We start from the raw sequence: 71,444 nt of genomic DNA, 5'->3' as shown, positions 1-71,444 counted from the left end.
TCTAATATGAAACATGTATTCTAAAGCTATTTGGGTGGGTGGGACCAAGGGGGCTTGCAGGCACAAGAGCCTGATGTCTCTGCACAGGAATGAGGCAAACTAGCCAGGGACCCTGAGCCAAGGCACAGACCCCAGGAGGCAGGGCCCGGAGTGCCAGCAGTGGCAGTGGCAGGCTTGTCCCTGGTCCCTGCCTGCCTGGGCCCACAGCTACCCTGGGAGCTCAGTGCTGGTAACACAGCCACCTCTGGTGGCAGGACAAGGGAGTCCCAGCTCCGTGGCCCTGCAGCCCCGAGGCCACAGCAGGGTGGGCAGGTGAGGCTGGCTGACAGGGCCTTTCCCAGCCAAGGCCCCGCAGTGCCTGACCAGCATTTTTCAAGTGCCAACCTGTGGCCCTCACTTACTGCCAGCAATAAACAGGGATCACCAGTCAGCACTGGAAAACCTTCATTCTCAGCAGGGCTTACTGTGACCTCATTAGGCTCCTTAGTGCAACTATGACCATGGCAGGGGGCAGGAAAGGGTGGGGGTGGCAGAGCTGCTGGAACCCCATGGAAAGTGCAGGCAGGAGCCCCAGGCTGCAGAAGAGGTGACTCCTCCCCTGACAGAGCCTCTGACTCCAGCAGTTGGGGCTCCCACCCCTCTTCCTCCAGCAGCAAAACTGCGGCCCCTCACCCATACCGTGATCTTCGGGGGTTTTTTCTTGGCCCCAGAGAGGGCAGCCCCTCCACCCTCCCTCCAGGGACCGGCCCATACCATGTCAGAGCTGGAATTGGTCCCCCTCCAACGGCCAGCCCAGTCATGCTTACCAAAGGGCCCAGGTTTGTGAGATGAAGCTCCCAGGCACTCACCCCCTGGGCAGCGCCCAGGTCTCCACAGAGAGCAGCTTCCATTGCCCCACCTTATTTCTCTGGCTTCTCTTTGAGGGAGGAAAAACGTAAGAAATGCACTAAAAGAACGTTGGCTCATGTTCAGCTGGCAGCTGTTTGAATGTTGGTGCTCCTCAGCTAAGGAAAAGCAAAAACTACACTGCAAATTCCCAAACCCGCAAGACATCCATGAGCCCAGACCTGAAATTCTCGCTGGAGCTTTTATAGTTCAGGTCACACAAAGCCCTCCCGTGTTTCCCCGAAAATAAGACCTAGCCAGACAATCAGCTCTAATGCGTCTTTTGGAGCAAAAATTAATATAAGACCCGGTCTTATATTATATAAGACCCGGTCTTATATTATAGTAAAATAAGACTGGGTCTTAATTAATTTTTGCTCCAAAAGACGCATTAGTGCTGATTGTCTGGCTAGGTCTTATTTTCAAGGAAACACAGTACACCTCCCACCCACCCTACCCACACCCCACCTCTCCCAGAAGCATGTGATGGCAATGCCATTTCCCAAATTAAATATCAGGCACATGGTTTGACCAGGAATCTTTTGGATGCATGAATTTATATGAGAGCTCTTATTTAGAGACATATTTAGTCGCACTTACAAATCTGTTTAAAGAATTGCCTATGTTAAAAAGAAAAAAGTATTTGAAACTGGGACTGATTCTTAATCTAGAAGAGGGGACAGGATAGAACCATGTCACGTCTACCTGCTGAATAAGGAAAAAGCTCAAGAGCCAGACATCACTTGTGTCTGGAGTTTTACCTGAGGTACACCAGGAAAACTGCGCGAGTCTCCATTTGAGTTCATACTCAAAGTTGATGGCTCAGTGTTGATATCCAGAGCTTCAAAGTTGTGCCATGGCAGTGGAACAGAAGAGCTGGGTTTGGAAGGGAAGCTAGGTCACACACAGCCTGGCCGTGGAAAGGTGAGAGGAGGGCAAAGGCCAGCCAGGGAGGGGACCCCAGAGACACAGCTGATCCAAAGCCATCTAGGGGGACGGATACATCGGGAAACTAGGCCCAAGCACCTTCCCCTGTAACCCAGAGGTCATGCTGGTCCATACAGAAAGGGGTTTCATGCTAGGCAAAGATGCCACCTGCAGTCAGTGGGAGTCCCAACCCCAAAGGGGCCCCATTCCTGTGCAGGGATGGGGGATGGATGGGCAGCCTCCTTACCGCCCAGCAGCAACCCCAGCTTCCCCCTCAGCTTCTGGGAGGCACTGGGGCTCAAGGCAAGAGCCCAAAAGGGTGCTCTAAACACCCACTTGGCTCGGTGCAGCATCCCACGTCAAGGCCCCGAGCTACCTTTTCTTTCTCTCACCACACTGACATAAACCCGTTAGGATCACAATGATTTTCCAAGCAATTAACCTGTTTGCTATTATCACTGCAGCTTGACATACCCCTACATGTGCTTTTAGTGGGGAAAAGTGTATCAGTTTAGAACTATTAAAGGAACCAATGTATGCCACAGCTAATCCTAATAAACCAGATGTTTTCTGAATGGTGCTGTCTGTCTGTCTGATCTGAGACTATGACAGTCCCTAAAGAGAGAGCAGCATTGAGAGCCTGGGCTGAGCCAGTCACCTGATACCAACCCATGTATGTGGAGTTGATTTTCTGTCCTCTGCACTCAGGGACTTCTGCCCCAGGAGCAAATTGCATGTATTGTGTTACGTTGCAGACTTGGCCACCCTGCACACTGGAGGAGCTGGAACACCCCCAGCTCTGGACCACGTGACTAACTGCTTCTTCCACACGGATGCCTCATGTATCCAGAAACAAGCTCTGATTTTCACCACCACTCCAGCTCACCCTGGACCTTGTCCATCTCAGCACAGGGCACCCCAGCTCTCCTGCTGCTCTGGTCAAAGCTCTGGACAGCATTTTACACTCTTCTCAGGACCCCAAACCTGGCCCAATAGTGAATCCTATCATCTCTGTCTCCATTTCTCCATGCCTCACAGCTATCACCATCTCTTACTGCCCTAGGGATGTCCCATTTCCCCCCTTGCACCTCTTCAGTCTTTTCCCACACAATGGCCAGAGGGAGTGTTAAATGATTCAGATGTGACCTCTCCATCAAAATCCTCCTGTGGCCCCCATCGCACTCAGACACAGACCACAGTCCTCACTGAGCCTACAGATCCTTGGGCGTGGCCACCCTGCCTTTGCCCTTCCTCCGGTGTCCACCGAACCCCCCCACCCCCGCCCCCGTCAGCCTCCTTGCTGGCCACCTTCTCCATAAAGTCTTTCCTGACCACCCTGTCCATAGTCACCATTCCACCCTGGACCCTGCCCTGCCTTCTCTTCTTCCAACACACTGATTGCCATCTGATACAATGTATGTTCTGCTTGTCTACTCAGTAGCTTTCTGTCTCAGCCACTGGAATGAACTGCAAGAAGCTTGGGTCCCTATATTAGACCTCTGTCTGATTTCCATGGGTTCCCTGATAAACAACTGTCCGGTAAGGGAGGGAAGGGCAGGGCAGGAGAGAGGGAATGAGTGAATAAAAGAGGGAGGGAGGGAGGAGGAGGGGGAGGGAGAGAGGGAGGGGAAGGAAGGAGAGGACAAATGTCCTCTCTGGGCCAGGCACTGAGTTTCGCACTGGGGTATGGATGCCGGGTCAACTTCATGTGTGTGTAACCCGTGCAGTCACCCAGGGGCCCATACTTAGAAGGGCCCCATGTTTTGCTTAGTGCTCTGATGTTGCTGTCTTGAAATTCTTAATCATTTCTGAACGAGGGCCCTGTATACTTGTTCTCCACTGGGCCCCCCACACATGAGTGGACCCTGTGGGCATGGCTGGGGCGGGCCCTTCCCCGGCAGGCCCTCGGTGTAGACATTTCTCCAACGGCTGTAGACTTGAAGCATAATCTGCTTCCCTCAGGCCCTCCCTTTCTGCTTGCACCGGACCAAATTCTACCCTGAGCCCGAGTCAAACCTGGCCTTTTTCTGCCTCCTGTGAGCATCCGGGACTATTAGAAGCACCCGTAATGTGCCTACCAGGTATGGCGCCTGGCCCTGGGGCTGCCCCACAGAATGAAGACAGAGTAACACAAACTTGCCACTAATAGCAGAGGGGCAAGAAGAGAGAGCACACAGTGGGGCCAACCTAGCAGGCTAGCACACTCTCCAGAGCCAGCCCTTTGGGAGAGCAGGGAGATAAGTGGGAATGGGGCACACAGGGCCTGTGGTCGAGGAGACTCAAGGCAAGACTTGGGGATGGAGGTTGGTCTCAGAACTGCGATCTCAGGATGGCTGGAGGAAATCTAGGGTACTCTCACCACCACCCGCCCAAGGATAATGTGGTGAAGGGAGCCTGTGGGATAGGTGCAGAGCCACACCAGCCACAGCGGGGAGCCAACAGCCCTGGCTTGAGGGGCTTTCATTGGAACACAGAGAGAAGTGCCCCTGTGGGAGGGGGGCACCTGTTAGGCTTGGCCTTCAGATAGAGGACACAGCCATGACCAAGATAAAGGCTAGCAGGGAGGAGGCAGCCCTCCTCTTTCTCCTGCCATCTTCCACTCCCCTGGACCTGCAGTCTTGAGCATGAGGCTTCCAAGCCCATAGTCCAAAATGGCTGCTCTAGCTCCGGCCACTGCATCTTTGTTCCAGCCAACCAGTGGGGAAGAAAGGAAAGGGGTAGGCGTGTACCTTTCAAGGAATAAAGCAAAAATCACATCTAGGACTTCGGCTCACATTTAGAACCTGGTCAAGGAAGGCTGGGAAATGAACCAGGTGCCCATGACAAAGGGCTCAGGTATCAGGGACAGCCAGCAGGAATGAAGTGTGCACACTGAGGCTTTCAAGAAGGGAGACCCAGGCTCAGTATCTGCCTGGAAGACACCAATAGGGCCATGAGAACGGGCTGCCGGTGAGGCAGGGCACTGACTAGGCAGCTGCTGAAGAGGTAAAATCAACAAGGTTTGGTGACCAACTAAGTTTGAGGGCCAAGGAATCAGAGGAGAACATAAGGAGCACGGGTCCATCTCTAAAAAGCTCTATAGATAAGTGTCCACATAAACAAAGTCCAAACCTGTAGAGAATGTTTGAGTTTACTTGAGCCAAACTGACAACATATGCCAGGGAGCAAGACCTCAAAGGCTCCTGAGAATAACAGTTTTACAGGTTTTTTTATGCGTTTGAAATGAAGGAAGGAATGTAAAGATTATATGGAGGTGGGAGAAAACAAAGCCAGGATTGGTTTACAGGATAGTTAACAAGATTATGTGCTTTCCTGAAGTGGTTATACCTCCCAGGGGTATTATTTCTAGCATCTCAAACATGTGTTCGCCTAGATGCACAGAACAATGGACAGATCTGGCTTAAAATCTTTCTCTAAAGAAGTTACAGGTCTAGGGCGTGACTACCTACCATGAACTGGAATTCCATAAATTCCAGTTAGCAATTTATGATCAGATCCCCCTGGGAGATTACTTTCCATAGAACTCCTTGTTTTTCTACACAAAAGGAAAGGTTACAAAATCTGCCCAAATTGCTTGTGTTGTATCTTCCAGGAGAGAATGAAAATTCACATTGAAATTCACATTGTTTGAGCTCCCACTACACCTGGGAGCTTCCTCATTGCCTGCATTTAATTTTCACACCAGCTTTGAGTGTTGTTGCTCCCATTTAGACTAAGGAAACTGAGGCTCCAAGGGATTCAGTGATTTGCTCAAAGCCAGATGCTGAGTCCCTGCCCAAGTCTCCTGACTCGGGTGCCAGACACACTGCTGCCTCCCAGATAATGAAGGTGGGCAACAAAAACCCCAGGTGTAGAGTTGCAGTGCAACTCTCCTATCTTACGTCCCCCACCCCTGCCCACCCCCAGGGACTGGTATTGTCTGAGGACAGCTTCCTGGCTCAGAGGCAGAAATTCCCTGAGGCCTGAGGGCCCCAGGGCCTCTTGCTTCAGAAGTGCCTGCCTCTGAGGCCTCTGGTACAGACTTTTCCCAAAGTGAGATTTTTATGCTTTCAAAATGTCTGCTCCAGGTCCTAAGGCTGCCCCAAACTGGCAAAAGCACTCCTAATTTTGTAATGCCAGTGGGGAGATGGCAGCCTTACCCTGCCTTGGGTTCCTCAGTCTACTACAGTGAGAGGGGGCATTGAAGGCTATCTAGTTTTCCAGTTAGAGGAAAGAACATATGATGCTGGGGCACTCGTCCTCTGTTCCTTTCTGGGACCATGCCTTCCATTCGGGAGCTTAGGACTGTGGAGGCCCCCGGAGGCGGCCCGAATGAGCACACGATTGCCTGTGCACACAGAAGCTGCACTGACGTCTTTATGGTCATGTCACTCTTGTTTTTTTCAGGTAGGGAGAATATTACAGGATGGGTGAAAAAATGTTTTATTTTTTCATTATAGACTTACCTCACATAACAACTGTTTGGGTCAAGATCATAACTAGAGTGTGGCAAGTGAGGCATTCACCTCAACACAATATGTAAGGAGGCACCAAGAATCTTAATCATCAAGATAAGTAATATTGTAATGCAATTTTTAAAATCAAAATTAATGCAAAAGATCATAATGAACTAAATAACATTTTAAATAGAGGTAGGATCTGGCTTTTCCTTTTGCTCCCAGTTTCAGTATGACCCAGCACAGAGCACTGCCACTGATCTCATCTGTGCCCCGCCCTACCATTACTTCTTTTCTCTTCTTGGGGACACAACAAGCTGTCCCTTAACATTATATGTATAAGATGTGTTTCTTTTCCATTGTTGCTTATTTTGTCAGTGTTCAGTTGATCTATTTTTCCATCTGTGAAAAATATGTGGATATCTTGAGTTGGCATAAAGTGCACATATTTCTAAATAGCATTCAGCAGTTTTGCACTTAGAGGCAGGAATGAATTAAAGTTAAGTGAGGGATATATGTGCTTTTTCATTCTAAAAGTAGTACAGCCACACTATGAAAACTACATACAAGTCAGATGAACCCCCAACTCTCTCAGCACTCGTCCTCTGTTCCTTTCTGGGACCATGCCTTCTGTTTAGGAGCTCGGGACTGTGGAGGCCACCGGAGGCAGCCTGAATGAGCACACGATTCCCTGTGCACACAGAAGCTGCACTGACGTCTTTATGGTCGTGTCTATTCTGCAATTTCCTTCTACACTTACAACTCAGGCTGTTTGCGTTGTTTCCTGTTAATTTGCAACACTGCATGGGGCATTGTACATAAAGCCTTTCCCCATCTTAGACCAAAAATCGCCAAGAAAATGAGGAAGGTGTGGCACACTGGTGTGATGGCAGTCTTGGGGACTGTGACTCTCCCGGCCCCAATGCTTCCAGGCTGGAGCCCCTCACTGCAACAGCAGAACCAGCTCAAAGTTCTACTATCCTGTTTAATGAGATATTAAGTTGCTCTTTGGAGACAAAAGACAAAAACCACAAGTCATGCAGCTGAAGGACACACACAGGAGAGAACTTTGACCTCCAGCTGCACCCAGAACCAAAGTCTCCCTCCACCCGCTGTAGTGTGGCTGTACTACTTTTGGAATGAAACAGCACATATATCCCTCACTTAACTTTAATTCACTCCTGCCTCTAAGTGCAAAACTGCTGAATGTTGGTCCCTCAAGGAACCAAAGGATCAGGACATAACTGGAACTTGAACACTGATGGAACCCTTTCAGAAAGCCAAGAGTTCGTCGTCCAGGAAGATCCAATGTTGATGCCCCTTTACTACAAATGTCAAGGTCCAAGGTCTTCCAAGTAAAATTTGCCCCACGGGCACTTCCGCATACCCGTTCCTCCTAACTCCTTAAAAACCCTTAACCTAGCCCAGCGAGCCAGGTGGATTAGAGGCCTCTCCCAGCTTCGCGATTGGCGGCTTCTCGCTCAACAAACCTCTCCTTACTCCAGACTCGGACATTCTGAGTTTTGGCCTTTTGAAGCACTGGGTACCCAGACTTTGGTTTGGTAACATCACTGTTCTTCTGTCAATAAACAGCTGAGGTATCAGTTCCAGAGTGTTTTCCCTTAAACCCCTCCATGTATGGTTTTGTTAAAAAACAAATTCAACCGAGTAAATGTGAAGCTCTAACTGGCTTTATTAAGCACTTTGTGAATGGGGCAGTCTCCTACGAGGTCTGACAATTAAGTCGCACGCTCATCCTAGAAAAAGTGCCACATACCTCCTTTTTGAATAGCACTATGGTCACCTTCGAAGTCCTCCCCTTGGGAAACTATGCACCGACGCCAGCGCCTAGTCCACCCTTCAAAGCAATTTTGGAACTCTTTCTCGAATGGCCATCAGAGCTGTCGTTGTATTACCCTTGATGTCCTGAATGTCATCAGAATGTCTTCCTTTCAATATTTCCTTTACCTTCGGGTAAAGAAAGAAGTCATTAGGGGCCAGATCAGGTGAGTAGGGAGGGTGTTCCAATACAGTAATTTGTTTACTGGCTAAAAACTCCCTCACAGACAGTGCCATGTGAGATGGTGCATTGTCGTGATGCAGGAGCAAAAATTGTTGGCAAAAAGTTCAGGTCGTTTTCATCTAACTTTTTCACACAGCCTTTCAGCAATTCCAAATAGTAAACTTGGTTAACTGTTTGTCCAGTTGGTACAAATTCATAATGAATAATCCCTCTGTATCAAAAAAAGTTTAGCAATAGCATTTTGACTCTTGATTTGAACTGACGAAAATTTTTTAGTTGCGGAGAATTGGCTGACTTCCATTGTGCACTTTGACATTTTGTCTCAGGGTCGTATTAGTACATCCATGTTTCACCACCAGTGATAACACAGCCCAAAACATCCTCTTGCCTCTCCAAAAGGTTTTGGCAAACTTCGACTCTCCTTTGCTTTTGTTCATCAGTAAGCTCTTTCAGGACCATTTTTACACACACATTTCTCATGCCAAGATTTTCAGTTAAGATTTTCCTAACTGTTTCTCTACCAATGTTTACTGTGAGTCCCTCAAAATAAGACCTAGCTGGACCATCAGCTCTAATGCGTCTTTTGAAGCAAAAATTAATATAAGACCTGGTATGGTATTCTATTCTATTCTATTCTACTCTACTCTACTCTACTCTACCTGGTCTTATATTACAGTAAAATAAGACCAGGTCCAAAAGATGGATTATAGCTGATTGTCCGGCTAGGTCTTTCTTTTGGGAAAACACGGTACTTCGTCTGCTATGCTTTTCACAGTCAGCCAACGATTTTGATGCACAATTCGATGAATTTTTGCCATGTTTTCTTCAGTTCTACTCCTTACTGGCCGCCCTGACCTCTCTTCATCAGTGACTCATTCTCTCGCTTCAGAAAAATGTTTAATCCATTTGTACACTGCTGTTTTCTTCATGGCATTATCCCCATAAACTTGGACTAACATGTCCCTGATTTCACTTCCACTCTTGCCAAGTTTAACAAGAAATGTAATGTCTGTTCATTGCTCTAATTCAACTTCATACATTCTCACGATGGTACATAAAAACACGCAACAACAATAATGCACGCCACTCAGCAAGACACCGCCACATGTTGACACGAACACATCTGTGAGACACTGATACACCAAGGTTCTGAAACCTTACTGAGCTGTTTGTACAGTGCTGCCAACGTAAGCACTCAGCGGCAAGTCACAAACTTCATTGTCAGACCTCATATCTAGCAACTACAAGGGCACTTTGAGGCATTGTACAAAGTGAAAGGATTTTATAGGATGAAAAGTGGGGCAAGGGAGCTATTGGCTAGAGAAAAGTTTGGTTTTTGAGCCACACGTCTTTTCTTTGGGGGAGAACAGGAAGGGGTTTTATAATACAGACTGCCTCTTCTCTCTACAGAGGGTAGGGATAGAGATGGCCCATGTGACAGCTTACCTTACTGGTGCTTGATCAAAAAATTCCATACTGGTTGATTATGACTATGGTCCTGGGAGAGGTTGAAACTGCAATTAGATCAGGTGTTAAATCTAGGTTTGGTATCATGGGCTTTAGCATGAGTAATGGAGGCCATTTTGAGCTTGTGGTTTTTCTTTAACATACCTTAATTCTAAAACAAACTTTATATGATTTCAAATAATATCTGTAAGAAAAGCCGTGTTGAATGTACTGGTTCACTTCCCCCCTCTTATTTATTAAAAAAGTTGCACAGTAATTAAAACAATGTTTTTAATGTTTAAACCTCTTACTGCGTACCTTGGCACAGGCAAGGCTAGTGTGTGGTCTGTGGTGGGACCTATGCCTCTTAGGCCACTAGACTGGCTCACCTTTCCTGTCTGTGTGCCCCAAGCCAACCAGAGTGAACTTTCAGACGCAAGTCAGCCTTATCAGTCCCTGCTCACACCTCCCTAGGTGGGGACCAGCATGTGTAAATACACCAGGTTCACTACAACAGGTGTACTAAGGCCTTCACAAGTAGTAACTCAATTAACACTCCAAGCAAGGAGGGAGTCACTATCAAAATCCTCTTCAATTTACAGACAGGGCAAACTGAGGCAGAGAACAGTGACCAGGCAGTAAGAGGCAGGAACTCCTGGCCTCTGGCTCTGGACCTGGGCTCTGGCTATGCTGACCCCTCCAGTCTCACCTGGGGCCTTTTCAAGATCCATGGTCCTGGCACAAACCCCCCCACCCAGCAGGACCACCTAACACAGCTTGGCTGGCTCCCCCTACATCCCCGTAATCGTGCCTGCCAACTTGTTCAACTGATCACTCATCTTGGTCATTCAGACCTTATAAGTTTCCACATGTGACCAACACACTAGACCAACACAAATGAAATGCACTGAGGAGAGAAAGGAAAAGATTCCAAAAGTTCTGGAAAATGATAAACAAGAGTAAAAAGATGAGAAGGAGTGTGAAACAACTGTAGGGAGGGCCAAGATACCCAGCATTCAGCCTGTGAAAGATCAGTGAGCTTCTGACTCTTCCTCAGGGCTGTGCACACCACTGATTTCAGCCTGCTATTTCCAGAGCAAAACGGAGCCAAGAAGCCTTGGGGTGGGGCTGCCTGGGCCTCAGGGCCCAAATTGGGGGAGGGGGCTGTAGGCCTGAAGGGCATCCTGAGAAAGCCACCCCTGACCTCCCCTAATGATGTCACTGCCCCGCAGGAGAGACCGGGAAGGCTTCCTCAAGGAGGCTGGCCTGTGACTGAGGAAAAATGGATGTTCAGTCCTCAGCCCCGTCCTGGCCCAACACAGCCAGTGGTTATGGGGTGGGGAGTGGAGGCAACCACGCTGGGCCCAGGCTGGGGTCAGTGGGCCTCCTGCTGCCTTCCACTTCACTGTCCCACTCTTCCCTGCCCTTCATCCTGGGACTGCAGGGCAAGCTGCTGCCAGGTTGGCCAGGGCCTCTGTCCCCTGGTGCTGTCTGCGGCACAGCCTCAGGCCCTGTGCCTGTGAAACGCAGGGCAGTGAAGTTTAGACAGTGCATGTGGCACATAGTGAGTGCTGGAAACGTTTATGGCTCAGAAGCCAGTCCTTACCTGGCCTGAGGGCGAAACAGCCTCTGTGGCCTTAGTCAGCCCCACCCCCACTAAACCTCCCCCAGGGCCCCCAAGGGAGGGTAGGTGGATCAGTGGGACTTCCTCAAGAGGAGCCAGGGGGGAAGCTGTGCTCTGAAGGGAGTCCAGCCATGAGGGCAGGGTGATGAGTCCAGTTGGCAGATTTCAGCGCCCTACAGACAGAGACGGCCTACTCAAGGCCTATGGAACCAAGGCACGCTCCGCCCCCTGCAACCCGAGGAGCACCTACTGGGCACCTAACCGCCCTCATGAGGGGCCCTAACTCCAGAACTGTCCTCTTTCCCCACAGGCTCAGGCTTCCACAGTGAATTCCAGCTTTATTGACACAAACTCTCCTGCTCCCTCTTGGGTGTCTCAGTGATATAGAATTCTGATGTCTTGTGCCCGAGGTTCATGGCCTTACACACTCGAAGAATGAAAACATGGACCCAGAGAGGTAAATTGAAGCAGTATAGTTTTACTGCAAAAGCAAAAAAGTGCAAGAGCACAGCTCTCGGAAGAGAGGGAGGATCCGAACGGAATACCTCGCAGGCTAAGCTGAGTTGGAGACTGTGTGTCCTTGAAGCATAATCTTTATTGTTTACCAGGAGCCAGCTGGGCTCCCCCCGCAAGAACCTTCCCCTTCTTGCACCTGGGCTGGTATCTTGGCTGACTCTGCAGTCTGATGCAGTAGCCCCTCCCGCCTAGTTCCCTTTTCTACATTTTTTTTTTCCTGTTAGTTACTGTTCTCTCTGGCCTTGAGGCCCTTTGCTGGCGTCCCTGATTACCCACAATCTTCCCATCTCACTTTGAGACTGTTTGTCTGGGCCTTGATGTCCTCCACCTCGGTCCTGTCTCTAACTGCCTATGACTTTCCTATCTCATCAGTGCCTGGGAGAAGCAGGCTTGGTTTTAGGAAGCAAGCAGCCAGAATTGGGAGAGCCAGGGTGGGTTAGGGAGGGGTGCTAAGACACCCCACCTCAGGTTTCCCTGAGTGGTGCTCAGCCCTAGAGCCTTGGGGGTTGGTTTAGGAATTGGGGGAGGGAGTGGGCTCATCCCTAGGTGACTCTCCCTGGGGCCCCCCAGTCGCACTGGGGGAGGGAGCCCCTCTTGCATCTTCTACCCACAATGCCCTGGAGGGTGCGAGGAGCAGGCCCAGTGGTGGTCAGCAGTCCAGACCGATGAACACCAGCAGGTCTTCCAGTGCATGTAGCTGCTGCTGTGTCTCCTCAGTGTCGTCGCGGGTCTGTGCCCTGCTGGTCACGTGGAAGTGGCTGCCGTCCACCGTCGGGGATGGAGTCCTGCTCTTGCCGGCAGCCACAGCCTTGGCCTCCTCCCACACTGCCTCTTCAAAGCCACTCCGCTCCGCCAGCTGTGGACAGGCCGGCTCGGCACCCGCGCTGCCACCACCCACTGCAGCCTGTCCCCACCGACGCTCCCACCAGCACACCTTCTCAAAGACCTTGGCCATACACTCAGTGCACTGGTCCTCGAGACGTGCCACGCGAACAGCTTGGTCACGCCACATGCCTACCACGTTGTCCTCGATCAGTAGCTGGGCCAGTCTGCGGCCGCACAGTCACTTCAGGCCTGGCAACAGGAACATGTCGGCCATACTCAGCACATCATCGGCTGCCTCGGGGGGCAGCTGCAGTGAAAGAAGGGGTGAGGGAGAGTGCATCCCGAGGTCACCAAGGCCCATCAGGGTCTTCGCAACAAGGCTGGGACCTGATGGGGGAGCGGGTGGGGGCTTCAGGCAGAGCAGGAGCTCCCTACCCGTGCCAGGTGCACAGCCCAGATCTCTGCAGGCATCCGTGGGACCAGAAGGGGCACAAGAGCCTGGGGTTCCCATACCTCAGGCAGCGCAGGTCTGAATCACACAGACCTGGGCTCAAAATTCTACCTGTGGGGCCTTGGGCAAGTTCTTCACCTCTGTGCCTCAGATCCTCGGTGAGGTGCAGACAATCATGCCTGCCTTGAAAAGCTGTCAGTAAAGTGACAAAAGTTCCTTGTCAAAACAGGCAGGGACCCTACTGAGGGTGGGGGAGTAACTATTTACCTGCTCCCTCCCACCCACAGAGGCTGTGGGACTTAGGGCATGGCCATCGTTGTACCCTGTGTTGGGAGAGACCATGTGCTCATCTCTGGTCCAGACTTTAGATGGCCACATGGAGCAGGCTGGAGACAGCCTGCAGAGAGCTGCAGGAGAAATGAAGGAGGTGGGGAGGAGTCAGTACATCTGTTCTCTAAAGGGCTAGATGGTAAATACTGCATGCCAAAGGGTCTCTGCTCAGCTTTACCACCGTGCAAAAGCAGCCATGGACAACACAGAAATGAATGGGTCTAGAAAAACTTTATTCACAAAACAGGCTGGATATGGTCCGCAGCCCAAGATGGAGTGGACAACCTGGGTCCCAGTAAGCCACCTGCTTGGGGGTGGGGAGGGGGACACTCACCTCGACATGAAGGAGAAACAAACCTCTATTCTGTAAGTCACCATATTTGGGGGTCTCTTTATTAGTCGCCTTTACACACACACACACACACACACACACACACACACACACGACTCCACCGCACCCCCCAGCAGAGCACACTTTTGGCACCATCTGCTGCCGCCCAGGTCACCCTGTGTTAGGGGGGACCTTCAGGCAGGTGAAGATACAAGGAGGCAGTGAGAGAGCAGGGGATCGGAGAATAGGGAACCCCAGGAATGTGTAGCAACCCAGAAGCAGGAGGCTCAGGGTTCCCTGCTGTTGTGGGAATCCTGGGTTAGTGACCCCACCCATCCTGGAGAACTTAGGGACCCCACGTGGCTGACATTATGTCCCCAAGTGTCATGTGCTCGTGACGTGGGTCTTTTCACTCATTCCTGTTCTGGAACCTACAGAGGTCCCCTCTGCCTGAAAGAAATCTCCAAATGGGCCCCACACTCCCTGTCGTCTCATGGAAAACCTGCCCCTTGGAGCCAATCAGGACTTGGGCACGCCCTTGAAGCCCCACAGTGACACGGGCTGTGTACCTGTCCTGACCCCCTCAAACCCCCACCCAGTGCACACAGCCTGCCTCAGCCTGCACCTCTGTGTCATCAGTGTACATGTAGTACAGCACATGGGTGAAGATGTCGGGTGAGAGGCTGTGCAGGGTGACAGCCGGCAGGCCACCGGAGGCCTCCAGCCCTTCATTCTCTTGGAGTGGTCATATAGCAGGGCCCAGAAGTAGTCACTGCAGCCACAGAAGACGACCTAGGGAAGGCTGGGCTTAGGAAAGGCCAGGGCCAGGGCGATGCCCAAAGGAGCTGGCCCAGGGCTTAAGGCAAGGGGCTGGGAGACGGGCATGGGAGACGGCCCCTTATGGCAGAGATAACTCCAACCCTCTACTCAGAAGCAAACATCAGGACAGATGTCGAAGCCACTGGGGCAAGAGAAGGGCAGCTCCCCTAGGCCACCCTGGAGGGTGGGAGAGAAGACACCACTAGAACAGGTGGGAGAAGACAGAGAGACCAGCCTCAGCCAAGAGCCTACTCTAGCTTGATCCTGGAGGGGTGGACTGCCACCCCATTTGCAGATCAAAATACAAGACAAACAACAATGAAAGTAAACAATTAGGCTCAGAAAACGGAAGTGACTGGCTCAAGGCCACACAGAGAATTGAACCCAAATGTAGGGCTTACCTACCATCCCCCCATCCCCAGACACACCTCCTGGCCAGCAGGCCTAGCTCCAGGCCCCCACGCACTTACTCAGAGCTCAGGGAGCAGGGTGCAGTCGGCCTGTAGGGCCAGGTCCTCCCTGAGCTGGGGGCCTTCTGGGGGAGGGGGCCTATGCTCAGCACCTTCACATAAGTGCCTGACTGAGACGCCACTGCAGAGGGGAGTGCAGCTTCAGGGAGCCAGGCTGGCCCTGCCAATTGCCCCGCAACGCCCTGGATCCCAAAGCCTGCAGAAACCAAACTCAGACACTTCCTAACACTTGGCGTCCAGGTCACTTAGGTCCAATAACTGGCATTGTTTGCCCAGACACTCAGTCACTGATGTGTTCCACACCGAAGGCCATGTGGCCTGGGAGCAGAGTGTGAGGTTCAGGGCCTGAGAGGGGCCATCAGCAGTACCCAGATAGAGTTCTGTAAGTGCTCACTCCCACCAAACCATTCGGCTGCAGGGCTGGGACTTCTGGGCCTACGTGCTGCCTTCGTTTCTCCATTCAGAGGCACTGCCTGAATTCTACATGCCCCAGAATGGATGGGAGGGGCACTCAGTTTGTGAGTGAAACAAGCTCTTCCTTAGCAGACACACCAGCTCACTGTCTCCCAACCCAACCCAGGAGGCAGGTGGAACCACCTCCCACTCAGGGGACAAAGTACCAGGCAGTAAGAGGTCACCCAAGGCCACAGCAGGGTCTGCTGCTGGACAGAAATGCAGCCCCCTCCCTGCCGCCAGACTGGGGCTGGGGGTCACCTGTGTACAGGTACTGCAGCAGGGCCCCAAAGGCCACAGGGTTGATCCGCAGGCAGACAGCCAGGAGGGAAGATCAGAAGTGTGGCCTAGCACAAGCCCCCTGCTGTCTCTCTACTCCCTTCCTCCCCTCGCCCAGGGAGGGACACACCAGTGGGTGCCTGAGGACGATGACGCTCTTGCCCTTCCATTTGGTGTCCAGCACGTTGGCGAAGTAGGCGCTGTGTGCACTCAGGATGCAGCAATGGGCCTGGAAGGGCTTCCCGTGTACTGCAAAGACCACACTACTGTGGATGCCCTGACCTAGAAGCCTGGGGAGCAGCAGGTGGAAGGGCTCAGCAGAGCGCCTCACTTCAGTCTCACTACCCTGGATCCCCAGTCCATCCCACAGGAGAGCCCTCAGCCCCCTGCAGGCTACAATTACCACAGAGCCACTGGGCAAAAGCCATCCCGATGCCCTGTGCTCCATCTCACCACTGCAGGAAGTCATTGTAGTAGTCCCACCTCCTACAGGAGGCTGTCACTTGCTTATAATCACGCAGTGCCCAGTGGATGTTATCACTTGCAGCCCCATAAGACAGAGTTCCCCTGGTAAAGCGTTGGCCTCGCAGTGGGCTCTTAAGGGCAGCAGGGCTCATCAATCAGTCGGGCCATGGGGCTGCACACTGCAGCTGGGAGGCCCTGGGGAAATCCTACTCTCCATCTTTTTCCTTCCCTCCTCCCCACGTGGGGCCAGTAATCCTGGAGACCCCTTCCCAAGTGACCCCTGCATCCACTTCCAGGGCCTAGGCACACAAGCACAGCCCTGTACATTCACACACACACATTCACTCATACTACAGACTACACAAAACAGAGTAGGCTCAGAGGCTGGCCCTGTTCTGTGTGCTGGGGACACTGCTACAGACAGGTCACTGAAGTGACACTTTAGTGGGGTAGGACAATAAACAGATTAACAAATGATATTAGGTGCTATGAAGAAAAACAAAGCCAGAAAAAGAGTGACAGTGATGACAGCTGCCACATAGGGAGACCATGGAAGGGCACTGTGGTGGTGACAATGTGTAGAAACTTGATTGACATGAGGGAGTCAGCCACACAAAGCCCTGGGAAAGGGCAGTCAAAGCAGGGAGAATAGCAAGTGCAAAGGCCCTGAGGTAGGAGCAAGCTTGGAGCACTGGCGCACCAGAGAGAAGGTCAGTGTTGCTGGAACAGTAAGCACAAGGGAGAGCCAAAGAGGAGGCCAGAGCAGAAGAAGCAGGTCGTGTAGTAGCTCCCAGGCAAAGCCAGGCATTCTAGTTGCATGCTAAATGCTGTTGGAAGCCATCAGAGGATTTTGATAAGCCCACTAGATTTGTTGAACTCCACTTGGCTCTGATATAGAAAACAGACTGTAGGTGGGGCAGAAGGGGCAGCCGTAAGACCAGTGAAGAGGTTGGCAGTGGCATCCAGGGAGAGATGGTCCAGGGAGAGGTGATGTCACTGGGCTGGGCAGGAGCTGTGGAGATGGGAAGTGGGCAGAGGAGAGAACAGGTTCTAAAAGTAGAGTTAACAGTTTGCTGATTGGGTGTAGGGGTGAGGGAAAGAGAGAACTCAAGGGTGTTTGCAAATGTGTACACGCGCCTTGGAGCCCTTGCACATGTGTACACACAGACCCCCACTGTCCCTATCCGCAACTCTCACCATTGGTTAGAAGGTGGAGTACCAGGTCCTCATGCCCACATAGGCAGGTGTAGTACCTGAGGGGTATGAATACCAGGAGGCAGTTATCAGGACTGAAGAGGCTGCCCACCTATCCTGACCCCCCATCCACCTGACACTCACAAGGGGGTGCTGTCCCACTTGTCCCATATATTCACCTCCAGTCTCGCTGTTCTAGCAGCTACTTGGGCAGCGATGGGGGAGGTCAGAGCCTGGGGTTAGGAGGCTCGTGGTCTGGGAGAGGAGACCCATGGACCGGGGAGGAGGTAAGACATCCTTTTTGGCTAAAGAAAGCCTCCTCCAAAGGAGGGAAGGTGACAGGTAAACCAGAAAAGGAAAAACATTCCACACAATGGGACGAGCACAGACAGGGTGTGGAGGTGGGAACACAAAAGGCAGGCCCTCTGTTCTGAAGGCATTTGGGAGAGAGGAGGAAGTAGTGGGGCCTTTGCATCTGCCCGGGGCCTCTGGCGGCTTGAGGCAGGGGGACCAGACGAGGCTGCTGCAGGCATCCTGGTGGTGTGGAAGCGTGTAAAGAAGTAGATTCTAGAAGGAGCAAGCCAGGACACAGGGAGCTGATGAAATGTCAAGGTAAGGGGATCACCATCGATGGTGGTGGAACCGTTACTGAGCAGCAGAGCCTGGGCGGATGTCCAGGTTGGATACTGAAGGGCCGAGTAGTATTCAGCTTTGGCAGTTATCAACTAACTGCTAAGTGGCACCTGCTGCCGGGAGGGACCCAGAGAAGCCGTGGGAGTAAGAAATGGGGATTGAAGGGCCAAGGAAGAGAGGCGTCCCACATCCCAATGGGGCAGCCTCTCCCTTCCCGCCAGGCCCAAGGGGTGGCGATTTCATGCCAGACTTGCTTTAGCTGTATTTAGGAGTTTCCGAACCCCCAGGGACCAGAGGCTCATTCTGGGTCCTAGGTGTTCCCAGCGCCAGGGCCAGAGGAACCAGAGCGAGGAGCCAGTCAGGACCCCAGGCCGGACCCCGGCATGGCCTCTGGCCCCAAGTGCTCAGCGGGCGAACCCCCGCTTCTCTCCGCCCACTTCAACTCTGGGCCTCCGCGTGGCAAGTCCTGCCCTCCAGGGCCTCCCGAGCCAATCACCAGAAGCACCCCGCCCCACGCACGCCCGTTTGTAAGGCTGCCGCGCTCCCCGGCGGCCTCCGGGGTCCGGCTCCGGCGTCCGGATGCCCGAGGACCTGTGGTCTGCGATGGGTCGGCCGCTGTCGCCAAGGCGCCAGTCCGTCCTGTGGTCGCCCCCCGCACGCCTCCGAGGGCGCCACGCACCCCACCCGCACCCGCAGCGGGGTCCGCACCGCTCTCGGCCCACGACCCCCTTCCGGCAGCCGGCGAAGAGGTCGCCGGTATCCGTGGGCGGACACAAGCCGAACGACCTCAGGGAGCAGAGAGCAGCGGCTTCGGCGCGCCCCGGCCGGATGTAAGCAGGCGCCCGCCCCCGCTCGCCCCGCCCCCGCTCGCCCCGCCCCCGCTCGCCCCGCCTCCGCTCGCCCCGTCCCCGCTCGCCCCGCCCCCGCTCGCCCCGCCCCCCGCTCGCCCCGCCTCCGCTCGCCCCGCCTCCGCTCGCCCCGCCCCCCGCTCGCCCCGCCCCCGCTCGCCCCGCCCCGCCCCCGCCCCAGAGCAAGAACGAGAGCGGCAGGTGCACGGGCCGGGCCGGCGTGGGCTCCGGGCGGCTTTAATGGGGGTCCCAGGACTGGCGTCTCGAGGCGTCGGGTAGGGGGTGGGGAGGGCTGTGCCAAGATTGTTCCGAGGGTCGGTGGGAAGCAGGAGGCGACACGGGGGGCCCGGCTGCGGGGAGCGGCGGGCAGGGAGAGGGGGCGCGCGACTGTATGCGCCCCGGCCAGCCCTGCGGGACCCGGCGCGCCCTCACAGGTGCGTGTCCTCCTCAAATACGTCCGAGTCCTCGGGGTCCCGCTTGCCTCCCATGAGCGCGCTCCAGCCCCCTGGGCCGTTGACGGCCCCGCCGCCATTCAGGCTGGGCTGCTTCTCCTGCATCTCCGACTGGCTGTCGCTGGCCACGTCCAGCGTGGGGTTGTCGTGGCAGCCGTTCTCTACGAAGCGCAGCTCCTCGCCGTGCGACTGCGGGCCGGGATAGGGCCGCTGGGCGAGCGCGGAAGGCCCTGGCCCCCCCTGCCCCACCAGCTGCACGTTTCCCATTGACCTGGCCTGTGACCTTGAACAAGTCACTTAATTGTTCCTTCCCTTTGTGTCAAGCTCTACACAGGGAACCCCCACAGATGCCACTTTCCCCACAGCTCAACTCCTTTCTTAAAATAATTCTATTGATCCTTTGACTAAACAAGCTTGTGGTACCACCTGACCCCTTCAACGGCCTCTTTATAGACTCCAGAGAACAGAGGAGTCTCCTTTGTGGGGAACCTTTTCATGACCCCATGGGCACTACTGACCCAGGGCTTCTCTGATGAGACACGCAGATGAGCTCAGGCCTACAGGGTCACCCTGCCCCCAGGAGGGGCTTGTGCCATGGAGGACCCCTGTGGGTGGGGCTGGTGCCCTGCACAGAGAGGCACCTGGCATGCAGGCACTGGACAAATGGCCTCACCTGCAGTACCCCATACCAGGATAACTACTGCCAGCCCACCTGAGATGAGGACACTGAGTCTCCAGATGATGGATCTTGCTCCCATTCCACCTGCACCACCCCCAGTCCAGGACCCCTGCCCCACCTGCCCCCCACACTCACCACGTGTTTGAGTTTGGGCAGCCGGCGCTGCCAGCAGTTGTAGAGCAGGCCCAGCACGATGATGACGACACAGATGGCACCTATGACCACCAGCACCACAAAGAGTGTTCCATAGTCGCTACGCACCTGGCTGGCCCGGGCCTGGCAGCTGCTTGTCATAGAGTAGTTCTGGATGCCAATCTGGGGGCAGGAGAAGCCAGGCTCCTCAGCTGAGGTCCTGGGGTACTAAGGCTCCTCACAGACCCGTGGGGTTGGGGTGCAGGGACAGGAACAGGCTTTGAGGAGCTGGTACACTCCTGGCTCCTGAAGCTGTGTTCATGAGGGACTCTCTCTGCCCTATGCCTACCCCATTCACCTGAGGGCCACTCCAAGCCTCTCTGTCCCACAGCTCCATTCCTGGCCTCCCCTCATGTCACCACCATGGCTCTGCATGCCCCTGACCCTGCTGGGACAGAAATCGGGCTCTAAACCCACCTGGTTGTGGCCCTGAGCCCCCACTGAGGCTGGCTCCTCCCCTGCTGCCAGTCAAGATGCAAACTAGATAGACCCCACACCTGTCCCACCCGTTAAAAAAAATAAAAATAAAAACAGACAAGGGCAGCTCTGATCTTGTCCCACATCCTCTGCCGCACACCACTACTGAATCAGTCCCGAGAACAGCTTCCACCTTGAGGGTGGGGTATTCTGGTACCATTCGGGGGACTATGGGCCAGAGACAGTGCAGGCGATGCTGGAACAGTCCACATCATGGGCCACCCCCAGCCTCCCAGTTTCCTCCCTTTTCCTACTAGAGTGGTCACCAGTAATGTTTAGCTGCCCAGCACCACTCCCACAGTACAGGTTGTCTTGGGTGGGCCTGCTTTCTCTGGCCCAGAGGCTGCTGTGCCTTGACCTGGCCCAGCAGATGTTCTCTCCAGAAATCAGCATCCAGGGAGAGGGGAGCAAAGAAAGTAAGGTGCCCTCCTTAAATGACAGGTGCCTGGGTAAAGGTACTGGCTCCTGGCTCTGGGAGCCCCCTTTCTGCCCTGTGCTCCCCTTTGTTAGGCTAGTTGTTCAGTTCTTCTTTGGTTTTTGTGAACTGTATATTTCCAGTACTTTTCTCTATTGACTTAAGTTATCAAGGGTCCATTTTTCAATATAGCTAAAACTTGCTATATTTTCCCACTAATATACTTCCAAAGGCCTAGCATTTCTTTTGGCCACGTCAGTCAGAACGAAGTGTCCAGTAAAGCCAGAACACCCAGGGGCTGGGAGAAGAGGCAGGAGGGTCTGTAAAAAAGGTCAAGGCTAGCCCGTTCCCACCAGCTCGCAGTGTTCACGAACTCAGACAATCACAACCCAAATAGCTCTCAGAAACCATCTGGGTGGCATAAATACAGCATCGTGGTGAAAGCCCAGGGTCTTGAGTCATTCAGGCCTAGTCCAAAACCTGGCTCTACCATTACTATCTGTGCAATCGCAGGCAAGTCACCACCCTTCTCTCGGCTTCAGCTCTTATCTTAAATGGAGTACCAAAAGTACTCAACAGGGTGCTTTACTTAATGCTCACAAGCCCTGGGGTGGTGGTGAGGGAACCCAGCTCAGTATGGCACTCAATAAGCACTCAACATGCTTATCAGAAAAAACAGAACCCCCACGTAATCCACTCCTCAGCCTTGCATTACTAGACAAGGAGGCAGGCCACAGCCATGCACAGCTCATCTTTGCTGTCAAATAGTGCACAACCCTCCAGGGGGAGAACTGAAGACAGATCATGGTTTCACAGTGAGTGGAAGGGGTTTTGGTGGAGATGGTGACTGTCCTCATGAAGGAAGGTGGAATGAAGGGCAGGAGGACCAATGGGGACCTGCCCCTCCCATCAGCCATGGCTCTACACTCTGCACAGGTGCAGCAAGCAGCTCAGGAAGTGAGGCTGGCTAGCCTGTTTCCTCAGCCCAGCTGTCCAGGAAGGGCCAGATGCTGGGTCAGAGGTGCCTCTCAAGAAGGCAGCGCTGTCTGCTGTGCTGAGCCCCGCCCTTCAACCCCAGATGGCCAAGCACTGCAGACTCCCATGGTTTCCAAAGCCTGCCCAGCCCCTCGTGCCTTCTTCTGTGGTTCTGAAGCTGCAGTGCGTGCTCCTACCCACCAGGCTTCTGAACAGTTCCTTGGCCAGACATGGTGTTTCTCTGGGTGTGTCTACCCAGAAAACGCCCACCTAAACGTTAAGATGCCCCTCAGAGGTCCCCTCCCCTGTGAATCCTCTCCTGACTACCACTCCCTCTGTGGCCCCTTTCTGCCCCTGGCTGTCCCATGTATGGTACAGTTGGTAGTTAAGTGCTCATATACTTTGTCTCTCCCATGATAACTGTTTCTTATGAGAAGGAGACCTGAAAGGAAGAGCTGCAAAGGGAGTCTGTGTTTTGCTCCTTTGCATTGCACAGTACAGGCCGCCTCCTGCCCTCAGGGTAGGCAGCCCTGCTCCCAGAGCTTTAAGGAATAGGAGGAGAGCTCTCTCTGTCCTCTTACCTCCACCAGACTCCTGCGGATGTCACCCAGCATGGAAAGGACATCTTGAGTGGGCACCACCCCTGGGGGAGACACCATCATCAGCACAGCCTTGGCCACTGCAGTACAGACCCTGCAGGCTCCCAGGCCCCTGGGATGAGCTTCCAGAGCCTCATTCCCTGGCTCCTGATCACACACAGTCCTCATATGTCATGAGGCATACATGCCCACTCTCCTCTATTTGCTGCCCAGATTGACTCATTAAAAAGATTCAGGGAGTATCCACAATGTGACAGGTGTGATACCAGGCAGTCACTTCCACAGGCCCAAAAGGCTACATTCTCAGCCCACCCCCCTGTGTGCAGTGCCATTGTCTGGCACCTATGCTGAAACCACCTCTTCCCTCTCCTGTTCCCAGTGTTCTCACCATCCTCCTGTCTCCAAGCTTATGGGTACTCCCAGACTCTAAACCAGGGAGTCCAACTTTCACCCTGTTATCCTAGAGGTCCATGTCCACTAGCCTTGGCTGCACTTTTCCACAGTTCTGTGGGAGAGCTCCTATGGTCTCCGGAAATGTCATACCGACCTGTCTCCCACTGCCTTCCTGGACCCTCTCCCCAGACATGCTAACACACCCGTCCTGTGGGTGCCCCCTCACTCACCCTGCTCGCCCACTAAGGTCATTAGAAGGTGCTGCTCCTTCTCACTGGGCTTGCTCAGGGAGATGTGCCAGTCCCCGTGGTGGTCATTGCCATGGCGGGGCAGCACCTCCTCCACCAGGGTCAAGAGCTGCAGCCCCCGGTGCTGCCGGAACACCTCCTACAGGAGCACAAAGAGAGCCTATGCTCAGTGAGGGAGACGGCTCTACTCACCCCTGCCTTTAGGCTCAGCCCCCACTGCAAACTCTGCCCAGAGGCCAAACACGGGGAAAGGTTATCTAGCTATTCCCGAGGGCAATGCTTTGGACAGCTTGAAAAGGCTGTAAGCTTGGCTTTTGTGAAAGCTGTGGGTTTGTTCCCTACAGGCATCCAGGTGCTTCTCTCGCTCTGGCTTTGCACCAGGAGGAGGGCGTGGGACCTGTCCAGGGATACTCCCAGTTGAACTGTGGGAGACACACCATATATGATGACAAATCCAGAAAGTGGGTGGATAGCACGTGAAGGAGTACAGAAGATTGCTCCTGGTGCCTGCATGTGCAAGTATAGCGTGAGGCTAGGGGTAATGGACCAAAAGATGTGTGCAGCCACCAAAAACCAGTAGGAGAGGTTTTCGGGAAGCAGTCTAACCATGCTTATCTCTCGTCTGTCTTTGCAGACATACAGGCCAAACTTGGGGAGTCAAGAAAGATATCTAAGTACTCCAACAGTGGTTCTGGTAACCAGAAGAACTAAAACAGAGATGGTTAAAATGGTAACCTCCCCAGAAGCAGGACTGGGAGCAGGAGGAGGAATATAAGGAGACTTCTTTCTCATCTGATACTCTCTTGAACTGTTTAGATTTTCTTGACCTTGTATATATGTAATTACATAATTTATTATTATTTTTTTTTTTAGCACTGAGCAGGAGCTCAGTGAGTGGCAGAGCTCAGCCTGGGGCTGGAGGCGAAGACCCTGCCTCTTGTTCCCAGCCTGCCACTGTCCCTACCTAGCCCCATCTGGGAAGAGACCATCCTTTGGCCCTGTGGCTGCTCCCTTCACCCCCCAGCTCTCCAACCCCCAGCTCTTCTCCAGCAGCCTTCTCCCTCCTGTAACTGGGAAGTCAACAATCTCCCTGCTCCTGGCATCTAAAGTTCCCAGCCAGACATCCATCTCCCAGCTGTTCAGCTCTCTCTTACGTGCCCTGCTGTAAAGCTGCAAGCCAAGGCTGCCCATGAGGTCTCACCAGAACACTCCCATTATATCACATTCCTAATCTCCTTTCTGCTAGAGCCCAAGCTAATGAGCTTTCCTTGGTTGTCATGCCAACCTGAAGGCCACCAGGGTGACTGAAGTTCCTTGATACCATGACAAGTGCCAAGTTCAGGCTCAGGACTTGGCACTCACTGGCCTAACAGAAACCCAACTAAGTTCTGAATCTGGGAGAAATTTGGTACCTGGAGATAGCCACATGCAGCTGGGAAAGCCCTAATTCCTGAAATGGTTCTTACTACCTTCACGTGTGTATATGGATAGGGAAGGGGTGCACGCCTGCATCTGCCTGAGCAGAGTGCAGGGTGAATGCACTGTGACCCAGCAGCCCCAGTGCTTGCAGAAAAAAACACCCTCCTGCCATGGGCAGTGCCTTCTCCCTCCCTGTGCATGTCCTGCATTTTCCTGGGTCCAACTGTCTGTATGGCTTAATCCTCACAGTAAGCTCAGGGTGTTAGGACCAATGCCCACATTTTGATATGGGGAAATTGAGGCTCAGAGAAGTGTAGTATTTTGCTAAAGGTCATGGAGCTGATAAATGGCAGAACCAGGATTTGAACCCAGATTACTTAGATTCCAAAGCCAGGGCTTTTCTCCCAGGCCACTGACACTCAGTTCCCACCTACAAAATAAATGATATGAAATACATAGTCATCAGATTCTCCCAGAAATGATATTGTGAGTCTGTGGTCTTCAGTGAGGCAATTCATCAAGGTGTACACTTCAGATCTGTGTGATTTCCTGGATGTATATTGTAAGTTTTTAGAACTTTTCCTAAGTGCAGTACACTTGTGGATGTACTCTAACTTTCCTGCTGACTGCTGGGCAGATGATCCTTCTTGCACATCACACAGTTTCTCCCACGATAGGGGCTGCAGCTCCACTAGGATGGTGCTTATGGCAAACAGGAAGAGACATGTCATTCATTACCCATCAGATTATTTTGATTTTTGGCAATATGGCAGATGGAACTGAAGTCCTACTGTCCCACCTTGATACAAACACATAGAAATACTAGATAAAATACAAAAAAATAATGAAGGTGTTCTAAAAGCTGTTCAAGCTTAAGCTCAAAGGAGGCAGAAACAGAGGGAACTCAAAGTCAGAAGAGTAAGCAGGCACTAAAGCCGTAGTAATTCCTGGGGTTCCAGGACCCAGATATAGGATCCAGGAGCTGGAGACCTGGCTTTCAATGCTCACATGGAAACAGGAAATGTGTTCCTGGTCCAAGCAAGGTGGAGAACACAGCACAGTACCAGGATAGAGCCTCAAAGAGCAGCCCTTTCAGTGAAATGGGGACTTGAAAAACTTCCCACTCACCTAGAAGAGCTGTAAAGGGTATGCCTGTGTCCATGGGAAGGAGAAAAAAAGTTTACTTAAGATCACTTAAAAACCCAGGCTTGCCCTTCACCTGGGTGTGGAACCCAAACTTGTAGTCCTTTGTGGTATATAAATCCAAACCAAGAAATTAAGATTGAAGCTGATCTAGGACTACTGGGACTCCTGATGGTTCCCTGAAACCATTCTGTAGGAATTCTTTTATAACCTGGGGTTGAAAATGAGATCACAATAAATAATGAGCCATAGGAGGGAATAAGGCACAAATGCAACAGACAGGAGAACTGATATAACAAGATGTGTTATCACTAAATATGAAAGCGATTATAAAATATATGTTTAAAACAATTAAAGAAATAGAGGGAAAAAAACCATTAGGAAAGAAGAGAACAAAATGAAAAAAGGGAGAGTCTGGAACCAAACAGAAACTCTAAAAATATAAAACAGTTATCTATATTAAAGACTCAATTGGATGGGTCAAACATAAAATTAGACACAACTGAGGAGAGTTATTCATTTGGAAGTCAGAGCTAGGAAATTACCCAGAATGCATCAGAGAGATTTTAAAGACATAGAAAATATAAAAGTGTTATCAAAAGACATTGTAGATGGAAAAATAAGGCCCAACAAAGTTACAATAAGAATGGAGAGCAATGGGAATTTGGCAATATCTAACAAACTGCATATGCAATCCCAGTTCTAAGAATTTACTCTGAACATACATAAGAACGACACAAAAATACGTGTATACTATATTATTAATTGCAGCACTGTAAGTACTTACAGAATGTTGGAAGCCACCCAAATTCCCATACGAAGGAAATGTGATGAATAAACTGTGGTACACATACATAATGGAGTATTATTCAGTTGTACAAAAAATGATTAAGAATTATCTCCATAAACTGACATACAGTGATTTCCAGAATATATTGTTAAGGGGAAAAAGCAAAATGAAAGAGTATTTTTATGGACTGAGTTGTTGAAGCCCTAACCCCCAGTATCTAAGATATTGGGGATGTCATACTTGGAGATAGGGCCTTTAAGAGGTGATTAAGTTAAAATGAGGTCATTAGGGTGGGCTCTAATCCAATGACTGGTGTTCTTACAAGAGGAGATTAGGACATAGATACAAACAGAGGAAGGACCATGTGAGGACAGAGGGAGAAGACAGTCATCTGCAAGCCAAGAAGAGAGGGCTCAGGAGAAAGCAAACCTGCCAACACCTTGGTCTTGGATCTCCAGCCTCCAGGACTGTGAGGAAATAAACTTCTATTGCTTAAGCCCCCCCGTCTGTGGCGCTGTGTTATGGCAGCCCTAGCAAATGAATACAAACATAAATAGTATGCTACCTTTCTGCAAGAAAGAAAGAAGAAATTATACATCTGCTTATTTCTATAAAAAGAAACCCAGGAAAGATAACCAGAAACTAAGGAGATTGGTTACACAGGAGGAATGGGTGGAGATGGAACGAAAGAAATGATGGGGAGAATGGTAGTTCTTTAAATACACATTTGCGTATCATTTAGATGTTTAGAACCACAGTAATGTTTTACGTATTCAAAAACACAATTAAATCAACGAAGATGAGGAAAAAACTAAAATTGAACACAAACAGAAACAAATAAACCTAACTATATTTCAAATTTATAAGTACACCAAAAGGGGAACTAATAAACTATGATATTTTAGGTAAAACTGGAGAAGCCAGTGAGTCTGTCTAGACCGCGAGGATCAAATTCCTCAAACTAAAGCTCTACCTTGAAAGACCTTCCCTGAGAGACTGCGAGTACTTTTCTCTCTTTTTCTGAAGACATGTTCTCTGTATAGCCCCATAATTTTTTATGCACATTACTCCTATTACTCTTTGATAATGTCAAGGTCATTAAACACAAAGAAAGCTGAGTAATTTTTCTTCCAGATTAAGTAAAGAGACATGACAACCAAATGCAATGCATGATCCTGGATTAGGTCCTGAACCAGGAGAAAAGAAGCTGAAAAGAACATTATTGGACCACTGGTATGACCTAAATAAGGTCTATAGATTACAGGTTTTAATCAGTGCTAATGTCCTGATTTTGGTAATTGTACTATAGTTGTCTACAAAATGAATTCTTATTCTGAGGAAATACACACTAATGTACCTAGGGGTAGGAGAAAAAGGGAATGATGCCTTCACCTTACTCTCAAATGGTTTGAAAAAATGATAATGATTGGCGAATCTGGCTGAAGGATATATGGGTTTCTTTGTACTATTCTTTCTGTAAATTTGAAATTATATCAAAATAAAAAGATAGAAAAAAAGAACACAAGAAATTTAAAGGCATTTTTACATAAATAAAAGGCTGAGGTATCTTTGCAGAAAGCGCCACTAAAGATATATTTCAGGGAAAAGGAAGTTAAACCCAGAAGAAAGGAGTGGGGATGTGAGAAGACAAGTCAGCAAAGAAATGAATACATTGATAAAGGGAAATAAGCATTGACTGTTAGTAATAATGACGTGTTCAACATCATTAATCATCAGAGAAGTACAAATCAAACCCATAATAAGAGTCCACCTCACACCCATTACCAAAAAAACAGAAAATAACAAGTGTTGGTGAGGATGTGGAGAAATTGGCACCCTTGTCCACTGTTGATAAGGATGTAAAATGATGCAGCCACTATAGAAAACAGTATGCCAGTAACTCAAAAAATTAAAAATAGAATTACTATACGATCCAGTAATTCCACTTCTGGGTATATACCCAAAAGAACTGAAAGCAGGGTCTTAAAGAGATATTTTTACACCCATGTTCATAGCAGCATTATTCATATAGCCAAAAGGTGGAAACAACCAAAATATCCATTGATGGATGAATGAACAAACAAAATGTGGTCTGTCAATGCAATGGAATATTATTAAGCCTTAAAAAAGAAAGAAATTCTGACATATGCTACAATATGGATGGACCTTGAGAATATTATGCTAAGTGAACTAAGTCAGTCACAAAAAAACAAATACTGTATGATACCTCTTATATAAAGTCCCTAGAGGAGTCAAAGTCAGAAACAGAAAGTAGAACATTGGTTGCCAGGGGCTGAAGGGGTGGGGAAGGAGGGAGCTGTCTAATAAGTACAGAGTTTCAGTTTTGCAAGATGAAAAAGTTCCAGAGATCTGTTTCACAACAATGTTAATACACTTAACACAACTGTATATTTTTAAATGATTAAAATGGTACATTTTAAGTTAGTTTTTTTAACACCATAAAAAATTCCACCATAAAAATAATGACTAATTATTAGGTAGATAACAAATATTAGATGAGAATAGTAAGACAAAAAAAGGGAAAGCAGAATGAAAGCATTTTAACACCTACATGTCATTTGAAAAGAGAAGAGATATATTATCTGTAGACTTTATTGTTCAAGTATGTATACCAAATATTTAAATGTACCCCTTACCTTTACTGTGGTCTCTAAGTACCATTTTTCAAGAAAAGGAATGAGAGCTTGGAGAAATGTTGATTCTGTTTCTGGGGGAGGGAACATACAAGATGAGCCTGGAACATCTTATTACAATAAACTACCAAATACTAATAGGTTGGTCGAAAGGACTCAGAATCCAACACAAAGAGGCTTTCACTGAGCAAAGACAGGGCATTTGAGCATCAATAAGAATAATAAGTGCAGTGGATGAAAACTCATCAGTATGTTAAAATACATCCATTTATAATGATGCTGGAAAGAAAACACCTCATTGGTCACTTTCGGGTTAAACACATGCATGTACGAGGTGTGACCAAAACATACAGTGAATGTTTAAATTAAAAAAATGTATTACACCAAAAGACACATTGCCATTTTCCCCTCAAAACACTCCCCCTCGCTTCAAACACACTTAGCCCATCCTTCTTGCCACTTTCTGAAGCAGTTCTGGAAGTGCTCTTTCATGAGTGTCTTTAGTTGTGCTGTCATGGCTGCCTCAATGTCCCAAATCATTTTGACTTTGGGAAGAGCCAGAAGTCGCACGGTGCCAGATCCCATGAATAAGGTGGATGAGGACACACCATAATGTTTTTATTTGACAGAAATTGCTATACCAGAAGCGATGTGTGACACGGAGCCTTTCCATTGTGATCGAAATATAAGGTGAATGAGGTGTTCGCAGCTACCGCTGCCTCAACGCTGTGGCTCTCTAACGTCGGTGCCACCTCTAGCTTGCGGAGCTCCAGCCAAAGGAGAAGGGGGGTAAGTCAGAAGGTCTCTACACCATGGCCCATACAAAGCAGACTGCCCACAAATTGACTGGTGGTAAAGCACCCAGGAAGCAACTGGCTACAAAAGCCACTTGCAAGAGTGCACCCTCTATTGGAGGGGTGAAGAAACCTCATCATCACAGGCCTGGTACTATGGCACTCCAGGAAATTAGATGTTATCAGAAGTCCACTGAATTTCTGATTTGCAAACTTCCTTTCCAGAGTCTGGTGCAAGAAATTGCTCAGGACTTAAAAACAGATCTACGCTTCCAGAGTGTAGTTATTGGTGCTTTGCAGGAGGCAACTGAGGCCTATCTGGTTGGCCTTTTTGAAGACACCAACCTGTGTGCTATCCATGCTAAACGTATAACAATTATGCTAAAAGACATCTAGCTAGCACACTGCATACGTGGAGAATGTGCTAAGAATCCACTATAATAGGAAACATTTCATTCTTTAAAAGAAAAAAATTATTTTTCCTGTTATTGGTAGTCATGTTAGTGTTTTTTTCCCCCCTCAATGGGGTCAAAAGGTACCTAAGTATACGATTGCAAGTAGAAAAATAGGAAACAGAAATCAGGTATTGGCAGTTTTTCCTTTTTCATTTGTGTGTGAATTTTTAATATAAACGCGGGGACAAAGCATTAATGCAAGTCAATAGTTTCAGTGAACAAGTTTCAACAGTTTAACTTTATAACAATTATAAATACATCTGTTAAATTTTTTTCTGGATAATACCAGCATTTGGATATTTTTAAAACAAATTTCTTATTGATAGCAACTGAACAATGTTTGTAGTATTTGTTTCCCCCTTCTTCTGCCTCCCCCCACCCCCCACTCCAGTTCAAGCCGTTGTTTCTCAGTCTAGTGTAGGACGCAGCTCCCTGGTCCATGCCAGTGGTATTATGAGCCTTGCTCTCCCTTCGGCTGAGGCAGTCGGTCGCCGGTCATTGGTCAGCTGCTCACAGCAGCGCACGGCAGTTCTCACCGGCTGCCAGCCGCTTACAATGGCTGCTGGCCACTCACACTGGCCACTGGCTGCTCCTGGCAGCACATGGTAGCCGGTGGCAGCACATAGCAGCCCACACCGACCTCCAGCTGCTCATGGCAGACCAGCTCCAGGGAGAGCCATTGTTCACAATCTTAGCTGTGGAGGGCGCAGCTCACTGGCCCATGTGGGAATCGAACCAGCAACCTCGGCCTTAGAAGCACCTCTGCTCTAACCACCTGAGCCACCAGGCTGGCCCATTTGTAGCATTTTTATCAGACAGCAGATTTCATTCATTCACTATACTTTTCTAACTGAGTTGTCCTACATGCAAGTACATGTTGTTAATGTTGTCTGTCTTCTCTGCCGTTCTTGTAAGTCTGCTATTAAAATACATTAAACTGTAAAAACAAACAAATAAAAAAACATGGTTAATGCTGCTGCCAAGTGCCATTCAAAGGAAAGGCAGGGATCTTCAATACGGGAAGCGGTGCATCGAACCTTAGTAACAGTGTGTGACAAGTTTCAACTTGTTCGGTGCAGTCAGTCGGGTGTGAGCTACGGTTGAGAGAAGGTGTGTTTTAGAGCATGCCCTAAATCATCCTCCATCATGACAATGCTCCGTGTCACACATTGCTTCTGGTATACATCAATTTCTGTCAAATAAAAACATTACAGTGTGTCCTCATCCACCTTATTCACCGGATCTGGCACAGTGCGACTTCTGGCTCTTCCCCAAAGTCAAAATGATTCAGGACATCGAGGCAGCCATGACAGCGCAACTGAAGACACTCACGAAAGAGGACTTCGGAACTGCTTCAGAAAGTGGCAAGAACGATGGGGTAAGTATGTTTGAAATGAGGAGGAATATTCTGAGTGAGATAATGGCAATGTGTCTTTTACTATAATAATTTTTTTTTATTTAAACATTCACCATATTGTTTGATCACATGTTGTACTTTCACTTTCTCTCAAACCCGCTGAAACAAGAGCAAAGAATTTTTTAAAATCTAAAACCACAAAGACAAAACCAAAACAAAACAGAAGAAGAGACTAAAGCAACAAAATCTGGAACTAGAAGCAGATGGATGGATTAGAAGTTCCTGATTTAGCAAGCCCCACAGAGCCAAATCCTAAGCCAAACAGGGAAAGCTAAGAAGCAATCACATTTATACTGCTGAACTCTCCAAATGCTCTGGAATAAGCAGCACTGGTTACTGTGGCAAGAGGGGAGGCAACCATACTACAATAGTAAAACTGTTTGAAAATCTATTCAGGCAGCAGCGGGATCCTTAGTTCCTCTCCCCAACACTGCACAGCTGACAAATGTCCCTTCCCCTTGGCAGAAGACTGGAAGTTTATTCTTTAAAGAGAATAAAATAGAGGGTCTCTGACCTAGTGGATACCAGCACAACTGTGGGAGGGGGCTCACACTACAAACAAGGGGAGTAAATGCACATACCGGGGGTGCCAAAAAATGTATACAAGTGGACACTTTGGTCAATGTTGCTCAAGCAGTAGTTCACTGTAATCAGAAGTGTCTAGACGCCGATGGTAACCACTTTGAGCACCTTTTGTACTTGCAGAAGTCAAACGTAACTTGTATTCATCTTTTGTTATCGGTATATATGGAGTATTACAATTTTAATAGTTTTTTCCTTTCTTAAAATGTGTGTACATTTTTTTTGGCACCCTCTGTCTTTATGCACACATTTCCAATAGTGAAATGTCCATCCCTCTTCTAATCCTGGCTCCCAGAACACTGGCAACCAGTCTTTTTTACTCCCAGCTGAACTTCCCACTCAAAGAATCTAATCATCTAGGAGGAACGACCCAAAGATGTTGAGATTAGAAATTTTCAAATGAAATGACCCAGCCAGACCACCCTCCTGAGAGGCCACAGTTAAGAAACTCTACCACCAGTCTCAAAGCTTCCAACCAGCTCTCTGATGGCCCTCTTTCAATAGTGGTGAGCAAATTCTACCAGACATTTGAGGAGAGTATGTATGTGGAAAAACTGACACAAAAACGTAGGAAACAAAAAAGTAGGAAAAGCAACCTCTTTAGGGAGAAAACGTTTTTTAAAATAATGTTAGTATCCTCAGAGAGATAAGACATTGCACACATGAGCAAAACTATTCCTTTAAATTAAAATCAGAGAGGAACAAGAACAAAAGAGCCATTAGAAATTTAAAAACATGAAAGCACTGTCTTATTCAATACTTGTGGGTAATGGTTCATCCCCTATGCTAGGCTGGCCTCTTCTGACTTAAGGGCTTAGCCTTCCAGCCCGTCCACTGCCCACTCGCCAGTACCTGCCCTCTACCCTGACTCTATCAGCCCGCCTCCAACCTCCACCTGCAGTCCTCAGCCCAGCTCAGCACTCACACAGTCTATGTTCTCTGTCATGTTCAAAATGATGTAGTTTTTCCCAGCCAGATTGCTCCAGTCCTTGCAGATCACCTGTACAATGAAACAAAAAGAAGGGTGACAGTTATAAAGGCATAAGGAAAGGCACCCATAGAGAACATGAGTGGAAACTCTTTGAGAAGCTAGGAGGTGAAGGCCAACTGTAGGTTTGTGATAGCTAGCTAGGAGCTGACAGCCTCTGCAAGCTGATATGCCCAGGATTGAACTCAAGGGTCACAAACCCAGATGTCTTCAGGGACCAAGCCAGAGGAGGGGGCCAGGAGTGACACAAAGGAAGGTGGAGCTGCGCCTAAGGGGCCCGATTGCAGGGGGCTTGCCCCAGCTAGAGACAAACTTGTTTCTAATGTTCTGTAGGGCAAACAAAAACATGCCTGAGGGACAGATTCACAGGCTAACAACTTGGGACCCCTTTTCTTTCCTTCTGGTGTTGGAGCGTGAGCACTGACTTGGATGAGTGCATGTACCCGTGTGTACGTGTGTGTGTACACTGAGCAGGGGTGATAAGGGGAGGAGCAGAGGGTGACTGCACATACGGTGGTGGGCATGGAAACAGTGCTGGAGAGAGCACAGGTCAGGCACCAATTCTCTCCACAGTCATAAGCAGTGGGGAAGCCAAGAGGAGCAACAATAACACCTAAACAAATGAAAACCAGGCCAGAGTACCAGGCTCTTCCAAAGCTTCACTTTGTGCAGTGAGGACACCCACTGGTGGGCCATGAGGTGTACACCCCTAAGAGTTCTGCTGAGGCGCTATGAGGTGTTGAGGGCCTGTATTCTTGGCCCAGCAGACCTCCTGCTTCCATGTAGCCCCAGGATGGCCAACGGCATGCATGCATCTCCACGTTACCTGAGTAGAATCCCAAGGGATTCTGGATTGAGCTTCAGCGGACTGCCCTTTCTGGGGCTGCTGGCTGAGGTCTTCTTGTCCCAAGGTAGCAGAAGAAGGTGTCAGCTCCATGTGTTGGGGGTACTGAGGGAGAGCAGTTGAGGCTCCAGGGTAAAGGGGGTCTTCACTCGTGGTCACAGCCCCACTGGGGGCTTCTGCTTGAGGGAATGAGGCCAAGGAGAGCACCTCTAACCCAGATGTTCCTACAGTAGCCTTCTCACTTGCCTCCTGAGGGGCCTCAAATTCTACCTCATGCTCTGCAGCTGGCAGCATTGTGCCCCCTGCCTCTTGGCTGGCAAAGTCCTGACTCCCCAGGGTCACTGTATTTGGGGTGACCGAGGGTGGTGACAGACTTGGCTCCATGTTGCTCCCCACCTCCACACCCGAGGAGGCCTGGTCCCCAGAATCTTCATGCCTGTGTTTGGGGGCCCTTGGTGTCTGGCTACTGCTGATGAGAGAAAAGTCGTAGACCTGAGTTTGGGCTTTTTCCTGGGTTCTGTTCACAGGCAGCAGCTCTTCCTCTTCTTCTTCTTCTTCCTTCTCTACCTCTTCCTTCTCTTCCTCCTCCTCTTCCTCCTCTCCAAGAGCCATAGGCCAGGGTGGCTCCACCAGGTTCATCTTGGGCAAGGAAGAGGGAAGGCTTGGCATCTTTTGACCCTGGCTGGTGTCTTCTATGGGACCTGCCTTCTCAGTTAAGTCTGGGAAACCATAATCTAAGAACAGAGATGAACAATTCATTCACTAGTTTCATCACTCATTGATTTGTTCAGTATTTGCGTGCAGATGATATAAAAGAACCATGAGACCCTCAGGGAAACAGTGGGGAGACTACTGGTTGTGTTCGAAAGGAGTGGGAAATAAGGCTGGGTAAGGGGCAAGGGCAGACTGAAAGGGAAAGAGGTTGGGCTGGTCCTTGTTTCCTTCATGATAATAAAAATGACACAAATCTGCCACGAAAATTCCACGAATATTGGAATGCATAAAGTAAAAAGAAAGTTTATATGACTGCACCCTTCAGATAATACTTGTTAACAGTTTGATGGGTATCTTCTCTATTGTTTTTATAATGTATTTATGTTTCCTCATCTGGGGATTTCACCAAGAACAACGCATTAGAAAGGGTTCCCCTTATGAGGTCTGAGGACCCTTTGATCACAGGAATAGATGAGAACCATAGATTATGATCATTGTTCCCAAACTTTGCTCTTATTCTATAACGCAGGCCCTGATTGGGAAATGAAAAAGATGCAAGGAGAGCTAGAGAGAGGTCAGGGCCTGAACCCACAGGGTTTTAAAGCCTTCCAGAACTTACAGGGACACCATTGGCAGTGGGAGAGAGGATTTTTATTTTCCTTGTTATTCTGGGAATTACATTTTGAAGCAGAGAAATTAGGAGACCTCCTGGAGACCAGAACATTTTATGGCTTTTCAATAGTCCTATCCTTTTCAGGATAATGACATATAAAAATTATAGACCAGTTTTGTCAGAAATTTATTTGAAGTATCAGAAGCTGTATCTAGGTAGCAACTTTATTGACTGCCAATTTGTTTCAAAATCATAAATATCAAAGACAGCTTTAAAATACTCTTTAGAAATGAGAGAGGTGGGAATAGTTTAAGGTGCTGAACTGAACCTACTCATTCTCCTCTTCGTTCTCCTCCTCCTCCTCCAAAATGTTTGTCAAATGACAGAATTTTTTTCTTCACAGTCAAAATGAAAGTTTTAAAAGTTTAGACAAATTTCTGGGAACATGGAAAGCAGATGAGATCATAGGAACAAATAGCCTCTCAGTCAAAATAGACATATGAAAAGATAGCAGTGGAGGAGGAAGGCTCTCTTACCAACAGAGTTAAAAGTTATGGAATTAGCAAAGACATAGAACATACCGTGTTTCCCCAAAAATAGAACTAGCCGGACCAGCAGCTCTAATGTGTCTTTTGGAGCAAAAATTAATATAGGACCCAGTCTTATTTTAATATAAGACAGGGTCTTATACAATGTAATGTAATGTAATATAATACAATATAATACCCGGTCTTTATAATATAATATAATATAATATAATATAATATAATATAATATAATATAATATAATACCAGGTCCTATATTAATTTTTGCTCCAAAAGACGCATTAGAGCTGATGGTCCAGCTAGGTCTTATTTTCGGGGAAACATGGTAGAAAATTTAAGGAGTGGAATGTAATTTAAAAATTCCAATTAGTATCATCAAAAAGACCCAAAGATATTGTATGCCTAAAATCAGAACAAGATAATAAGAAAATCAAGTAATGTTTAAAAAAGTGGGGCAGCCAGTTGGCTTAGTTGGTTAGAGCGCAGTGCTCATAATACCAAGGTCGCCGGTTTGATTCCCACATGGGCCAGTGAACTGCACCCTCCACAACTAGATGTAATAAAACGACTTGACTTAGAGCTGATGGAGCCTGGAAAAACACACTGTTCCTCAATATTCCCCAATAATAATAAATAAATGTATATATATGTATAAATGTATATATACACATATGTATAAATATGTATAAATGTATAATGTAAATATGTATGTATAATGTAAATGTATAATGTAAATATGTATGTATAAATATGTATGTATAATGTAAATGTACAATGTAAATATGTATGTATAAATATATATAAATGTATATATGTATAAATAAATGTATTTACACACACACACACACACACACACATATATATGTGTGTGTATATATACATGAATAAGTTCTTGGAAATTTAAGTTCAATTGTTGAAATGTACAAATTCAATAGAAGAGCTAGAAAAAAATGTCAAGGAAAAGTCTCCAGAGCAAAAAAAAAAAAAAAAAAATTAAAAATGATCTTTTTTTCCAAAAAGACAGAACCAATAAAATGGAGAGAATAAATAGCCAAAAAAAGAAGAAAATTTCTTGGGCCTGACAGCATGAATCTTCATATTGAAAGGGTATATAAACAAGGTGAATGATAGAAGAATCACATCTGGCCTCATTCTTACGACATTTCAGAATTCTAAGGGGCAAGAGAAGATCCTAAAAGCTCTTAGGGAAAAAATAGGTTACCTAAAAGGAACAAGAAACAGATTATCAAATTATCATGAAGCTTCTAATTAATAACACTAAACTGCAGGAAGGAAATTGAAAAGTGCATTCCAAATTCTCAGGGAAGTTTATTTTGAACCTGGAATTTTATACCCAACTAACTATCATTCAAATGTGATTACAAAATAAAGACATTTTCATATATGCAACAACTTAAAGGTTTTACTATCCACAGATTCTGAAAGAATTGTTTAAGGAAGTTGTCCAAGAAATCACCCACAAAAAAGATATGGAAATCAAGAAACATGAGAGGACAGTCATAAAAATAAATTTCAGGATGGAAGCTGTATAGCAGGGCTAGAAAGCAATTATCCAAATTAGAACAAGAATTTAGAGAGCTCTGAGAATTATTACAAAAAGAAAAATTGATTACTTATAAGTATGATTTTCAGAAGCTGAATGATCTTAGTAATCACTGAAAGCCCACCATACTATTTAAATGAATGATTCAAATATTCTACCCCCCCACTTCTGTTAATTATACAACTCTGTTTGAGTAGTAAAGACTTAGTTACTTAAGACCTTCCATTCCTCTACACCCTTGCACACACTCTGTAGGAAAGCTTACCTGTTCCCCATGCAAAACAGCCAGTCATGACATTCAGGGGAGAGGCTTTCTGCTGGAACAGTGACCACAGAATTGCTGAGGAAACCCACACCAGACTCTAATACTGAGCAATCTGTATTACTGAGCAATCTGTAATACTGAGCAATCTGTATCATTTTTATAGATATGAAAAACATTCAAGGTTCACAGGACTTTTGAAAAAAGCTGGGTGCATTAAAAAGCATGAGGGTGAAAAAGCAACTGACCTCTGAGAAGAATCTAGTAAACACAAGAGAACTTAGAAAAAATATTCTATTAACATCTTCAGAGATATTCAAGAGGAAATTACACCCATAAAACAAGTGCATAGAAGAATAAAAATATTTCACTTCCATATAAACAAGAACTATATAATAGGCAGATGTGTTTAAAATTGGAATGCAAAGGATCCAAGATGCTGAAGTAGATAAACGCTGTGCTTGCCTCCTCCAGTGACAACAGTATAATTACAACTAGAGGCCTCCCCATTCTCAGTGGGCACCATATCCAAGTCTCCATCAATCTGGCTAACACTGTTCCTTTCCCCTGATTCCCTAAGACCCTGCCCCACCCAACTTTCCATCCCACCCAAACTGCTTGCAGTGGCTTTTCCATATAAACGGCCTGCCTTGGTTCATGCTGTGGATTTTTCTATAATTTCTCAAAGGTTCACAAAACCCAAACAAGCAGTATCAGGCTTCGGGGTGTCCTGTAACTCTGGCTGAGCAGCCCTAAGCCCAACACTAGCAACAGCCAGCCTCCATTTGCGGCTTGGCCTCTTGAGGCATCTCCAAGCCATCGAGTGGCGGCCACCTACAGACTTGCTTTTTGGCTCATGCCAGGTGGTTCCAGGCAGCACATAGGCTATGGCTGAACTTATATGCAGTGGGGCCCATCACAGGAAGCCCCAAGGCTGGCAAGCCTGGTGGCCAGCTTTGAACCCAGCTGGAACACCACCCAGCAGCTTCCAGGGAAGACAGACCCAAAGAGCACACTGTGCAGGCACCAGAGCCCTGCTGAAACAAATCCTGCTCTGTAGGGTCAGCACCTGCACAACAGCTCTTCCACAGCAGTCCTGGCTCATTTTCACAATCAATGAGCCTGAGGATTGATCCCTCCCATTGATGTACAAACAGCAACCAAGGCTCAACTACAACAGAAGACACACACGCCCCACATAAGGGACATACCTGGAATACCCGGCTCAGGTGACCAGAGAGACTGCACCACTGAAACCCACAGCACACCTACTACACAAGGCCACTCTACTAAGACCGGGAGACACAGCAAACCTACCTAATACATAGAAACAAACACAGGGAGGCAGCCAAAATGGGGAGACAAAGAAACATGTCCCAAATAAAAGAACAGAACAAAGCTCCATTAAAAGAACTAAACAAACTAAACTAAACAAAATGGAGACAAGTAATCCATTACCAGACACAGAGTTGTAAACACTGGTTATAAGAATGTTCAGTGAACTCAGGGAGAACTTCAACAAAAAGACAGGAAACATAAAAATGGAGATAGAAAATATAAAAAAGAACCAGTCAGAAATAAAGACTATAATAACTGAAATGAAGACTATATTAGGTTGGTGCAAAAGTAATTGTGGCTTTTGCAATTATTAACCTTTTAAATCACAATTACTTTTGCACCAACTTAATAATAGAGGGAATCAACAGTAAGATTAGATGAAGCAGAAGATCGAATCAATGATTTAGAAGATAAAGTAGCACAAAACACCCAAACAGAACAGCAAAAAGAAAAAAGAATCCAAAAAAATGAAGACAGTTTAAAGGGCCTCTGGGACAACATCAGGTGTAACAAAATTTGCAAAATTTGTACCAGAAGGAGAAGAGAGAGAGCAAGGAAGTGAAAACTTATTTGAAGAAATAATGACAGAAAATCTCTCTAACCTGGAAATAAATATACAAACCCAGGAAGTGCAGAGGGTCCCCACCAAGATGAAGCCAAACAGGTCCACACTAAGACACATCAAGTTACAGACAAAGAAAGAATCTTAAAAGCAGCAAGAGTAAAGCAATTACCTAAAAGGGAGCTCCCATAAGACTATCAGCTGACTTCTCTACAGAAACTTTGCAGGCCAGAAAAACTGGCAGGAAATATTCAAAGTGTTGAAAACCAAGGATCTATGACCAAGATTATTCTCTCCAGCAAAGCTATTATTTAGAATTGAAGGACAGATAAAGAGCTTCCCAGACAAGAAAAATCTAAAGGAGTTCACCAAAACCAAACCAGAATTATAAGGAATCTTAGAGAGACTTCTTTAAAATGAAGAAAAAAAATAAAAAATATGAATAATAAAATGGCAATAATTATACATCTATCAACAATTACTTTAAATGTAAATGGTTAAATGCTACAATCAAAAGATAGCATGGCTGAATGGATAAGAAAACAAGACCCTTACATATGCTGCCTACAAGAGACTCATTTCAGATCAAAATACACACACAGACTGAAAATAAAGGGATGGGAAAAAGATATTTCATGAAAATGGAAACGGCGGGGTCGGGGTGGGTGGGGAGCTGGGGCAGCAATACTTATACCAGACAAAACAGACTTTAAAGCAACAGCTATAACAAGAGACAAGGAAGGACCCACTAACCCTACTTCTGGTGTTTATCCAAAGAAACCCAAAATACTACTTTGAGGGGACATGTGCATTAATACATTCACTGCAGCATTGTTTACAATGGCCAAGATGTAGAGGCAGCCTGGGTGTGAACGGATACAGAGTAAGTAGTAACATATATCAACAAAATATTGCTCAACCAGGGAAGGGAATGGGTTCTTGCCATCTGCGGTGGCATAGATGGACCTCGAATGTGCTATGCTGAGTGGAATATGACAGCAAAAGACAGACGCAATGTGATTTGGCTTATATGTGGAATCTACAGAACAAAATAAACAAACAAAACAGAAAGAAACTCATAGATACAGAGAATATTTTGATGGTTGCAGATGGGAGGGGGGTTGGGAAGATGGGTGAAAAAGGGGAAGGGATTAAGAAGTACAAATTGATTGTTACAAAGTAGTCATGGGGATGAAGGGAACAGTATAAGAAATATAGTCAATAATATTGTAATAACTATATATGGTGTCAGATGGGTACTAGATTTACCAGGGTGACAGATGTGAGGGTTGGGGGCTGGGTGAAAAGGGTGAAGGCATTAAGAAGTACAAATTGGTAGTTACAAAATAGTCATGGGGATGTAATATAAACCATAAGGAATATAGTCAATAATATCGTAATAACTACATATAGTGCTAGGTGGATACCTAGTCAGGAGAATCACATCTTAAATTACATAAATGTCTAACCACTATGCTGTACAACTGAAATTAATATAATATTTAATGTCAACACTAGTTGAAAAATTTAAGAAAGGGGGAAAAAGGTGCAGGAGACTAAGAGGTTCAAATTTCCAGGCATAAAACAAATAAGTCATGGAGCTGTAACGTAAGTATAGGAAATACGGTCAATAATATTGTGATAGCCTGGTACAGTGTCAGATGGTTGCTAAACTTATCACTGTGATCACTTCCTTAGGTATATCGGTGTTGAAAAACTATAGCATACACTTGAAACTAATGTAATGTGAGGTGTGATCAACAAATATGGTGAATGTTTAAATTTTTAAAAATTCATTACAGTAAAAGACCCATTGCCATTAATCCTCCTCAAACTACACCCCCTGGCTTCATACACACTTATCCCATCATTCTTGACACTGTCTGAAGCAGTTCTGGAAGTCCTCTTTTGTGAATATCTTTAGTTGCACTATAATGGCTGCCTCGATGTCCTGAATTGATTCAAAATATTCCTGGTCATTTGAGACTTTGGGTAAGACCCAGAAGTCACACCCCGTCAGGTCTGGTAAGGTGGATGAGGACACACTGTAATGTTTTTGACAGAAATTACCACACCAGAAGCAATGTGTGACACAGAGCATTGTCATGATGGAGGACAAAACTGTTTGGCCACTTCATGTTAATGTGTTGTTTGTGGTCCATGATTTATGGCACTTTAAAACACATCTTCTCTCAACTGTAGCTCACACCCAAATGACTGCACCGAACAAGTTGAAACTTGTCACACACTGTTACTAAGGTTTGACATGCTGCTTCCCGTATTGAAGATCCCTGCCTTTCTGTTGGATGGCACTCGCCAGCAGCATTCACCATATTTTGTGATCACAACGGAAAGCCTCCGTGTCACACATCACTTCTGGTATAGCAATTTCTGTCAAATAAAAACATCACGGTGTGTCCTCACCCACCTTATTCATCAGATCTGGCACCATGTAACTTCTGGTTCTTCCCCAAAGTCAAAATGACCATGAAAGGTAAATGCTTTAAATCGATTCAGGACATGGAGGCAGCCACGATAGCACAACTAAACACACTCATGAAAAAAGAGTTCCAGAACTGCTTCAGAAAGTGGCAAGAATGATGGGATAAGTGTGTTCAAAGCAAAGGGGGAGTAATTTGAGGGGGATTAATGGCAATGTGTCTTTTACAGTAAAAAAAATTTTTTAAACGTAGACATTCACTGTATTGTTTAATCACACCTTATATTGTATGTTAGCTATATATTTTTTTGCCCCCACCCCCCCGGTTTTTAAGCCATTTTTTCTCAGTCTAGTTGTAGGCTGCAGCTCCCTGGCCCATGCTGATATTATGAGCCTTGCGCTTCCCCCGGCTGAGGCAGTCTCGGTCGTTGGTCGTTGGTAGGTCGCTCACAGCAGCTCACGGCAGCTCTTGTCGGCTGCCGGCCACACGTCAGCTTCTGGCCACTCACAGCTGCCGGTCACTCACAGCTGCCGGTCACTCACAGCCGCCGGCCGCTCACAGTAGCGCATGTAAGCTCACAGCAGTCCATGGCTGCACACAGCAGTTCACACTGACCTCAGGCAGTTCACGGCAGCCCAGCTCCAGGGAGAACCGTTGTTCACAGTCTTAGCTGTAGAGGGAGCAGCTCACTGGCCTATGTGGCAATCGAACCAGTGGCCTTCGTCCTTAGGAGCATGGTACTCCAACCGCCTGAGCCACCCCATGTTAGCTATATTTTAACAAAAAATATTTTTTAAATTACAACTAAATTATAGAGCAATCAAGCTGGAGAACACCTGAAGTCTACCTCAACAGAAGTTTTATAACTAAGAATATAAAGAAGAAGCCAGGTTGAGACTGACAAGAGAGGCAGAGACTCAAACTGGGCTGGTGTCACACCCACGTTGGCTGTTAAGAACTGGGAGGGATATCTTGGCTATGAAGGTCCCCCTACCTGCAGGAATAAGGGACCCAGCTCAACACTGGGATCCCCAGTCCAGAGTACCAGTCCCAGGAAGAGAAGCCCCCCACACAATCTGGCAGTGAAAACCAGTGGGGATTCCAACCACTCAGGTGGGGCAGAGGCTGTAAGAAACCCAAACATCCTCTTAAAGGGCCCATGCACAGACTCACTCATTCACAGGCACTTGCTCTGGGCTCCAGCGGAGGGAGTGACTTGGGAGGCGTCAGAGACATACAGAGAGAGACTGAGTTGTGTGGTTTCAAGGGGAGGACTGTAGGGACAGTTGCCATTTTCCCTGTGTAGAATCCCCCTCCTGTGCAGCTGCTGGCAGGGAGGCACCATTTCTCCTGTGTTGAACCCTCCCCTACACAGCCAAATCTGAATCTGAATTGGCCTAGTGAGCTCCACTCACTCCACCCTGGTGACTCCCTGGGACCCCACCCCACCCAACTCTCACGATGCCAGAGGCAATTTCTCAGGAAGCAGCCAGCCCTGCCCATATTGCACACTTTATTGGGCAACTCTCAGGGGTCTGTGGACCCCAGGCGGGCAGTAGCTGGCCTGTGTGCTCTGAGACTTTTGCTGAGTAGCTCTAGGCTCAGCACTGGCACCAAATCAGATCTAACCCAGTAAGTACCAGTCATCCCACCCTGGTGACTCTGAGACCCCACCTCACACAACTCGCAAACCACATGAGGCTCTATCAGAGGCTGATAGCTGGAGCTGGAAGGCAGCAGCAGGCCTCAGTTACCTCAGGCCTGGTACTGGTGGCAGCCATCCTCAGTTCACAGCATGGCCTCTCCCAGGTGCCTCCAGGTCCAGCACAGGCAGTGATCAACCACGGACCACTTTGTAGATCCTACCAGGTAGTCTCTAGCCAGTCACAGACAGTGGCTGACCTGTGCCTGCACCGGAGCCCCTCCCAAGAGATCCCAGAACCAACATACCTGGAGGTCAGCTTCAGACCGCAGCAAAGCATCACCCAATTAGCTCCAAAGTAGCATACCCAAAGGAAGGTCCCAAAAGGCACCAGAACCCACTGGGGCAAATCCCGCTCCACCGGGTAAGCCTTCTGCACAGCAGCTCGTCAGCTGTGGACACGGCCAAACCCCATAGGCAGTCAGCCTGAGGGTCAATCCCATCCACTGATGTACCAATAGCAATCAAGGCTCAACTATAACAGGAGAGCACATACAACCCACACAAGGGACACTCTTGGAGCACCCAGTGCAGGTGCCACTGGTCCCCACAGGACACCTACTACATAAGGCCACCCAGCCAAGATTGGGAGATGTAACACATCTACCTAATACATAGAAACAAATACAAAGAGGCAGCCAAAATGAGGAAACAAAGAAATACATCCCAAATGGAAGAACAGGAGAAAACTCCAGAAAAAGAACTAAATGAAATGGAGGTAAGCAACCTACCAATACAGAGTTCAAAACAACGGTTGTAATAAGGATGCTCAATAAACTTAGGAGAGGAACAGATGAACTCAGTGAGAACTTCAACAAAAAGATACTAAGCATAAAAAAGGACAGAAAAACCATAAAAAAAGAGCCAGTTAGAAATGAATACAATAACTGACATAAAGAATGCACTAGAAGGAATCATGAGCAGATTAGATGAAGCAGAGGACTGAATCAGAGATTTTGAAGACAAGGTAGCAGAAAACATCCAGTTTGAACAACAAAAAGAAAAAAGAATCAAAGGAAATGAGAATAGTTCAAGAGACCTTTGGGACAACATCAGGCATAACAACATTCACATCATAGGAGTACCAGAAGGAGAAGAGAGAAAGCAAAGAATTGAAAACCTGTTTGAAAAAATAATAACTGAAAACTTTCCTAAAATTGAAATGTAATTCATAAAAATAATTGAAATGGGCTGGATGACCACTTAGCAGAAATGTCACATGGGTGCTTGGGAAATAAAACAAATACAATCATGGGATTTCATTAATAAAAGATTAATCTGACAGCAATGTGCAAGAATTAGATGGAGGGAATGAATGAAAGCAGAGAAAGGAGTTAGGGGGCCTGTAGCAATGGTTCAGGAGAGAGAAATAAAGGTGATGATATTGGAAATGATGAGAGAAGAATGGATTCAGAAGACAGCCCTGAGGTAGAATTGATAAAATGTGAGTTGGTTGGCTAACAGGAAGAAGTTAGCACTCTAGCTGATTTTGGAAGTAGCCATGCCATAACAGAAGTGGTCAAATTTAGAGAAAAAGTGCTTTGGAAACCCTCAGGAAGCACTTGAATGAGCCAATAGATTAGAGGTATCCTCAAATGTGGAAGGATGGCAATGCACTCATCAGCAGAATTCCATTGGGGTTGGGGGGTTCCTAAGAGGACAAGCTGACCAAAACAATCCCTCTAATCAATTTGATGATGACTTTCCAAAACTCGGGTCTCCATACCTCCAAAAAGAGCCTGGCTCCCAGAATTCCCTAAACTGTTTACATCCTCCTCTAAGATAGCTGATAATAGCAGTCATGCTGTTGGTGACATGATCTGGGAGCCAGAAGATTTAGCCACCAACTAAGCAATTCTCTGGGCTTCAGTTTTTCATATGACGAATAAGAATGCTGGTATATGTGGTTTTTCAGGTTCTTTCTAGCACTGATGTTCTAAGTTTTGGAGATAGTTTTGATAAATGTGTCTTACACAGATTGGCATTAAGAACAACTCCTCTACTATCCTAAATAAGAATAAAAGAAGACTCATGAGATTACAGACTCTTACTGATAAGCAAGGTGGTTTTCTTCATTTCTTTCTTCCCAGCACCCAACACCGTGCCAGGTCCAGAGCAGAAAGGACAGTGATGTGCATTTGTAGAGCTCTTGATTCTCATCTTCTGACTCCTACACCTAGGACTGTTCCTTTAGGTGGAGAACAGAGCCTCCAAGCGCAGTGCAGACTTCTTCACTATCTGCATGAGCTCCTCTCCTGTCTCCCTAAATGTGATCACTCGCAAATAGTTAGCTTTGATTCATCATTTCTACATTCTTTCTCACAGAGTTCACTGATTCCAGACTTTATCTATTGTCTCTATGCTAAAGGCTCCCAAATCTACACCCTCCACCATCTACACCCTCCACTACACCCTTTACCCTTTCCAGCCTCTCATCTCCAGTGACTTGAAAAATCACTAAACGAGGCTTGCTGGCCCTTGGAATCAGCAGGATTTTCCTACTTCTTTACCACCTCTCAGCATCCAAAATTATTCCTTTTCCTTTCACTGCATCATCTCAGTTCCACTGCTTAACTGTATGGTCTTGGACACGTTACTCCACCTTGTGTGTTACTTATGTGTCTCGTTTTCCTTATATGTAAAATAATAATAGTACCTAGCACATAGGGCTGTGGTCAGGATTCAATGAGAAAAAACCTGGGCACAGCCCATAGTACCAAGCAAACACTTGATTAATTTTAGTTATTAATATTTGATAATTATTATCAAAAGAATTTTTATACTGAAAAATAATAGGAAAAATAGCACTATTCTGGAAATTTGCTCCAAGGATGAGGAACAGGATAAGCATTTGAGTGATAAGTCAAACAGAATCCAGGAAAAAGGACAGGGCAGGAAAGGACTGACAATCTATTGACAAGTCTAGATATGATCTGAATATCAGAAATCTCTCATACCAGAAACAAGAATTTATAGGGAGACCCAGTAGGGCACAGACTATAAACTGGAGGTGTGAAGGGAAGTCTTCCAGGAGCAGCTGTGGGACAGATGAAAATGGCGTTCTCAGGAGAGCGAGTAGTGGGACAGGATCCAAATATAAAATTAGACTAATGAGTAAAGAAACCAAGCTTTATCCAACAGTAAAATCACGCTATGATTGACTGAGAGAGATACAATAGCACTTCTATGACATTTCTGCCAAAAATGAAGAACCTGAGTTTAGTCATGGGGAAACATCAGACAAACCAAAATTGAGAGATCTTCTATAAAATAACTGGCCTATCCCCTTCAAAAATGTCAAAGTCATGAAAGACGAAGAAAGGCTTGAGAATTTTCCAGAATAAAAGAGACATGACAACTAAATGCAGTATGTGATTCTGGACTGGATAGTGGACTAGAAAAAAAACTTTTTTCATTTGCTATAAAAGACACTATTGGGAAAACTGGCAAAGTTTGAATACAGTTTGTAATTATATAATAGTATCATATCAATGTCAAGTTCCTGATTTTTTTATCATTGTACTGTGGCTTTGTAAGAGAATGTCTTTGCTCTTAAGAAATACACACTGAAGTATTTATGGGTAAAGCAGGGTAAAGTTGCATGTCTGCAACTTACTGTCAAATGGTTTAGAGAAAAAATCTATGGGGGCGGCCGGATGGCTCGGTTGTTTAGAGCACGGGCTCTGCACAACAGGGCTGCCGGTTAGATTCCCACATGGGCCAGTGAGCTGCGCCCCCCACAATTAGATTGAAGACAACAAGCTGCCACTAAGCTGCTGGAGAGGCGAACGGATGGCTGAGTTGGTTAAAGCATGAGCTCTCAACACAAGGTTGCTGGTTCAATTCCTGCATGGGATGGTGGGCTGCGCCCCCTGCAACTAAAGATTGAAAATGGCAACTGCACCCTCCACAACTAGATTTAAGGACAATGACTTGGAGCTGATGGGCCCTGGGGAAACATACTGTTCCCCAATATTCCCCAATAAAATTAAAAAAAATATACTACATCTTGTATGACCCTATTTATTTAAAAAAAATCTATGTCTATACACATACACAGAATAATAAGGCAAATATGGCAAAATGTTAATGAATGAAGGGTATGTAAGAATTAGTCTTGCAAGTTTTCTATAAATTTGAAATATTTTTTAAATAAGAGGAGAGAGACAGAGAGACAGACAGAGAGAGAGAGAGAGAGAGAGAGAGAGAGACAGAGAGACAGAGAGACAGAGAGACAGAGAGAATGAGAATATATCACTTTAATTACTGGCTAGTGAATGTGCTAGAACCACCAAAAGAGAAGAGAAAAAAATGTGGGGACCGGGCAGGCCATCCTGGACTAAGAGCTCAGAACGCTCCAGGAGGAAGGAACACAGTTGCCATGAGACAAAGAACAACCCTGGTGGATAGGGAAGACTGCTTTTCCCACTCACGTGTCCAAGCCAAGGCAGGGAGACCAGGCTTCCAGGGACTTGCAACACTGAGAAGGGGAGAGGAAGTCTTAGCAGTCATTTTGGAGGGGAAAAAGGGGGAAATGGGCAATGGAGGAAGAGAAAAAAAATAAGTGGGATGGATCAGGAAAAGGAGAGAGCTGGAGATAGGGAGAGAAAAGAAAGGGAGAGGAGAAGATGGCATCACCAGAGACGAGGAGGAGGGAGGAGGGAATGGGTCTCCTCTCCAAGTAAGGTCGGTCACCTCCCAGTCCTCCACTCCAGTGTCCTCATGCAGTCATGGGCTATAAATCCAGGGACCCATCCACTCTGACACAGAAAGGAGTCTGTCCTGTTTAGTGCCCCAGGTTCTGCCTTTCTGTTCCATCTACTGCAGGCATCTGGAGGAGGGACTGTACGGCCCCACAAACGCCGAGAGCCTATCTGGAACAAATATACCTGCAGAGCACTTTCTACATACCCCACACTTAGATGAAGGTGTGAACAATCAGAGATGCCCAAGAGACACACTGAAGACAGTGAGAAAGCCAGTCAAAAGCCTGTTCCCAGGAAGGTAGCAACACCCTGAGTACTGAAGAGATGTGAAGGGTCCCCCAAAGCTCAGGCTCTCCAGGGGGAGACTCCAGCTTGGCCTCAAGGTGTGGTCAAGGAGTGGCTAAGTTGCTAGGGGACTCAGAAGAAGCTAGTTCAGTCCCCTCACTGTCCAAGAGATACCAAAGTACAGCCAACACCTTGCCCCTCAGGCTGATGAACTTCCTTCCCTGACACACCTGGTAACAGCGCTGTGAAGCTGCAGCCCCCTGGTGGCCGTCATTGGAAACTACCTCTTCCCTAGAGCCCTGGGGAAAATCAGGTCGCCCATCCCAGCGTCCGGGTATCTTATACTAAATCGGGGCCCTGCGAGATCCAAGGACCCATCACCCTCCTCTTACAGATGATGAAACAAAAGCTCAGAGAGTGGAGGATACTTGCTGTAAGCTGTGAAGCTAAACTTGTCATGCTGTAAAGTTGTAAAACTCAGGCTCTTGTGTGGTCAAAGCCGGTCTTTCAAGACGCCTGGTCAGGCCATCCCTCAGGCAGCGTGGTTGGCTTCAGATGCAGAGGAGCCAACTGATAGCAGTTACATTACTTCTCCCCGTGTATCTACTGCAGCCATCTCTTTAAAGCTGGGCTTGAATCACGAGACTGGTTGACAAGTAAGCCAAGGCCAAGCTTCAGAGTTCTGCTGGGGACTAGAATTCTGGATGACCCGCCTATTGACTCCACACATCCACCCCTCTGGGACATGAGGCTAAGATGAAATGACATAATAAATGCAAAATACTTGACCCATTGAAAGTACTCTTTTCTCCCCAAGGCAATCTCTGAAAGTCACACTACATGTCTTGCCCTCCTCTGAGCTTTCCATGTATGGGGACAGAGCCAGGAGTGCAGTTTCCAGGCTCTCGGCCTCACGTGGAAAGGTGCTGGCTCAGGTAGTAAACGGCCATCAACTGTGATTGGATGGCCATCAGCTGTGGCTAGTTGGCCGTCAGCTGTAACCAGTGAGCCACTGGCCACTAATATAACTGCCGTGGCTACGCTAGCAGCAAAAGGGGGCTAGCAAGATGATGGTGGCTGAGCTAGCAAGAGCAGATTGCAGTTAGCACGTGAGGTTGGTTGGCAGAGAGAAGCGGACGGCAGGTTGCGGACAGTGTGGCTCTTGCTTCCTGTGTCTCCAACCCAGCCACCAGCGAGAGTGTGGTGGTATGACTCCCCTATCTATGGCTCCATGGGTGTTCCTTTCTGGCCTCACCACGTCCTGCGTTCTTGTGTGGGGAGCGGGAGCTGAGACCCTGCATGCCACCCTGCATGACAGGCCACCAGCGAGACTGGGGTGCAGGAAGACCCGTCAGGGTACTGGTGGATGTTTGCTTTTGTGTCTCGACCAGCCGCCATCCAGAATATAGTGGTATGACTCCCTATTTATAGCTCCATGGGTGTTTCTTTTTGGCCTCACCATGTCCTGCGTTCTTGTGAGGGGAGCAGGAATTGAGTCCATGCATGACACCGTGTAATCCGACTCCCAGTAGGCATATCTGTGGTCACTGTTATTATAATGGGCTCCCGAGGAGCCTAGGGTCCAAATACAGGAAAAGGCCTAGGAAACGATCTGATAGCCTCAGCTCTTTGGCTGGTGGCTAGTAAGTCTAAAAGAGGTGGGCTGGCAATCCTCTTCCAGAACACAGGTTGGCCTTTTTAGAGAGGCATTGCTGTGTTGATGGCTTTTTTTTTCCTCCCCAATTTCTATAAATCAACTGTGATGGTTCATTTACAACTTAAGCCCATTTCTGTTTTATCTAAGTGAGGAACACCTGGGAAGCATCTCCCTCAGGAAAAAAAAAAAACCTACATATTCTCTTACTGAGTTGCCCAAAATTAGAGTTCTTTTCCTGAGGCTAAATAACCAACAGTAATTATTCCTTATTTGCAACCCTTCTGTTGCTAATATGTTTCTTCTCTTGTGAAAACTTCTGGATTCACCAGTTTTAAGAGAGGTTACAAAATCAACAAAGTAGGTACACAATAAATATTTGCTGAACAAATTGTTGAAACTAAACAAGATTCACTAATTAGAAGGTAACTGATGCAAAATGTAAGGTTTTTTTACTCAGGTGACATCATTTTAATTTATCACAGCACTTAAACTGCATTCTTCCCACTGTGGTGTGACAGCTGCTCAAAGGCTGCTAGAGATCACTCTGATGAAGCTGCAGGTCTCTGGACAACCTGGATTCTCCAGGGGTTTTCTTTTCATCTCACTGTGGTGCCGGCTTTTTCCCCCTAAATAGACCATGTTGCATTTCCATCCTCCAATTTCATCCTGGTTTTGTAGGTCTCATTCCCAATTTATCAAGGTCACACTGGACTTAATTTCTTCCTTATTAATCCATAGTAATGATTATGGTAGCCATATCTCATGGATGACCTTCAGCATCAGCTAAAATATTAATGAACTGATTCCTCTGTTTAAGACATGTAATTAAAACAGGCATCAGGGCCAGTGGCCTTGAAAGATCACTTTAAATATCCCTTTAATGTCAAATTACTGAAAATTGTCCGGAGTGCAACTCTCAAGCCAGTTATCAGTTATTCAACCGAGTACTAATATAAAAACACTCACAAAATTCATAATAGATTTGTATAAAACAGAGGTGCAAGGGAAACAACTTTCAGTATAATTGAAAACTAATTTTTAATGGTCAACCTCAGCAGTCATCAAAGAAACGTAAATTAAACAAGATGATAATTTTTTTGGCCTACCAACTTGACAATACCCAGTATTGGATCAGTGCAGAAAACAGGAACTTAATCCACTGCTGATAGGAACAGAAATCAGGCCACATTTTTTTGGGGGGGGAGGGGGGGACAATGCAAATGAAAAGCTTTAAAAACAAACATTCTGAACACCCAATTTCACTTCTAGAAGTACACCCTAAGGAAACAATTAAGGATGCTCACAATTTAGTTTTAAGGATTCCCATCATGGCACAGTTCACATAACAAACAAAGACTGGAAATCTTCCAGCTCTCACACAGCAGGGTGGACTAAAGAAATGGGAGCCTGTCACTTGAGATACTATTTCAGCCTTAACGCTGAGGTTGGAGAGCTGTGTTTGCTGGCTTGGAAAGATGTTGGTAAGTGAAACAGAAAAATCTGTATGCTATAAATCCATTTTTTTTTTGTAAAAGCATATTTTATATATTTCCCATATGGAAAAAAAGTCCAGAAAGATATACGCCAACATGTTTACATTTGTTAACTCTGAGTGATGGAATTATAAGTGGTTTTTATTTTCTTCCTTTAACTTGTTTGCCTTTTCTAATTTTCATATAATGGTATTTATTACTAGTGGAAGGAAAAGAGGCCACATATTAAACCTGACAAGCTCAAGAGACTGAAAATAACCACATAAGACGGTGTGAGCATAAAAAGTTTCATAACTAAGTGGGCCATGGTGGAAGTCACATCTTTAGCTTCCTTCATAAAGTTAATTTGTGTGTTTAAGTGGGGCTGTCTACTGTCTTTTTGCACCTAAGATAACATCTTTGGAATGTCAGTAATCCTTTTTCCGGACCAGAGCTGGACACTGCAAAATCCCTCATTATTATGCTTGTCTCCTGATTACCATCTCTATGTCCTGTAAAAAGCGAACTGTTAACTATCCTGCACCCATCTATGTAAAAGAAATACCTGTCTCTCCAATTTTCTTTTATCCAACCCCAGAGATTTCCCCGCTTTGCTTTCTCCCACTCCCTTAATCTATCACCAGTGGATTTCATGTAACCCTCCTCCTTTGATTTTATGTATAAAATGAGCTACAAACTGCCATTTCGCGGAACATTTTCTCAATCCGTTGAGATTTTGCTTCCCAGCAATTGTACTCTCTTTGGCTCAAATAAACTCTTATAAGGTTTTCTATTAGGGTGGATGTTTTTTGTTGACACTAGCATAAAACAAAAACAGGTGTTTTTGTTTGTTTGTTTTTTGGTGTCGAGGTGAAAGTGCTTCTGTTAGCTGTTCCTTCTCTTAGTAAACAAACCTGATGTGTGGGCAGCGACCTAGAAGGTCAAATGATTCTATAGCAGATACAATCTCAGCAAGGATTCACTGTAGAGAAACCACCGCCAAGTCCCAGCAGACAGCTGCTCTGATCTTATTTCTACAAAGTAGAAAGTAGTCTAGAAAGGCTATAAAGTAGTTTCATGAATGACTTCATATAGAGAAGGAGCAAAATCTTAGAGTAGAAACCTCAGATTTGAGATTTAGCTCTCCCTCTTATTACCTGTGTAATTTAGTGCCACTTTTAAATCTCTCCAAGCCAGTTTCCTTAGCTATGAAACGGGGATATTGATCATGCATGTTTTTACAAAATTCATCATGTTGCTGTGAGGTAAAATATATATTTTCATATATATATATATGAAAGTGATTTATAAAATAAAAACACTTTATGAAAGCTCCTTACTCAAGTGCAATGTTTTTATGCCCAAACATTTCATTCCCCTCTTTCTGTTAATGGCACCTCAATTCTCCTTTGGAGGCACTCCTCCCTTCTTCTTGTTCCAGGGACCCTACCCCATGGCTCCAGCGGGGCTCAAGACCCACTCTGGGCCAGTGAGAACACTCCGTCCCCAAGGCCTTAGGATTGGTTTGGAGATGGGCTCATGACCCAGACCAGACGAATGAGACTCCCCTCTGAGACTTTTCCAGAAGTGATGGGAGGCAGAGATCTCTCCTGCATGGGTTGCTACGTGAAAGGAGGATGAAACTGCAGGTACTAAGGGGCTGTTGACGCCATCACACAGGAACAACCTGCCTAAGAATGAAGCCAATAAGGGAAAGTAAAGCACGCTGGAGCAAGTCAAGTTCTGATGCCGGTTCAATCCCTGGACCCCACCTGCCTAGAGCTCTGCAGTTACTGAGCTAGGAAACATCTATGAGCCTGTTTAAATTGGGTTTCTAGAACTTGCCAACCCCAAAGAGTTATCTCTTTTCTTGTAAAACACCAATTAGCTTGTTTACTAGGAAATTAAAACTGTATGAAGGAGCTTGGAAAGTGAAAGCAGTGGAGGGAGACAATAGGGACAATCTTGAGATGGGAAACACGGTAACATGGAAAAATATTCTTAATCATTAACAATTCTGCATGAATTAATTGATCTGGTTTTAAACTGGCTTGCTGCTAGCTGATGAAGTGGTAAATTTACATTCCATTTCTTTTTCCCTACTTTGTAAGAATACCCTTTTCACTTGAAATGTCAGAGAATCATGATATTTTAAAGCTGGAAAAAGACTTCAATCTATTATTCCCATGGTTTTACTTACAGATGAAGAAACTGAAGCCAAGATTAGAAAAGGAACCCACACACGGTCACACCACTTATCATCAAACAGAAACTTCAGCTGTTTTTGCCATTGGACTCTGAGAATCACTGCTACAGAAGGAAAAGGAAGGCACCAGCTCTAGTTCTTCTAGGCCCAACAGACTAGAAATGAGATGTGTAACAATACGACTGACAACAAAATGTACTGGTTTCCTCTCTAACACATACCATCAATGTGCTCTCATGGCAAGAACACAGGTCCATAGGCATCACTGCTCAGGAGAAACTGATTCTAGACTCAGCTCTGCCACACACAAGCTGTGTGATCTTGGGCAAAGCTCTTGTTATAGGCAGGCATACCAATCAGAAGATGAGCAATGAGGGATTCTGGACAAAAGCAGCTCTCTTTCCTCCACCCGCTCTGCACCTCTTGCCCATTCCCCTTGGAGGACACTTGTGTCCCCATCTTACAGTTCTTCAGGTATGTACGGTAGAAATAAGGAAACAGACTTGCATTGTGGAACTGGTATGAGCAGGAGAAAGAATATATGCAAAGTGTCCGTTACATGGCTTGTGTTCACTGAATGACAGGTATTTTTATTATAATGAGACCTAGAGAAGCCAATGGGATAAGAGAGATGAAGTGAGAGAAAAAGGAGGGGAAACAAATGGGGGAGGGGTGCAGAGCAAATCTGAGTTAATCAAAGCTAGGGCTTTCCCACTGTGATCCTGAGGAAGGTCTAGGCACACAACTGGTGATTTCTTGACTAGGCTCTCTGAGTGACTGCTTGTCTTAGACTAGAATCTCAATAGTCTGAACAAAAGGCAAAGCCCAAAGAAAGACCTAGTACATATAATTGTCCAGTATAAGGTAAAAGTGGCATTTCTTTTCAATGATGAGAGGAGACTTGTCAATGAATGCTACTGCAGCAATAGCTTATATATGTGGGGGAAACGAATATCTTACACCACATACCACAATAAATCACAGCTAGAATAGAGTAAAATATAAAAAAATTAAGCTCAAAAAGAATAGAAGAAATAAAGTTGTATATATCTCAGGGAGGAAAAGCCTTTTTGAAACAAAGCAAAGGAAAACACATAAAAACATTTCAAAAGAAGCACTATTTTAAGCTTATAAAAATTAAATTTATGTATATCAAAAATTAATATAATAAAAATAAAGGTAACTGACAAGCCAGAAAAATGTTTTCTATATATGTCAGAAAAGAGGTTAGTATCCTTTTTACATGAAAATGTGTACAATGATAAAAAATTAAAGCCTCACTAGAAAAAAATAAAAAAATAATAATAATAGTTAATATTCACAGAGGACTTACAATGTGCCAAGCACTATGCTAAGTGCTTTAAATGTATTATTGCATTTAAATCTCACAACCCTATGTTACTACTATTATCCTCATTTCCTAGATGAGAAAACTGAGGCCTAGCTTGTTACTTGCCAAAAATCACATAGCTATTCAACGGCAGTGCTTAAACTGGAGTCTGCCTGACTTCAAGCCTGTTCTCTCAATTACACTATGCTTGAAATCAAACAGGAGAACTATAAATGAAGGAATATGTATATTTGTAAATGGAGAAGATATAGAATATGTATACATATACATGTGACTATATACACATACATAAATTAAAATTTACTAGTAATCAGAGGCCATTATAATTTTGCCTCTCAAACTGACAAAGATTTCTATTAATAAATGACAAAATTTGGGCGTGGGAAGGGTTCAAAAAACTGGTATTCATTCCATTTCTGGTGGGTATGCAAACTGGAACCACCGTTCTGGGGGGTGATTTGGAAATATTTAAGAAAAGCCTGTGGAAAGATGCACACCCTTTGTGTCAGACATGCTTCACCCCCTGCAAATCCACTCTCCACCCTTCTCTACCTTAGCCTGGCCCAGGAAGACTGGCCCAGCAGATTACATCAACAGGCCATGCCTTGCTTCCTGACCTGACTCCCAGACAGAGGTAGGTACGGGAGAAGGACAGGGACCCTGGCAGGAGCTGGGAGGAGAGAGAGGTTGGGTATTTATTCTCCTGGTTCCTTCCCTGTCGGGCCACCTGCTCCCCACCACTCTCTGTCCTTTCATCCTTCCCTCCCTTTCTCTCTTTGGGTATAGGGCACTGATTACTCTGCTGCCACTGGCTCTGGATTCCTTTGTAAATTTACTGATCTATAAATAAACCCTCTTTGGATTATCTTAGTTTATTTGTGTCATCTGCTTCTGGGTGGGATGCTAACTGACACATCTTTAAATCCTGCAATTTCATTTTTAGAAATTTATCTAAGGAAACAATCAGAAAAGTACAAAAACATATGAAGATATTTGTAGTAGCATTAAAATGAAGACAACCTAAATATTCAACAATAGTGAACAGGTTTCAAACATTTGATTATCTACATGATGAAATACTATCTAGTCATTAAAAATCAGGTTATAAAAAATATTTAATGATGTGGATATATAGTTATGAAATATTTTAACTGAAGATATTATGTCCCCTATGATTCTAATTTTGCATACAAAAGTGACTAGAAGAATACAGTGGTACCTTGGTTTTCGAACATAATCCACGAGTTCTGAAATGTTCAAAAACGGCCGACAGCTAGGCCTCAGGATCTTGCACTCAGCGGAAGCCATGTGACATGTTCGACTTCTGAGTCGTGTTCGAAAACCAAGGCATTTACTTCTGGGTTTACAGCGTTCATAAACCAAAATGTTCGTCAATGGAGACGTTCGAAAACCGAGGTCCCACTGTATATCCCAAACTATTGGTAGTAATTATCTTTTAGTTATGAGATCCTGGGAGGATTTTATTTTCCTATTTGTATTGTTTTTGTATTTTTCATATTTTCTACAATTTTCACGTATTATTTTTGTAATTAGAGAACATCAATCCAAAATACTATATATTTTAAAAAGAAAAATTGGGGCCAAATTCTGTTAACACCCCGCCCCAATATGTGTGTGCTCACGCACACACACAATTTGACAGTCTGACATTTAAGAATGGTCTCCTGCTGGCTAAAGACATGTGCCCTGCTGCTGTAGCTGGAAGCATGTGAGCTCTGCTGTATTTGTAATCAGCCATGATACATGCATTCCTGTTGAGCCCAGGCCCCACATGTCCATCAGCCATGCTCTGTAAACCCAGAAACCAATCTGGTACATGACTGATGGCAGGGTAGTTAGAATGCCTTGATGAGGATAGAGAGACCTAAGGCGGGACATGGGATGTGGTGATCTCCAGGAACCTTCAACAGAGACAATACAGCAGGTAGGGGAAAACAAACAAACAAAACCCCAGACCTTGGAAATACCTCAGCTTGAATCATGACTGACCATCTGAACAGTTGTATCACTGTTAAGCATGCTTTTAACCTTTCTAAGCCTCAGTCTTCTCATGTGTAAAATGGGGATAATATTGTGAGCACAGAATACAAGCTCACTAAACAGCAGTGAATATTAAAGAGAAAAGAGCCTCGTGGGCCAATAGACACTTGGAGTCCCAGAGACTTGGCTTTAATACGTAGGAAAAACTGGTGGGAGGAGAGAAAAGATGTGATTCAAGCAAGAAAATGGTCCTTTGGCATTTTGTCAAGACTGCCTCACACCCAGCCGCAAGCAACATACTCTTAGGTAAGAAGAGCTACCTGCAGTGGGTCCCAGGTCCAGACTAGAATCATTCAGCTCCTCTTCTTCTTCCCAGAAGTACTGTGGCGGCTGCAGAATGCGGGACTCTTCACTCTCTTCACTGGGGAACCCCGAACCAGGGACTTCTAGGCCAGCTCCCAGTCCCATGGGCTCACTGGGCTCCTCTGAGCCCAGTGGATCCAGGCTAGTGGGCAGCAGGAGGTCCAGTAAGGAGGTGGAGGTGAGGCCCTCTGGGCCAGGCTCATCAGACCCAGCTGCAAACGTGCCCAGGGACACTCCTGCACAAACACGAAAGCCAGATGATTATGAGAGGTCATAGAGGACAGGCTGGCATGGGGTTAAGACATATCTCCACAACAAAGAACATGGGGTGGAAGCGGGGCTTTGGGGGACACTCCTGACACCTAAGGGCTGCAAGGAGATTCTGAGATGCCATTCTTATTTCAAAAGAGCCAAAATGTTTAGCCCTCCCTGTGGACAGCCCTAAAGAGGCAGCCCTAAAGAGACAAAGGTCTCCCAAAGGGGAGACAGAGGGAGATGAGCAGGAGAGAGTAAGAAATCAACTGACTCAGCATCTGCTGGGCATCTATTCACTCAGAAATGTAGATCGAATACCCATTCTTTGCCATAGCTGTGCTAGGTGCTAGAGGCACAAATGCAGCCAAGAAGAGGTCCCTGCTTTTAAGAACCTTGTGTGAATATTGTTCCCCAGGCTGCTGTCCTGGACTGCAAATTTTCCAAAACGGCAATAAGAGCGGATTTTTATTTCAGCAATATAGGATCCTTACTACAGTCTTTAAAAAAACCATGTGAGGTCACAGGTCAAATTCATCCAGTGTTGGTAATGACATGTTTGTTTAGAATCTTGAATCTCTCTCTCTTAATTTACAAAACAAACAAACAAAAACCCAATAAATTAAAGGGCATCTTTGTTTGTTACAAAATAAACAAATGGACAAAAAAAGAATTAAAGGGCATCTTCTTTTTCCTCTCTTACTCCCATTCACTAAGAATAGGAATAAAGCCATATTTGACAGTTTCACAACTTAATTACTAACTTAATTACACAAATACTACTAACTTGCTATATGTCTTCCAGAAATTTGCTTAAAACCTCTGGGTCTCTCAGTCTCCTCATCGGAAAAATGAGGACGGTGGATGAAATGACCTCTGAATTTTCTTTTCCAAGACTAACATTTAGTGATGCAGGAAAGAGGAAATTTCAGGAGTCATTTCCTGCTCTGCCCGTTGTACACTGTGACTTGAATTGACAGTAATTCATGGAAGTTTCAGTGATGTTTATAATAAAAATAAGAGCGAACATTATTGGTACTGTATGCTAAATGCTTTGCAAGCATTATCCGGATTTTAATCTTTACAACTACTTTATGAAATAGTAAGCTGTAAGGTTGGCATGTGCCGGCACAGTGACAGCCCATTAAAGAAAACAAGGGCATTCCAGACTCAAAAATGAGTTCTCTCAGAACCAGAATGAGCATCGTGAGTCTGTGTATGCTATGCACAGTGGGACAACACAGGACCAAGAATAACACCGACCGTGTTTCCCCAAAAGTAAGAACGAGTCTTGTATTAATTTTTGCTCCAAAAGACACATTAGGGCTTCTGTTCAGGGGATGTCCTCCTGAAAAATCATGCTAGGGCTTATTTTCTGGTTAGGTCTTATTTTCCAGGAAACACGGTAGTCATAAGGACAACATTCCAGGGTAGAGTGAAAGGGGATTAACAAAGTAAAAAGTGTGCTGACCAGGATATACAGCTCTTGAAATGAGACAGAAGGATGCTCTAGTAGAGGGAAATTGATGCCAGGAAAGAGGATTTCCATTCTGGCTTCCCTAGCTGAGTGACTGTGTAGCTGCTTCACCACTAGCAGCCTGAGTTTCCTTGTCAGTAAAGCAAGGACAATAACTCCTCCAGCCCTCCAGGGGCATCAAATCAGGTAAGCGCCATGCATTGTGTGTAAACTGTACTACAAAGAGCAGATTGTACTCTACAAATGTAAGTATTATTATCCTCTATAAAGAACAGAGAACTGGGATATTCTTGGCCAGGAAAAGAAAATATTTAAGAGACAATGGTCAGTATCTTCAAATATATTAAAATAAAAGTTGATATAAATAATAAAGATCGGTTATTCTATGTCTTCAGAGAAAAAGGTAGGACTAATGGATGAAAATATGGGATAGCATCAGAGGCCCCAGAACCTTTAACCAGAAGCTGGCAATGCCTCTGGTTACCTCCACCCACCGCCTAACTCTTCCTCCAGCTTCCAGCTCAGCTTCTGAGAAGTGTTCTCTAGCCACTCCTAGTCTAGGCTAGGTACCACTCCTGTTACCACAGCCTTCTGAACAAATTCCTTTTCTCAATGAATTGTAACAAACCTTACAGACTCTCTCACTGAATAGTGAGCCCACAGACAGTGGGTCCTGTGTCAGATTCAACTTTGTCATTCCAATGCTTTGACAGTCTCTGAAATATAATAGGGGCTCAATAGACGTTTGAATAAATGAAAGAATAAATAAATAACCCTCTTGTTTTACAGATGAAATAACTGAGGCCTCATGAGATTAAGGTCAAATAGCTAGTTAATAGAAGAGCTGTAATTAGGTCTTGCAGATGTTCCACGAATAAAGACTGCAAAGCTACTTGTTAGGCTGAGTACCCTTCTTCTAAAGTATATATAAAGGAAGAGAATACCCAAGAGAGCATAAATACTTCATAGCATTTAAGGAGCAAGGAAAGAGGCCTGAGCTAAAGACTGAAAGACATCCTTTTCCTTCCAGCACTCTGCTCAGGTGCCCATGGCAAATCCAAACCATAGGGTGGCTCAAAGTGCAGGAATCTCTCCTCTTGCAAAAGACCTCAAGTAAATAAAGTGGTTCCCTATACTTTCACCAAAATCCCCTTTATTTATATTTCTGTGTGGACCCTATGTTTGGAAATATGTCACCTACAAATTATACTCACTTAATAGTTATTTTCTCATTCTTAGAAAGTGAATCAGAATCATATGTCAATCAGATACAATACCAATTAGAATTGAACTTTGGTTTTAGGTGGGCTGCAGTTTCTTATTGGAGGTAAAATTTGCATTAGACTTTCAGTTACACAGAATATGGTTTACCCCTGAGTTTCTATTCTGTGTCATATATTGCACCAGGCCCTCTCTTGGGATACAAAGATGAACACAAGATAGCCTCTTCCCTGAGGGAAAGAATGTTTGAAAAATGTAATCTAAGTTTTATATAAGATACTAGCTGACATAACAGTCTACTCTGCAGAGGTGATGTCCCTAACATGGGGAAATCAAACAACAGAAACTAATCTGGAAAAACTTGTGCAGTCCAGGAAGAAAAAAAGTCAACTGATGAGAAATATTTGTGATAATAACAAAAATTTGACAGGTTCCACGGGCACCTGAGCAGCCAATCTTTAAGACCATAAGATAAAGCTCTTTATATACATACCTTAGTCTCTAGCAGGTATCTGTTGGGAAAGATATTACTTCAGCCTTTTTAGAAAAGTGCAAAGTGCAAACTGATTTTAAGAATTCTTGGAATTTTACTCTCTACAAAACCACTGGAGGATCAAAAACACAAGAACTGTCTCTCTCAGATCTGAACTGTCATGGCAGCAGAGAAGTCACTGCCACCTAGGACTTGGGCATGCTCTCCAGAACAGCTTGGATCTTGACAGAACTGTATCTGCCCTCTTGAGGAAAGTCTGGCCAGCAGTCCTGTTGATTTCCTACCTATGGGAATAAAATACTTTTTATTAATAGTTAGTGAAGCTCTTTGTGCAGAGGACTGTGGTCTGATGAATCCACCAGGTCTATTCTCTACCATTTCCATGACTTAGGCGATTCCTCCATTCTCTGAACCTCTCTCTTTCACCTGTTAAGCAGAGAAGCCATAATATCTCTCTTCTTCTTCTCTCTCCTTGTCTTCCTTTCCCAACAGTCTGATAGAAATTAACAGAGATTTTGACAACTTTACTGAGAAGCTGTGTGTGAAAAAAGGAATCTGGTTTTCCGTTCTTTTTCCAGTAAACAGTTCCATATTTTTGAAGTTATTTTTCCCCATGATGATTCTTTATTCTTTATATAGACTTTAATATCTTCAGAAGCCTTGGCAATGGGTAATTATTTAGGTAATTACAATAAGTTACTTATTTTCAAACTTGCCCACCAAAATAGTAGCTGAGACCTAACCATTCTGTATATAATTATTTTTGCACTTAACTGATCTGCCTTAATTGAGACTCCACCTGATTTAAATTTCAGAATTACACACTTTGTAATTGATTTTTTTCCTCTGACACCTATAATCTTTTGTTATTTCATCACACCCAACAGAGGGAGAGAGAGAAAAAGAAGGGACATGAAAAGGATGTGGGATCATCCTTAAAGAATTGAAAATCTGACCCAAACACACTCAGAGAAAAAGGCAAATGAAGCAGGCTTATATCTTAGGGGGTAAAAAAACAAGGCCTGAGTAATTCCATGTTTCATCTTCTCTGCAATCTGCTCCTGATCTAACCGTCATCTTCTGATTTCCACTATCAGCTCCACCTCCAGTCTCCCCGTAATCGGCAGCTCTGAAATCCACATCTAAGACACCAATTTGGAAGCTACCCAGTAGCATCTGTCACATATTCCCAACACCCCTGAGTGTCAGCTACAACAGGAATTGTCGAGCACTGTCACCCTACAACACACACACACACACACTTATACTCATGTGTGTATCTGCACATCTCAGACAAACAAGGATGAAGGGTGTTTGTAGGTTTCCACACAAAGGTATGTAAGACGAGACATACTGTTAGACACACACATGTTGCCCATGCATGGGGGTAATAATGTGTGTCATGAAGAGTATGGGAGGGAAGAGGAGGGAGAAAGAATAAAAGGGAGAGAAGCTGCCGACAGTATCCATGGCTAGCCATGTAAGGGTATAGACCGTTACAGCTGAGCATGGGTCCTGACACACTTTGCTGGCCAGTTCTGGCGTGGCTATCACATACAAAAAAAGCAAACTGATCAATAGTTAATTTATTTGTTGAATCTCACCTTCTTTACAGAGGATTTAAGGTATGCAAGGAATAGAGGTAGGTGTGTGTGTGTGTCTGAGACAAATACTTGTGGATATTTTTTTCTGTGCACACCACTTAGGTCCTTACCTATCCCTGACTGACAGTGGAGAAAAAGTAATCCCACCGAACTGAGTCTTTGTGGGACAAGTTCAGTAGTGGCCCCTTTCCCCTCCCAGCTTGGGGCTCTGTCACTATGGGCCATGGCAATGGCCCATCTCATTGCCACCATCAAGCAAAGACTGCTCCTCCCCTCAGGAAAAGCCCCTTCACAAGTCTCTCCTTCACTCACACATACAAAATAATGTGCCTGTTTCTTTGTGGGTTAACTGCATCACACTGCTACATACACTCACACACAAGTTATCCCCATGTGTCCATTGGAAGTGGAATCACTCCAGGCTATCTGATACGGGAGTGCGCACACGCACTCATTCAAGTGTTCCTCTCCACCAACACCATTACAATCATGCCCTAAGATGTATTCAGGTCCTACTCTCCCCACCACTCTGTCAGCCACATGGAGAACTGCTTAGCCATGTCTTGACTTGACCCTCCCTTGCAGACAGCCCTTCTCCGTACCCCATTCTGGGGTGGTGGCCTGTCTCATAGGCTGTCACATACCCTGTGCCAACCTCCTGCACATATATAAATCCCGAGTGCCACTCAGTTGTTTGCGGGCTCTGTCTCTTTCTCACAGGCACATCCATTTCACACCTCCCCCTCACACACAAACCTATCATCAACCATATACGTCCCCAGTGCCCTTGAGAAGCTGCTGAAACCCGTGTCTCAGAGGGTCTCTCACACATCCCTGCTGTCAGCTGCGCAGAAACCATCCCGCAGTGTCACTGTCACAGAGACCTCCTCGGGGCTGCCATACCCTTTGACAGCTCCTAATAAAGTTGCCCAGCACAGCCTAGGGCATGCACTCACAATGACACGCCCCTCGCCCTGTCCAGCGACAACACACACGTAAACACACTCTCCGCTGTCGCAGCTCTTCGGCAGTCTCCCCTCGCTGCTGCAGACACCTCCGCCCCACGCTCACTGTCGCGGCCCCGTGCGGCCTTTAAATGCTGTCTCCCATCGCGACGTGGCTGTCTAGGAGGCTGGCGGGCCGGTACGTCCTTCCCTCGACCGTGCTCCGAGCTCCCTTCGTGCAGAGGCGCAAAGAGCGTGTTCAGGTGCCTGACCACACTCCCGGCTCACTCGTGTGTGTGTGCGCGCGTGTGTATCGCTCATGCGTGGAACCGCTCACACTGCAGGCACACGCGGTCGCCCCACGCCCCCCATTCAAGAGCGCGCGTGTGGCGGACGAACGGCGCCGCAACCCCGCCAGACCGCGCTCCCGCCCCGCGCCAGCCCTTTGTTGGCGGCGGGGAGCTGTCCAGCACCTCGGACTGCCTCCGGGCCGCCCGTCCACGCGGCCGCCCGCCCTTCTGTCGGCGCGCACTCACTCCCGGCCAGCAGCAGCAGAAGTGGAGGCAGCAGCGGCAGTAGCCTGACGTCCCGCAGCAGCCAGCCCATGGTGCAGCCGTCGCCGCCCGCAGCCGCAGCGGCGCGGGGCCTCGGAGTGCGTCAGGGGCCGCGCAGGCGGCGGCGGCGGCGCGCGCCCGCCCCATTGGCCCACGAGGCCGTCACTCACCCCGGCCCCGCCCGGCCCCGTGCCGCGGGCGCGCCCCCGCGGGCACTAGGCGGCTGCGCGGTTGGCCGCCCTTTCGCCTTGTCCCCTGCACGCGGCTGGAGGGGGTGGGGCTGCGAACACGAGTGGACGCTGGGGCCTCGCATCTCGCGCCTCAGAGGATTCGCGGTCGCCTGCCTGTTCCCAGCGGCGGAAGTGATTGCCCAGAGCCACCCAGTCACCCATCCCCTGGAAACATTTCCTGCGCGCACAGGAGGCAGAGCGTGGTCACCTGCATCAAATGAGATTCATCAGAGGACAGTGGAGTGACCACTGACAATGAAGAGATGGAGTATGGCTAATCGTACACCGCGAGGTTGAACAGCAGCTCCAGGAGTGGGGCCGGGAAAGGATTTTCAGGGCCACTTGAGCGGGTGACGGGTGAAGACCAAGGTAAGAAAAGAGCGAGGCAAATGCCCTGGGCCAGAAGGGAGCAAAGAACCATTATTGGAGCCAGTGCAGTGCACATCCTTACTTCAAATTGGCACTGAGACGAGTAAACCTCTTCGCACCTTTGGATCTCTGTTGCTTCATTTGTTAAATGTGGGCTTTGAATTATTAGGGCAGTGTTTCTTAACGTCTTTTAAGTGTTTTGTCCCTTTGGGCAACTAAAGGTCATTCATGTGACAAGTACCACGGTAGTTAACAAAACAGTCACACCCCCATTCTCATAGTTTAGTCTAGTGGAGATGACAAAAATCAACACCATACGTCTCATCCCATAATTACAACTGCAGTGAGGTCTGTCAAGAAGTAGAAGGGGTAACTACACACTATAGAAAGGAAGTTTTACACTTGCCTCCTGAAGAAACATTTAAGCTGGCACCTGGAAAGATAAATGGATAGGAGGTTGGGTTGGGGAGAGAACTTTACAGGCAAAGAGAAAAATGCATGTGTAATTCCAGAATTAGAAAGGACCTCAACCTCTTTAAAGAACAGAGAAAAGTTCAAACCCTTTAGGAATTACCACAATTTGAGTATCTCCAGCAGTCACAATTTTGTGGAATTTTACTTTACATATAGTATATGCAGAAAACACTTCTTCAAAATAAATTATTATATTGAATCAGCTTTTTCAAATGATATCCTCACCCTTCTATCCAAAGGAATATTACTAGACATTGTAGAGGATCTCAAAAGACTTTTCCAGGGCTAAATACTTAGGAGAAATAGGAATTGGGGTGGAGGGTGATAGTGCACAAATGGGTGCCAGGTAAAGGAAAGAACATGAGCAAAATGTAGTATATGCTATATCAAATTTAGGGAATGATGAGTTTCATGATTAGGATACGGCAGAAGACAAGCTTGAAAAGACAGATGACTTAACAAACTAACGACCTTACTGAATTTTTGGTTAATTCATACAAAGTAGTGGGCCCTTACACAAGGGAAAAGTGACAAGTCCAACAACATAATGAAAAGCAGTACAGAAAAATTAGAATTTTTAGGTAAAGATACTCCTTTTTTTTTTTTTGACTAAGTGTATTGCGGTGACAATTGTTAGTAAGGTTACATAGATTTCACGTATGCAATTCTATAATATATCATCAACATGTCATGTTGTGTGTTCACCGCCCAGAGTCAGTTCTCTTTCAGTCACCATATATTTGACCCCATTTACCCTCTTCAAGAACCCCCCTTACCATCTGGTAACCCCTAAACTATTGTCTATGTCTATGAGTTTTTGTTTCTTCATTTGTTTGTCTTGTTCTTTTGCTGTTTTCAGTTTTATATACCACATATCAGTGAAATCATATGGTTCTCTACTTTTTCTGTCTGACTTATTGCGCTTAGCATTATAATCTCAAGATCCATCCATGTTGTCGCAAATGTTCCTATATCATCTTTTCTTATGGCTGAATAGTATTCCATTGTGTATATATACTACAACTTCTTTATCGATTCATCTCTGGAAGGACACATTGGTTGTTTCCATGTCTTGGCCACTGTGAATAAAACTGCAGTGAACATTGGAGCACGCTTGTCTTTATGGATAAATGTTTACAGATTTTTTGAATAGATACCCAGGAGTGGGATTTCTGGGTCATATGGTAATTCTATTCTAAATTTTTGGAGGAACCTTCCATAGTGGCTGCACCAACCTGCATTCCCACCAACAGTGTGTGAGGGTTCCTTTTTCTCCACAGCCTCTTCAACACTTGTTACTATTTCTCTTTTTTTTTTTTAATTAAAGTTTATTGGGGTGACAATTGTTAGTAAAGTTACATAGATATCAGGTGTACCATTCTGTATTACATCATCTATAAATCCCATTGTGTGTTCACCACCCAGATCAGTTCTCCTTCCATCACCATATATTTGATCCCCTTTACCCTCTTCTACCACGCCCCTCCCCCCTTAACCCCTGGTAACCTACTGTTTGTCTTGTTGATGACAGCCATTCTAACTGGGATGAGGTGATATCTCATTGTAGTTTTTGTTTACATTTCTCTCATGATTAGTGATGTTGAGCATTTTTTCATGTATCTATTGGCCATTTGTATGTCCTCTTTGACCTGAAATGTCTCTTCAGGTCCTCTGCCCATTTTTAAAATGGATTGTTTGTTTTTTTGTTGTTGAGTTGTATGAGTTCCTTATATATTTTGGATATAACGCCCTTATCGGAGGCTTTGTTTGCAAAACTCTTCTCCCATTCGGTTGGTTGCCTCTTTATTTTGTCAATGGTTTCTTTTGCTGTGCAAAAGCTTTTTAGTTTGATATAGCCCCATTCATTTATTTTAGCTTTTACTTCCCTTGCCTTTGGAGTCAAATTCATAAAATTCTCTTTGAAGCCAAGGTCCATAAGTTTAGTACCTATGTTTTCTTCTAGCAGTTTATTATTTCAGGTCTTATGTTTAGGTCTTTGATCAATTTTGAATTAATTTTAGTACATGGTGACAGATAGCAGTCTAGTTTCATTCTTCTGCATATAGTTTTCCCGTTCTGCCAGCACCATTTATTGAAGAGGCTGTCTTTTCTCCATTCTTTGTTTTTGGCTTCTTTGTCAAAAATTGTCCATATTTATGTGGATTTATTTCTGGGTTCTCAATTCTATTGCATTGGTCTGTGTGTCTGTTTTACTGCCAATATCATGCTGTACTGATTATTGTTGCCCTGTAGTACAAGCTGAAGTCATGGTGTGTGATACCTCCAGCATTGTTCTTTTTTTCTTAGAATTGCTTTGGTTATTCGGGTTTGTGGTTCCATACAAATCTGATGATTTTTTGTTCTACTTTTTTAAAAAATGCCATTGGGATTTTGATGGGGATTACATTAAATCTGTATATTGCTTTGGGTGATTTTAACTATGTTGAGTCTTCCAATCCATGAATAGAAAATGTCTTTCCATTTCTTTGTGTCTTCTTCAATTTCTTTTAAAAATCTCTTATAGTTTTCACTATATAGGTCTTTCACATCCTTGGTTAAGTTTATTCCTAGGAATTTTATCCTTTTTGTTGCAATTGCAAAAAGAACTGTGTTTTTATTTGTTATTCTGAGATTTCATAGTATACAGGAATGCAGTGTACTTTTGTATGTTGATTTTGTAGCTGGCAACTTCACTGTATTCGTATATTGTTTCTAATAGCTTTTGGGGGGAGTCTTTAGGGTTTTCTATACATAGCATCATTCCATCTGCAAAGAGTGACAATTTCTTGTCACTTGTAAGTTCTTGTAATTTCTTCATTCCCAATTTGTATGCCTTTTATTTCTTTCTCTTGCCTGATTGCTCTGGCTAGGATTTCCAATACTACGTTGAAAAGCAGAGGTGATGGGGGACAGCCTTGGCATAGTCCTGAATGTAGAGCAAAGGACTTCAGTTGTTCACCGTTAATTATGAGATTGGCTGAGGGTTTGTCATATATGGACTTTATTATGTTAAAGTATTTTTCTTCTATACCTGTTTTATTAAGTGTTTTGATCATAAATGGATGTTGTATCTTGTCAAATGCTTTTTCTGCATCAATTGATATAATCATATGATTTTTGCCCTTTATTTTGTTTATGTGGTGTATCACATTGATGAATTTGCATATGTTGAACCATCCTTGTGCGCCTAGGATGAACCCCACTTGGTCGTGCTGTGTAATCTTTTTAATGCATTGTTGCATCGATTTCCTAGAATTTTGTCTAGGATTTTGCATCTGTATTCATCAGGGACATTGGTCTGTAATTTTCTTTTTTTGTGTTATTCTTACCAGGTTTTGGTATCAGTGTAATGTTGGCTTCATAAAATGAGTTAGGGAGTATTGTCTCTTCTTCAATTTTTAAAAGAGTGTGAGTAGAGGGCCGGCCCGGTGGCTCAGGTGGTTAGAGCTCCATGCTCCTAGCTCCAAAGGCTGCCGGTTCGATTCCCACATGGGCCAGTGGACTCTCAACCACAAGGTTGCCGGTTCAACTGCTCAAGTCCCGCAAGGGATGGTGGGCTCTGCCCCCTGCAACTAAGATTGAACACGGCACCTTGAGCTGAGCTGCCTCCCAGATGGCTCAGTTGGTTGGAGCGCGGGCTTTCAACCACAAGGTTGCCAGTTTGATTCCTCAACTCCCGCAAAGGCTGGTGGGCTGTGCCCCCTGCAACTAGAAACTGCAACTGGACCTGGAGCTGAGCTGCGACCTCCACAACTAAGACTGAAAGGACAACACCTTGAAGCTGAACGACACCCTCCACAACTAAGATTGAAAGGACAACAACTTGACTTGGAAAAAAGGCTTGGAAGTACACACTGTTCCTCAATGAAGTCCTGTTCCCCTTCCCCCGATAAAAAAAAAAAAAAAGAGTGTGAGTAGAACAGGTATTAGATCCTCTTTGAATGTTTGGTAGAATTCACTAGTGAAGTCATCTGCTCCCAGACTTTTGCTTTTGGGAAGGTTTTGAATGACTGATTCAATTTTCTTATTGGTGACTGGTCTATTTAGATTTTCCAATTCTTCATGATTTAGCCTAGGAACGCCATATGTTTCTAAGAACTTGTCCACTTCTTCTAGGTTGTTGAATTTGGTGGCATATAGTCCTTCACATTATTTTTAGATGATCCTTTATATTTCTGTGGCATCTGTGATAACTTCCCTTCTTTCATTTCTGATTTTGCTTATTTGTGTCTTTTCTCTTTTTATCTTAGTGAGGTGCCAAGGGTTTGTCAATTTTATTAAACTTTTCAAAGAACCAGCTCTTTTGTCACATTAATTTTTTCTGTTGTCTTTTTGTTCTCGATTTCATTTAGTTCTACTCTGATTTTTATTATTTCCTTTCTTCTACTGACCTTGGGATTCATTTGTTCTTCTTTTTCTAGTTCTTTAAGGTGTAATGTGAGGTTATTTATCTGGGATTTTTCTTGTTTCTTGAGATAGGCCTGTAATGGTATGAATTTTTCTCTTAAAACTGCTTTTGCTGCATCCCCAAAATTTGGTAGGATGCATTTTAATTCTCATTTATTTCTATGTATGTTTTAATCTCTCCTCTTATTTCTTCTTTGACCCAGTTGCCCTTTAAAAGTATATTCTTTAATCTCCATATATTTGTGGTTCTTCCTGCTTTCTTTTTGCAGTTGATATCCAGTTTCAAAGCCTTGTGATCAGAGAATATACTCGGTATGATTTCAATCATCTTAAATTTGCTGAGGCTGATTTTATGTCCCAATATATGGTCTATCCTTGAGAACGTTCCATGTACACTGAAAAGAATGTATAGTCTGATGTTCTAGGATGAAGTGCTCTATAAATATTAATTAATTATGTCCATTTCATCTAATGTGTCATTTAGGGCTGATATTTCGTTATTTATTTTCTGTTTGGATGATCTATCCATAGCTGTCAATGATGTATTTAGATCCGCTACAATAATTGCGTTTGGGTCAATTTCTCTCTTTAGATCTGTTAGTAGTTGCTTGGTATATTTCGGTGCTCCCTGATTGGGGGCATAAATATTGATGACTGTTATGTCTTCTTGTTGTATAGTCCCCTTTATCATTATGAAATGTCCATCTTTGTCTCTTGTTACCTTTTTTGTCCTGAAATCTGTTTCATCTGATATCAGTATAGTGACACGTGCTTTTCTCTGGATACTATTTGCTTGGAGTGTCAATTTCCACCCTTTCACTTTGAGTCTATATTTGTCCTTGTAGCTGAGATGTGTCTCTTGGAGGCAGCATATGGTTGGGTTTAGTTTTTTGACCCAATCTGCTTCTCTGTGCCTTTTTATTGGTGAGTTCAGTCCATTTACATTTAGGTGATTATTAGTATATGAGGATTTCCTATCATTCTACGCTTGGTTTTCTGGTAAAACTATGTCTTCATTGTTTCTTTGCCTTTTTGTCTCCATTGTTTGTTTGCCACTATTATTTCAGTGTGTTGGTGTTCTATGATTTTTCCCTCTGTTTTTTCTTTTGTTATGCTATGTATTTCAGTTCTGGATATTTTTTGAGTGATTACCATTAAGTTCAAG

General features: G+C 45.8%; 3 protein-coding genes across 7 annotated transcripts in view; 1 reads left to right on the top strand and 2 right to left on the bottom strand.

Annotated features, from left to right (window-relative positions):
* MGLL (monoglyceride lipase) overlaps positions 1–2,387 on the top strand; it is a 110,541-nt gene extending 108,154 nt beyond the window's left edge. Inside the window, exon 6 of the mRNA XM_081078908.1 lies at positions 1–2,387. This exon is cut by the window's left edge and continues 853 nt beyond it. The gene's annotated coding sequence lies outside the window, so the exon portion shown is untranslated.
* A 10,082-nt stretch (positions 2,388–12,469) lies between these two features.
* ABTB1 (ankyrin repeat and BTB domain containing 1) lies at positions 12,470–18,409 on the bottom strand (the record flags this gene model as incomplete). The annotated part of the gene is given in 21 exon segments (XM_081078386.1): positions 12,470–12,713; positions 12,792–12,920; positions 12,924–12,989; positions 14,420–14,535; positions 14,538–14,586; positions 14,692–14,721; positions 14,725–14,790; positions 15,087–15,161; positions 15,164–15,204; positions 15,290–15,305; positions 15,309–15,366; positions 15,368–15,401; positions 15,798–15,843; positions 15,946–16,105; positions 16,269–16,371; positions 16,374–16,411; positions 17,187–17,292; positions 17,478–17,533; positions 17,619–17,658; positions 17,661–17,676; positions 18,389–18,409. Coding segments are annotated over 21 exon segments (1,473 nt in total). The 3' UTR covers positions 12,470–12,506.
* A 743-nt stretch (positions 18,410–19,152) lies between these two features.
* On the bottom strand, positions 19,153–64,922 carry PODXL2 (podocalyxin like 2). Of its 5 annotated transcripts, none has more exons than XM_081078904.1 (8): positions 64,782–64,914; positions 58,212–58,490; positions 34,454–35,205; positions 33,565–33,639; positions 23,368–23,524; positions 22,727–22,788; positions 20,222–20,401; positions 19,153–19,596 (listed from the first exon to the last, which is right to left on the bottom strand). In XM_081078904.1, exons 1-8 carry the CDS (start codon positions 64,849–64,851, stop codon positions 19,384–19,386), a joined length of 1,788 nt encoding a protein of 595 aa, XP_080935030.1. In that variant the 5' UTR covers positions 64,852–64,914; the 3' UTR covers positions 19,153–19,383. The 5 variants fall into 5 exon arrangements, with proteins under 5 accessions (XP_080935030.1, XP_080935029.1, XP_080935032.1 ...); XM_081078903.1 differs by having other exon boundaries at positions 19,154–19,596; positions 64,719–64,922; XM_081078906.1 differs by having other exon boundaries at positions 19,154–19,596; positions 64,307–64,886.
* Between the last annotated feature and the right edge of the window lie 6,522 nt (positions 64,923–71,444).

The sequence above is a fragment of the Rhinolophus hipposideros genome (genome assembly GCF_964194185.1).
Source record: "Rhinolophus hipposideros genome assembly, chromosome: 17".
NCBI classification, from domain to species: Eukaryota; Metazoa; Chordata; class Mammalia; order Chiroptera; family Rhinolophidae; genus Rhinolophus; species Rhinolophus hipposideros.
This window is presented reverse-complemented; position numbering and strand designations above follow the sequence as displayed.

Bases quoted from the DNA above. Each gene is read 5' to 3' on its own strand.
- PODXL2 (XM_081078903.1), bottom strand. From the start codon at position 64,851: ATGGGCTGGCTGCTGCGGGACGTCAGGCTACTGCCGCTGCTGCCTCCA. The intron at 23,525-33,564 runs GTGAGTGCTGAG...GTGCTCCTGTAG, and splicing joins TGACAGAGAACATAGACTGT to GAGGTGTTCCGGCAGCACCG. The intron at 20,402-22,726 runs GTAAGAGGACAG...TCCTGCCCCCAG, and splicing joins TCCGCAGGAGTCTGGTGGAG to ATTGGCATCCAGAACTACTC.